Source organism: Manis pentadactyla, chromosome 12, assembly GCF_030020395.1.
Source record: "Manis pentadactyla isolate mManPen7 chromosome 12, mManPen7.hap1, whole genome shotgun sequence".
Lineage (NCBI taxonomy): Eukaryota > Metazoa > Chordata > Mammalia > Pholidota > Manidae > Manis > Manis pentadactyla.
Window position 1 is genome coordinate 58,858,364 of NC_080030.1, and position 72,089 is coordinate 58,930,452.

Sequence of the window (72,089 nt, forward strand, 5' to 3'; positions counted from 1 at the left end):
TCCCAAATGAATAGTCTAATGTCACAATTATCAAAATTGGAAAAAGAAGAACAAAAGGCCTAAGGTCAGCAGAACGAGGGACATAATAAAGATCAGAGAAGAAATAAATAAAATTGAGAAGAATAAAACAACAGAAAAAATCAATGAAACCAAGAGCTGGTTCTTCGAGAAAATAAACAAAATAGATAAGCCTCTAGCCAGACTTATTAAGAGAAAAAGAGAATCAACACACATCAACAGAATCAGGAACGAGAAAGGAAACATCACGACAGACCCCACAGAAATACAAAGAATTATTAGAGAATACTATGAAAACCCGTATGCTAACAAGCTGGAAAACCTAGGAGAAATGGACAACTTCCTAGAAAAATACAACCTTCCAAGACTGACCCAGAAAGAAACAGAAAATCTAAACAGACTAATTACCAGCAATGAAATTGAAGCGGTAATCAAAAAACTACCAAAGAACAAAACCCCTGGGCCAGATGGATTTACCTCGGAATTTTATCAGACATACAGAGAAGACATAACACCCATTCTCCTTAAAGTTTTCTAAAAAATAAAAGAGGAGGGAATACTTCCAAACTCATTCTATGAAGCCAACATCACCCTAATACCAAAACCAGGCAAAGACCCCACCAAAACAGAAAACTACAAACCAATATCCCTGATGAACATAGATGCAAAAATACTCAACAAAATATTAGCAAACCGAATTCAAAAATACATCAAGAGGATCATACACCATGACCAAGTGGGATTCATCCCAGGGATGCAAGGATGGTACAACATTCGAAAATCCATCAACATCATCCACCACATCAACAAAAAAAAAGGACAAAAACCACATGATCATCTCCATAGATGCTGAAAAAGCATTTGACAAAGTTCAACATCCATTCATGATAAAAACTCTCAGCAAAATGGGAATAGAGGGCAAGTACCTCAACATAATAAAGGCCATATATGATCAACCCACAGCTAACGTCAGACTGAACAGAGAGGCTGAAATCTTTTCCTCTGAGATTGGGAACAAGACAGGGATGCCCACTCTCCCCACTGTTATTCAACATGGTACTGGAGGTCCTAGCCACAGCAATCAGACAAAACAAAGAAATACACGGAATCCAGACTGGTAAAGAAGAAGTCAAACTGTCAGTATTTGCAGATGAAATGATATTGTACATAAAAAACCCTAAAGACTCCACTGAAAAACTACTAGTACTAATATCGGAATTCAGCAAAGTTGCAGGATACAAAATTAACACACAGAAATCTGTGGCTTTCCTGTATACTAACAATGAACTAATAGAAAGGGAAATCAGGAAAACAATTCCATTCACAATAGCATCCAAAAGAATAAAATACCTAGGAATAAACCTAACCAAGGAAGTGAAAGACCTATACCCTGAAAACTACAAGACACTCTTAAGAGAAATTAAAGAGGTCACTAACAAATGGAAACTCATCCCATGCTCCTGGCTAGGAAGAATTAATATCGTCAAAATGGCCATCCTGCCTAAAGCAATATACAGATTTGATGCAATCCCTATGAAACTACCAGCAACATTCTTCAATGAACTGTAACAAATAGTTCAAAAATTCATATGGAACCGTCAAAAACCCTGAATAGCCAAAGCAATCCTGAGAAGGAAGAATAAAGGGGGGGGAATCTCACTCCCCAACTTCAAGCTCTACTACAAAGCCACAGTAATCAAGACAATTTGGTACTGGCACAAGAACAGACGCACAGACCGGTGGAACAGAATAGAGACTCCAGACATTAACCCAAACATATATGGCCAATTAATATACGATAAAGGAGCCATGGACATACAATGGGGAAATGACAGTCTCTTCAACAGATGGTGCTGGCAAAACTGGACAGCTACATGTAAGAGAATGAAACTGGATCACTGCCTAACCCCATATACAAAAGTAAATTCAAAATGGATCAAAGACCTGAATGTAAGTCATGAAACCATAAAACTCTTAGAAAAAAACATAGGCAAAAATCTCATCGACATAAACATGAGTGACTTCTTCATGAATATATCTCCCCAGGCAAGGGAAACAAAAGCAGAAATGAACAAGTGGGACTATATCAAGCTGAAAAGCTTCTGTACAGCAAAGGACACCATCAATAGAACAAAAAGATATCCTACAGTATGGGAGAATATTTTCATAAATGACAGATCTGATAAAAGGTTGACATCCAAAATATATAAAGAGCTCACATGCCTCAACAAACAAAAAGCAAATAATCTAATTTAAAAAATGGTTAGAGGAGCTGAATAGACAGTTCTCTGAAGAAGAAATCCAGATGGCCAAGAGGCACATAAAAAGATGCTCCGCATTGCTAATCATCAGAGAAATGCAAATTAAAACCACAATGAGATATCACCTCACACCAGTAAGGATCGCCATCATCGAAAAGACAAACAACAACAAATGTTGGCGAGGTTGTGGAGAAAGGGGAACCCTCCTACACTGCTGTTGGGAATGTAAGTTAGTTCAACCATTGTGGAAAGCAGTATGGAGGTTCCTCAGAATGCTCAAAATAGAAATACCATTTGACCCAGGAATTCCACTTCTAGGAATTTACCCTAAGAATCCAGCACTACAGTTTGAAAAAGACAGATGCACCCCTATGTTTATCACTGCACTGTTTACAATAGCCAAGATATGGAAGCAACCTAAATACCCATCAGTAGATGAATGGATAAAGAAGAGGTGGTACATATACACAATGGAATATTATGCAGCCATAAGTAAAAAAACAGATATTACCTTTTGCAACAACATGGATGGAGCTAGAGGGTATTATGTTCAGTGAAATAAGGCAGGTGGAGAAGGACAAGTACCAAATGATTTCACTCATATACGTAGAGTGTAAGAACAAAGGAAAACTTAAAGAACAAAACAGCAGCAGAATCACAGAACCCAAGAATGGACTAGTAGTTACCAAAGGGAAAGGGACTGAGGACGATGGGTGGGAAGGGAGGGATAAGGGCGGGGAAAAAGAAAGAGGGCATTATGATTAGCATGTATAATGCATGGGGGGCACGGGGAGGGCTGTGCAAGACAGAGAAGACAAGTAGTGATTTTACAGCATCTTACTACGCAGATGGACAGTGACTGTGAAGGGGTATGTGGGGGCGACTTGGTGAAGGGGGGAACCTAATAAACATAATGTTCTTTCTGTAATTGTAGATTAATGATACCAAAATTTAAAAAAAGAGTTTTCCCATTTTTTATACTTCCATAGTACTTTGTATAGACATCATAATTTATTTAACTGTTTTCCTATACACATACAGTTTGCTTCCAATATTTTCCTATTGCAAACAATACTAAAAGAAATAAACTTGTGAAAATATACTTTCACATAAATGTGAATATATCTGTGAGTTGGTTCTTATAAGTGGAATTGCTGGATCAAAACAGTGCTACCAAGTCATTCTTCATGAAAGTTGTATCAAATAAAGGACCATCAGTAATACATGACAATACCTATTTCTCCACGCTCTTGACAGCATAATGTGTTATCCAATTCTTTGTTTTTGCCAATCTGATAGGAGAAAAATAGTGTAATTTCAATCTTCAATTATCTTATTATAAGTGATGCTAAGCATCTTTTCTGTTTAGGATCTATTTCCATTTCCTTTTCTGTGAATTTTCTTGTTTGTAGCATTTGCTTATTTTTCTTTCTACCAGTATGGACTCTTAGATTCTTCTTTTATTTATTGAATTATAACTCATTACTTTTCTTCCCTATTCTGTGGTCAAAAATTGTCCCAGATTTGGCTAATGGGAGGCCCTTACAGCTGGTCCCTGCATCCTTTTGACATGCCTCAATTTTATTTTAAGTGCTTTCTTAAGTTCAGGCACAACAAAATACTCTAGGCTATTTTTTTTGTCTTCTCTGTTCTGTCATAACCTCAGACATTCTCTACAGACACCTGCTTCCTTTTAATGAAAATATTTAGAAACCAATATCTGGGCAGAGTCATACATTAAAGAGAGGATACAGACAAAAGAAAAGAAAAAGGTTGAAAAAGTTATACCATCCAAATACTAATCATTACAATGCTATCATGTTTATAGATATATATCTTTTTTTAATTTTTTATTAAGGTGTTATTGTTATACACTCTTATGAAGCTTTCACATGAAAAAACAATGTGGTTACTACGTTTACCCATATTATGAAGTCCCCGCAATACCACAATGCAGTCACTGTCCATCAGTGCATCAAGATGCCACAGATGCACTATGTGCCTTCTCAGGGCTACACTGTTATTCCCGTGATCCCCCACACCATGTGTACTAAACATAATATCCCTCAATCCCCTTCTTCCTCCCACATCCCTCCCCTTTGGTAACCACTAGTTCCTTCTTGCAGTCTCTGAGTCTGCTGCCATTTTGTTCCTTCAGTTTTGCTTCGTTCCTATACTCAACAAATGAGGGAAATCATTTGGTATTTGTCTATCTCAGCCTGGCTTATTTCACTGACAATAATGTCCTCCAACTCCATCCATGTTGTTGCAAATGGAGGATTTCTTTCTTTCTTGTGGCTGAATAGTATTCCATTGTGTATATGTACCACCTTTTCTTTATCCATTCATCTACTGATGGACACTTAGGTTGATTCCATATATTGGCTATTGTAAAAAGTGCTGAGATAAACATAGGGGTGCATATGTCTTTTTGAATCTGACAAGTTGTATTCTTTGGGTAAATTCCAAGGAGTGGGATTCCCGGGTCAAATGGTATTTTTATTTTTAGTTTTTTGAGGAACCTCCATATTGCTTTCCACAGTGGTTGAACTAGCTTATATTCCTACCAGCAACCAGCAGTGTAGGAGGGTTCCCCTTTCTCCACATCCTCGCCAGCATTTGTTGTTCTTAGTCTTTTCAATGCTGGCTGGATCCTTACCAGTGTGAGGTGATATCTCATTGTGGTTTTAATTTGCATTTCCCTGATGATTAGTGATGTGGAGCATCTTTTCGTGTATCTGTTGGCCATTTGAATTTCTTCTTTGGAGAACTGTCTCTTCGTATCCTCTGCCCATTTGTTAATCGGGTTATTGCTCTTTGGGTGTTGAGGAGTGTAAGTTCTTTATATATTTTTAATGTTAACCCCTTGTCGGATATGCCATTTACAAATATATTCTTCCATACTGTAGGATGCCTTTTTGTTCTGTTAATGGTGTCCTTTGCCGTACAGAAACTTTTTAGTTTGATGTAGTCCTATGAGTTCATTTTTGCTTTTGTTTCCCTTGCTCAAGGGGATACATTCAGGAAGAAGTTGCTCTTGCTTATATTCAGGAGATGTTTGCCTATGTTCTCTTCTAAGAGTTTTATGGTTTCACGACTTACATTCAAGTCTTTAATCCATTTTGAGATTACTTTGTGTATGGGGTTAAACAATAATCCAGTTTCATTGTCTTGCATGTAACAGTACTGTTTTCCCAACACCATCTGTTGAAGAGGCTGTCATTTCCCCATTGCATGTCCATGGCTCCTTTATCATATATTAATTGACCATATATGGTTGGGTTTATATCAGGGCTCTCTAGTCTGTTCCATTGGTCTATGGAACTGTTCTTGTGCCAGTACCAAATTGTCTTGATTACTGTGATTTTGTAGTAGAGCTTGAAATTGGGGAGCATTATCCTCCTAGCTTTATTCCTCCTCAGAATTGCTTTGGCTATTCAGGGTCTTTTGTGGTTCCATATGAATTTTAGAACAATTTTCTTTAGTTTGTAGAAGAATGCTGTTGGTATTTTGCTAGGAATTGTATTGAATCTATAGATTGCTTTAGGCAGGATGGTCATTTTGACAATATTAATTCTTCCTATCCATGAGTACAGGATGTGTTTCCATTTATTGGTATCTTCATTAATTTCTCTCATGAGTGTCTTGTAGTTTTCAGAGTATAGGTATTTCACTTCCTTGGTTAGGTTTATTCCTAGGTATTTTATTCTTTCTGATACAATTGTGAATGGAATTGTTTACCTGATTTCTCTTTCTGCTAGTTCAACATTAGTGTATAGGAATGCCACAGATTTCTGTGTATTAATTTTGTATCCTGCAACTTTGCTGGATTCAGATATTAGATCTAGTAGTTTTAGAGTGGATTCTTTAGGGTTTTTTATGTACAATACAATGTCATCTGCAAACAGGGACAGTTTAACTTTTTCCTTGCCAATCTAGATGCCTTTTATTTCTTTGTGTTGTCTGATTGCCATGGTTAGGACCTCCAGTACTATGTTGAACAGAAGTGGAAAAGTGGGCATCCTTGTCTTGTTCCCAATCTTAAAGGAAAAGCTTTTAGCTTTTTGCTGTTAAGTATGATGTTGGCTGTGGGTTTTTCATATATGGTCTTTATTATGTTGAGGTACTTGCCCTCTATACCCATTTTGTTGAGAGTTTTTATCATGGGTGGATGTTGAATTTTGCTTTTTCAGCATCTATGGAGATGATCAGGTAGATGTGGTCAGCATCTAATGCTTTTTCAGCATCTATGGAGATGATCAGGTAGTTTTTGTCCTTCTTTTTGTTGATGTGGTGGACGATGTTGATGGATTTTCAAATGTCTTGCCATCCTTGCATCCCTAGAATAAATCCTACTTGATCATGATGAATGATCTTTTTGATGTATTTTTTAATTCGGTTTGCTAATATTTTGTTGAGTATTTTTGCATCTATGTTCATCAGGGATATTGGTCTGTAATTTTCTTTATTTGTGTTGTCTTTGCCTAGTTCTGGTATCAGAGTGATGCTGTCCTCATATGATGAGTTTGGAAGTACTCCCTCTTCTTCTGCTCTTTGGGAAACTTTAAGGAGTATGGTATTAGGTCTTCACTAAATGTTTGATAAAATTCAGTGGTGAAGTCATCTGTTCCAGGGTTTTGTACTTGGGTAGGTGTTTGATTACCAGATCAATTTCATTGCTGGTAATTGGTCTGTTCCGATTTTCTGTTTCTTCCTTGATCAGCCTTGGAAGGTTGTATTTTTCTAGAAAGTTGTCCATTTCTTCTATGTTATCCAGGTTGTTAGTATATAATTTTTCATAATATTCTCTAATAATTCTTTGTATTTCTGTGGTATCCATACTGATTTTCCTTTCTCATTTATGATTCTGTTTATGTGTGTAGACTCTTTCATCCTTGATATATCTGGCTAGGAGTTTATCTATTTTGCTTATTTTCTCAAAGAACCAGCTCTTGCTTTCACTGATTCTTTCTATGTTTATGCTTCTCGATTTTATGTATTTCTGCTCTAATCTTTATTATGTCCCTCCTTCTACTGTCTTTGGGCCTCATTTTTCTTCTTTTCCTAGTTTCATTAATTGTGAGTTTAGACTGCTTATATGGAATCATTCTTCTTTCCTGAGGTAGGCCTGTATTGCAATATACTTTCCTCTTAGCACGGCCTTGGCTGAGCCCCACAAATCTTGCAGTGTTGAATTATTGTTGTCATTTGACTCCATATATTGCTTGATCTCTGTTTTTATTTGGTCATTGATCCACTGGTTATTTAGAAGCATGTTGTGAAGCCTCCATGTGTTTGTGGGATTTTTTATTGTCTTTGCATAATTTATTTCTAGTTTCATTCCTTTGTGGTCTGAGAAACTGCTTGGTACAGTTTCAATCTTTTTGAATTTACTGAGACTCTTTTTGTGGCCTAGTGTATGATCTATTCTTGAAAATGTTCCATGTCTACTTGAGAAGAATGTGTATTCTGATGCTTTTGGGTGTAGAGCTCTGTAGATGTCTGTTAGGTCCATCTGTTCTAATGTGTTGTTCAGTACCTCTGTGTCCTTACTTATTTTCTGTCTGGTTGATCTGTCCTTCACAGTGAGTGGAGTGTTCAAGTTTCCTAGAATGAATGCATTGCATTCTATTTCCCCTTTTAATTCAGTTATTATTTGTTTCACATACATATGTGTTCCTGTGTTGGGCACATAGATATTTATAATGGTTATATCTTCTTGTTGTATTGACCACTTCATCATTATGAAATGTCCTTCTTTGTCTCTTGTGACTTTCTTTGTTTTGAAGTCTATTTTGTCTGATTCAAGTACTGCAACTCCTGCTTTTTTTCTCTCTATTAGTTGCATGAAATATCTTTTACCATCCTTCACTTTTAGTCTGTGTATGTCTTTGGGTTTAAATTGAGTCTCTTTGGGTAAGACTCCTCAAGGGAGGAACAACCTAAGACAGGCACAGTCGCAGGGGGGCCATCAAGTGAGAAAATGGGGATCAACAGAGGTGAGGCTTAGAACCTCCCCTCCCCTGTTGTGAGAGAAATCTTCTGCATACGTGGATGTTTTATTGCCCTTGTCTAGCTTGGATTAACACATAGTCTACAGGCACACACCTGATCATCTACATTTGCTCTCTTACAACACTAAACTATGTTTTCTACCTTTATCTTGTATCTACCTACCACTTCAGCATCTTATTAAAAATAATAATAATGAAGAGAGAAATGTAGTGTCCACATATAAATCAAGTATAAAAATCAAATGAATATTCATATTTGAACTGACTGTTTATAGTTCATAATGCATGAGCAAAACCGAAAGTTTCTGTGATGATTGCCCTTGTACTGTTCACCATGTAACTTATTCACTATGTAAGAATTTGTTCTCCATGTAGGAACTTGTTTGTTATGCTTCAGAAGATTGGAGACTGATGAAAATTAGACTTGGGGTGGATTAATGATTGTGCATTGAGCACTGACTCCCCTATACAGAATTTTATTGTTGTTAACAACCATTTGATCAATAAATATGAGAGATGCCCTCACAAAAAAAAAAAAAGTGCACACTTCCAATTGTAAAATAAATAAGTAACCAGGATGTAATGTATAGCATAAGGAATATAGTCAAAATATTGTAACAACTTGGTATGGTGATAGCTGGTACCTAGAATTATCATGTATATAAATGTTGAATCACTGTGTTGTACACCTGAAACTAATGTAATACTGTGTGTCAACTACCCTTCAATAAAAAATAATTATCTAAAAAATAAAAAATAAAAAATAAAAAAAAATAAGGTGAGTCTCTTGTAGGCAGCATGTAGATGGGTCTTGTTATTTTATCCATTCAGTGACTCTATGTCTTTTGATTGGTGCATTCGGTCCATTTACATTTAGGGTGATTATTGATAGGTATGTTACTGTATTGCAGGCTTAGGTTCGTGTTTACCAAAGGTTGAAGGTTAACTTCCTTACTATCTAAGAGTCTAATTTAATTCACTTAATATGCTATTAGAAAGACCATCTAAAGATTCTTTTCTTTTTCCTCTCCTTTTTCTTCCTCCTCCATTCTTTATATATTAGGTATCATATTCTGTACTCTTTGTCTATCCCTTGATTGGCTTTGGGGATAATTAATTTAATTTTGCATTTTTTTAGTAACTAGCTGTTCTACTTTCTTTACTGTGGTTTCATTACCTCTGGTGACAGCTTTTAAACCTTAGGAACACTTCCATCTATAGCAGTTCCTCCAAAATAGACTGTAGAGGTGGTTTGTGGGAGGTAAATTCTCTCAGCTTTTGCTTATCTGGAAATTGTTTAATTCTTCCTTCAAATTTAAATGATAATCTTGCCAGATAAAGTATTCTTGGTTCCAGGCCCTTCTGCTTCATGGCATTAAATACATCATGCCACTCTCTTCTGGCCTGTAAGGTTTCTGCTGAGAATTTTGATGATAGCCTGATGGGCTTTTTTTTGTATGTGATCTTATTTCTCTCTCTGGCCTCTTTTAGTAGACTGTCCTTATCCTTGATCTTTTCCATTTTAATTACTATATGTCTTGGTGTTGTCTTCCTTGGGTCCTTTGTGTTGGGACATCTGTGGATCTCCATGGCCTGAGAGACTATCTCCTTCCCCAGATTGAGGAAGTTTTCAGCAATTACCTCCTCAAAGACACTTTCTATCACTTTTTCTCCCTCTTCTTCTTATGGTACCCCTATAATGCGAATATTTTTCCATTTGGATTGGTCACACTGTTCTCTCAATATTCTTTCATTCTTAGAGATCCTTTTTTCTCTGTGCCACAGCTTCTTTGTATTCCTCTTCTCTAGTCTCTATTTCATTTATCGTCTCCTCCACTATATCTAATCTGCTTTTAATACCCTTCATTGTGCTCTTCAATGATTGGATCTCCAACCAGAATTCATTCCTGAGTTCTTAAGTATCTTTCCGTACCTCCATTAGCATGTTGATGATTTTTATTTTGAACTCCCTTTCAGGAATAGTCATAAGGTCCATATCATCTTTCTCGGGGGTTATATTAATTTTACTTTGAACCAGGTTCTTTTGGCATTTCATATTTGTATATGGCGCCCTCTAGAGCCCAGAAGCTCTACTCTCTGGAGCTGCTCAGCCTCTGAAGCAATGTCGGAGGTCCCAGGGGAGCAGTATTGGTGCTTGGGGGAAGGAAAGAGCTGTTTCCTGCTTCCCAGCTGCTATGCCTGTCTCCACTGCCTGAACCCTTGGACCAAGCACAGAGATATAAGCCTCTATGCTTTGCATTTGTACTTGCTGTAGACAGATCTTCCCTCTGGCTGGCCTAACGCCAGGGTAGGTTTTGCTGGTTTGCAAGCCAGGTAGGGCTGGCCGGAAGAAAGGCACAGTAGGCTGTGTATCATGAAGGGGATCTTTTGGGCTGTGTAACCAGCCAGGGACCTGGAGCACCTGGAAACTGTGAAAGCTCCCAACCTGCTGGGCAGAGTGCACTCAGACAATTTTGTCTATCTGTCCTTTCTCCTGAGCAGTAAGCTCTATGCAATCCTTGCTCCTTTAGGAGCCCTCTTGCTAAGGGCTTCCTTGTTAGGAAGTCTCTCAGACTGCCTGCCTTTCTTTTGTCCCACAGCAGTTGGATATGGATCCCTGCCTTCCACAAGCAGCTGGAATCTCAGTCTCTCCAGGAATTCTGCCTGTCTTAGCTTTCCAATCCCCTAGTTAAGAGAGTATTATGAAAGCATCATGAAATGTAGGTTTGTGCTCTGAGCAGATTTCAGGAGTTAGGTATTCAGCCGTCCCAGGCCTCCACTCCTTCCCTGCTCCATTTCTTTTCCTCCCACCAGTGAATTAGGGTAGGGGAAGGGCTTGGGTCCCACTGGGCCACAGCTTTGATATGTTACCCTGTTCCGTGAGGTCTGCTCTTTTCCCCAGGTGTATGCAGTCTGGCACAGTCCTCTTTCCTGTTGGTCTTTCAGGATTACTTGTATTATTTATATTTTCATATCATATGTGGTTTTAGGAGGAAGCCTCTGTCTCACCTCACATGCCGCCATCATTAATCCTTGGCATGTTTATATTAACATAAAATAATATAGGCTTCAAGATAAAGGATATTCCTAGAGATAAAATAGGATATTAAATAATAACAAATGGGTCATTAGAAACCCATAACAATCCCAATTATGTATGCAAATCGAATAATGTTTCTCCAAAAGAAATGAAGCAAAAAACATTGACAGAGGTAAAGAAGAATTGTATGGTCTTTAGCATATGTCACTTAGTAATTGATAGGACAGTGTGGGTAAAATTGTAGTATTTCCAGAATCTCTCACCTGGCTTTAGTGCATCTCCAAACAATGCATGTTTCCAGGGGTTGGAGAGGAATAGTCCATCTCCATATCAATAGGTAATTACAAGGGCAAGCCAGGGCTTATATGGACTGGAGAGGTTGGGTGGGGGTTTCTTCTTCAGCAGCCTAGTCCGGAGAGACATGGGGGAACAAGCAGATAACTGTTTGTAAGAAAGAAACTTTATTTCCCCTTTTGACTGATTCAGGTTTCAAAGGTATTTGTCCAGGATTTTTCCCCCAGAGTTACAGACAGTTAGAGAAAAATCAGCGAGAATATAGAAGTTTTGAACAATACTACACAAATTAACTTAATTGATATTATAAAAAAAAAAGATTTCGAGACTTACCAAAAAGCTACACTAATTAAAATAGAAAATTTCCTATTTTGAAATAAGGATAAACCCTTGCATTAATAGGTTACAACAGAGAGGCCAGGTACTTGACATTCAACAAGATGTTAATAAAATTTAAGAATAAGGGTTCCTTAATAAATGTTGCTGAAGCACCTGAATATCCATGGGTGGAAAAAAATTGAACTTAACACCTTCTTTGCACCATAGACAAAAATTAATTCAAAACGGATCATTTACCTTAATATGAAAATGAAAACTATAAAGTTTTGAGAAAATATCTTTTTGGTTCTGAGATAAGCAAACAATTCTTAGATAAGGTACAAGGAAAACTATTAAAGAATCCAGTTAGAAATTGAATTTCAGCAAAATTAACCTGTAAGGATCTTCTAGCACTACTCCAATGTTTTCAGGTCTTAAAAAAGGATGCTATAGGTCCTATTTTTGATTTGTCTTTATTCTATGCAGTCATGGCCATAGCTATGATTCAGTGGATAATGAAAAACAGTTTCATTATCCAACCTCAATTGTTTGGACTCTGTTTTCTTTCAATTATGCTTACACACTGGACAGTTTTTTCTGAGATAATTTCTTTCGTACAGCCTGCTCATACAATCATCATTCTACCTTGAAATATCTTTCTAGTTCCGCAAGTGCAGTAAGTACTTTTCCACCTTCCAGCATATAGCAGATGATGGCTTTACCAATTTTTGCCAGTACAAAAACAGATTGCAAGTATTCTAGATTCCTATACTAGTTTTCATATCACCTGCTTGCCCCATGGTCCCAAAGATGATACCACACATAGGTTTTTGTAAAGGCAGCAACCCACTTATAGTACCCATGTCTTTATTAGCGATTTTTGCTACAAAACAGACAAACTCAGAATTTCAACGGCTTGCAACAATAAACATTTATCTTCATCCTTGTGGGTCTGCACGTTGCAGGGGTTTGTCTGATTTAAGTTGGGCTTCATGATGCCGAACTGAACTCCAGGCTTTAGGTCCAGTTTATTTTGGTGACAAGTGTCCTCATTCTCAGACCTTTACAAAGGAGTACCAGCTACCTGGGGCAGGTCAAAGGAACACTTCTGAAGATTTTGCTTAAGTCATGTACTTTAATATTCTAATGGACAAATCAGGTCACATGCCAAGCCCAGCATCAACAGGACAGGGAAATACACTCTACCACATGACACAGCAGGGAGATGGAACTGGGATGGAGGGAAATACTGGTAACAGTTATCTACTCCACTATTCAAAACTAAGGGAAGCATCACTTTCAATAAAAATATACTAAATCCATTTGCACTAAAATCAGAGAAAACACTGCTATCAGCAATTTTAGCTAATGCAGCATAATAAAACAAATTTAAATCTTAAAACATTTATTACTGCATTACCTGAGTAAAAACCATATGGCAAAATTAGCTGAATCAGACAAATTCATATTCCATGGAAAAGGAGTTCAGATCAGCATTAACATCTTTGTACGTGAAAACTTATTTCATTAAATTTTTTTACAATTTAGGCACACTAGATCAGCAGCCATTCTTTCTGAAACTTAATTTTTCAATGGAAAATAAAAACCTTATTTTTCCCCCAAAGATTATTTACTAAAAGCTCATGGACTAGGTTGGAAAAATAGCTTATGTTCATGATCAGGTATTTATATGATGTACAATGTACAATGATGAAATTCTAGGAAATAGAAGACAGTAGAGACATTGATGTTGTGCAAATGGCCATACCTAGTTTGTCTTAATGCTGAAAATGATGCAATTTATTCATATGAATGAATCATCGTTGTAGAGCTTCTGCTATCTCTGTCCATCTTCATTTCTTCTCATTGTTAATTTCTAGGGTCTGAAAATCAGGCAATAAATCAAAAATAGCTAGAAGCCCTCCTACTGGGAAACGTTTTTGTTTTTAAATGGTAATGAAGCATTGACACTCTAGTCACTTAGCTGCAATAGCATAAGGAGAAAACATCTGACTGCCACCTTGCCACTCATGCCACTCCCCCTGAAGAATTTCCCACTGTGATGCAGCACAGCCTGCCAAGGTACAGAACTGTGAAACTTATTTCACTTTTCATTCCTCCCCTCTGTTCAGCACTCCCTTCAGATTCTTGAAAGCAAGAAACCTGCCATAGCTGGTCCCATTGTGCGCATTTTTTTTCAAGCAAGTAGACTCTATCTTTAGAGGGTATCTGGGAATAGAAATCATCACCCTAAATCACGAGTATAGCTTATCCTCTTGGGCCCTCTTAACTGTAGTAGGTTATTTTCAAGAGCTGCACAAGGCCTATGAAACAAAGCAAGCAGAATGTGGTATTTGGAGGGGAAAGAGGAGATTAATGTGGAGGAAGAAACAACCCATGAAATGTAAAAGGTAGGACAATCCTGTAACTTTATATAGATCAGTGGTAGCTTAAGCAAATCTCTCTCCAGATCCACATTATAGGACACAACTGAGTGAGATCAAAACCAACCGGCTTTAGGGGATGGCAATTTGGTAATACATTCTTGCCTTCAGCACGCATTAGACATTGTGCTTTCTTCAGTTCATTTCACTGAAACCAAAGAAGACTTTATTCCTGAGGATATTTTAGTTCTACTTAACTACAATAGCCACTAAGAACAGTCAATGATGGTTTGCATATCAGTGAGCTCACCCTGAATTCTTAGAGTCCTGATTTTTCTATAAATCTTATTTCCATAGAAAACCCAGTTGAAGAAAGACAGTACATGCTTCTTTATCTGGAATTAAAAGACTCAGTAGCAACTACACTTATTATGGTGAGCATTTAGTAGTGAACGTAATTGTTAAATCACTATGTTGTACACCTGAAACCAATATAATATTGGATATCACCTATATTTCAATTAAAAGTGAAAAATAAATTTAAAAAAGAATCAGAAAAGCAAATTAAGTTGACTGTGAAAAACAATGTTAACTGATTATTTATAATGATGACCACAAGGTGCTATTAGAAGGTCTAAAATGTCTTCTGGTCCTTGAAAGATTAAATTATGAGCAATACAATTTTAGTGTGAACAGCTGATTGATTATAGTTAAATTCTTTGAAAATTGCTCATTTGCTTATTCAATCAACAAATATTTATTCAGTATCTACCAATTCTTGTTTCAATGAGGGACAGTGGACAGAACTACTCAAAAAGCAAACTGAAGATTAAGACCCATATAGGAGTTATACAGATAGAATAAGACACAAAGGAATGTGGACATCAAGCCTGATGAAAGCAGATTGCGGATCCTCTTGTGTCTTTTCTTAGCATACTCATTCTCAAACATGGTAAGTGATTTCTTACCTTGCGGGCTCTTCTTGTTCCATTTATCTTCAGTGACTTTCTAACCATCAACACTTAATAAAATCCAAAACTTCTTTTAATATACACTTCACTTACAGAATATAATCCTTTTATATTTGTTGAATTGAGTATATGAGAATATAAAATAAATTTATAGCTCACTTACCAGTTAAGAAAATTCAAGAAATCATTAATGTGAAATCAGGACTATTCACACTCTGAGTTGATGTCCATAGACAGCATCTATAGTTCAGTAGCAAATAAAGTACAGAGATTTTCTCACAAATGAGTTCAACAAGTAGAATGATCTTTCAAGGTCATTTTACCAAAATAGAATGTCCTTTCAAATTGCCAATGTTATGCAATGTATCTTGAATTTAATCAGATGTTGTTTTAATATCTGTAAGATGTGGGTTCATAAAATACAGGAAGTATTTGAGAAGAATGCACATCAAGCTCAGAGACCCTTTGAGTTAAATGGAAAATATCTTCATATATCTTAAGAGCTTGTGGCAGCTTTAAATGTGGTCACGTATTCTTCGACACTCCTGCCATAGAAAGGAGTCTCTGTCCCCTCCCCTTCAATATGACTTGGTCTTGTGACTTTTTAACCAATCAAGTCTAGTGGCAGTAAATCTTATGTGACTTACAAGGTTAGATCACAAAAAAATCACACAGCTTCCATCTTGCTTATAGGAACACTTGTTTCAGTGCCCGAAATGACCAGGTGAGAAGTCTGACCACCCTGACGTCACATTGCCAGAAAGACCAAAAGTAGGCACAGCAATTAACAGTCCTGGATGAGTCCAGCCTTCCAGCCATTCTACCAAATTATGATACATGGGAATGAAACCACCTTGGGCCCTTCTGAACATTTTACTGTATTTCACAGTTTAGTGGGTCACAAATGCCTCAGGGTTCAGTTGAATAATCCATCAGTTCCACGTGGATTGCAACTTGGCATGGTCACTTGGAGGAATGGAAGAATGAGCCAGCTGATTACTGCCCAAATTTCTAACCCACAAAATTGAGAGATATAATGAAGTTTCTTTTTCTTTAAGCGTTTGAGTACTGGATTCGTTTATTATGTAGAACTGTGTTGCTGGAACAAGACCTGTAAAAGAAAAAAAAAGAACATGAGAGGATAATTTATGTATCTGCTGAAAGGGAGTCTCATACCTAAGCATAGGAATATGGACCATGAGAGCCATAGGACCAACCTATTTCGAGGGTCAGAACATGTATCAATATATTCAACAAGAATCCAATCAGTGGCCCTGCCAAAATCCTCCACTCTTAGAAATTCAACAGGCAGAGGATATATCCTTCCAAATTGCTCATGATGGCATAATTATTTCCTTGATAGTTAAGCATCTTTCATTTCTGTAAAGACTTAAAATTAGATATAGAAATGTATAAGTAATCAAAACCACAGTATTAATGTTTCTGTTAATGAATCTGTGCATTTTTAGTATTTTCTGTACTTGTTATATTTATAGGAATTTGGCCAATTAGAGTAACAGAGCAGCCTTGCAATTCCAATTTAAAATGTATAATTGAGTAATTTAGACTTGTGATTTCAAAATGAAATCTCATTAAGCTTATGTATACTCTGAGTACATTTAAGAAAATTCAACTTCTCTAATATTATGTTTTAAGTTTTTCCATTTTTAAAGTACTTAGGAAGGTTTCTTTTAAGTCACATAGCTTATGTACCCAACGAATTAAAAATATTTTAAGACATTTCACTAAGTTGTCAAAATGGGACAAACATTATTTAAAGCCAATATATTTCCCAATCTAAACTCCTTACAAAAGCATTTCCTCTTGCCATAGCTTTGCTGAGAGCTATTCTTATTATTTCCCTCCTGGAGATTTAAGTAAGCTGATATCTAGTAAGTATGGATGGTCACTGCCAGGGAAGAAAAAAAAGGAAATTCTTTCTGAACAAGGGTGAAGAAAAGTCTATTAATTATCAGCAACAGAGACAAGCTCAGCAGTTTCTGCACAAAAGAAGAGTCTGCCTGGAAAACCACCCATCACCTGTCAGTGCTCTGAGCAGTTCATGGTGCTTTCTCAGCAGCTCTGCTGCATCCCCATCACAGGATGAGCCCCTTTATATGCAGACACTACGCTCAGGGAGATCACCTCAGGTGAGAAAGGGGCCTCTTATCTGTTACCGGGTCTTCCTCTTCAAGAGACAATAGCAATGTAAACCCTTGTTCATAGGATGCAGAGGTCTTTTCCATTCTACCTCCTGGGATAAAGAAGGAAAGAAATGAAATGCACATGAAAGAATAAGAATAAGGAAATAAAGGTATTCTTAAAGTCATTATGTCTCATTATTGGACCTAGTTTACTCTTCTCACATGCTTCTGGAAATGTGCACATATACTTTTGTGGGCAACAGCTCAGTCTCTGGCATTTATCTAAGTTTTGCCTCTTTCGTTAGATCTTTCCTAGGTTCTTCAATCCAGTTTCCTCTTTTCCTCTGAAGCGTAGATCCCCCACCCTTATCCATGATTTCAAGACCCTCCAGGGATGCCTAAAACTGCAGATAGTGCTGAACCTCATCTTTGTTCACATATATAAATATACATGATAAAATGTAACTTATAAATTAGGCACAGTAAGAGATTAACAATAACTAATAATAAAATAGAACAATTTTAACAGTATACTGTAGTGAAAATTATGTGAAAGTGGTCTCTCTCTCAAAACATCTTTTTGCACTACAGACCCTTCTTTTTGTGAGGTGACAAAATGCCTGTGTGATGAGTGAAGTGAGGTGAGTGATGTAAGCATTATTCTGTAGAGTGAGGCTGCCGTGGCCTCAAAACTGTGGAAAGCAAAACCACAGGTAAGGGGAGATGACTGTACTTCAGCTCTCAATGTTTAGCTCAGTCAACGTTGCTCTAATGACACATTTGGATATGCTTCTATTTTCTTGGGTTTAGAAAGCCAGGGATACCCACTCTCAGGTTCAATGGTCTCTGCTACTTCCAGATGCAGAGACTCACATTGCCTGGGCAACTGAACTCAAAGCTTCCCCTCACCTAGCAGAGCAATAGATGACCCTTGCCTCACCAGTCACTTTTCTCCACGTGTACCTTAAATATTAATTTCCTTAGGAGTCTTTTGACCTTTTACAAACCACTGTCAATATGGTGGACCCATAATACTGTCTGGCTTGGTCCTCTTCCCCGTCCTGGGAAATCACCCAGACCCTATTGTTTGCCTATTTGCAGGATTGGCCACCTTCTTGCCCTGATCTGTTATACTAGACCCAGTTGACTGGCCCAAGGCCAGCTCTTAATCTCCTGTTGGGCCATTAGTGTCATTTTCCAGCTTGCTTTCTAAATGTAATTGAGAAAAAAAAACCCTTCTTATTATGGGTTGAACTTTACTGTTTAAGAGGATGTAATCTATCTATAGCACCTTACTATGCTGATGGACAGTGACTCCAATGGGGTATGTTTGGGGGACTTGATAATATGGGTGAATGTTGTAACCACAACGTTAGAATGCAAAGCAAGTCTCAATAAACATTTAAAGTTTGAAATCATCCAAAGTATCTTTTATGAACACAAGTGAATGTTACTCATGTGAAACCTTCATAAGATTATATATCAAAACCTTAATAATAAAAAAAGAGTATGTGGTCTAATTTCCAAAATATGTGAATTGCCACTTTCTCTTCTGTTATTGATTTCTAATGTTATTCACTTGTGTTCATAAAAGATACTTTGGATGATTTCAAACTTTAAATGTTTATAGAGACTTGTTTAATATTCTAATGTGGTCTATCCTGGAGAATGTTGCATGTGCACTTGAGAAAGTGTATTCTGTTGTTTTGGGGTGGAGGGCTTTGTGTATGTTTCTTAGTTCTAGTTTGTTTATAGTGCTGTTCAAGTCCTCAATATCCTTACTGATCTTCAATTTAGCTGTTCTGTTCATTACAGAAAGTAGGGTTTGAAAGTATTCAACTATTATTTTTGAACTGCTATTTCTCCCTTTAAATCTGTAAATTTTTGTTTCATTTATTTTGGGCTCTGTTATTAGGTATGTAAATATTTAAAATTGCTATATCTGCTTAATAGTGAAGCATCCCTATGTCCATTCAGAAACTTAAAGGGATAATAGCTTTTTTCCCCAAGATGCTCAGGAAATCTAGTTGTAGACTGGGTAGCCATATGTTTTATAGTTTAATATTTAACATTCTATTTGGGATATCCAGTAGTTGTTATAAGGGTCTAGAATTTTTTGTATAGTTTATCAATTCACTAAAGGAATATAGATTTTTTTTAAAACAGTAAAGAAGAATGATTAAGACAATGAAATGGATTTCTAATCAAATCCGAATGAAAACCAATTATAGAAACTCCTTCAGGACTTACTCCTTTGTGAAAATACTACACTTTGCAATTTTTATATATATATATGTACAAAAGATTATTTGTTAGAGGTACCACTCACAGGAATTGAATTTTATTTATGTAAATGCCTGTCATATTATTAGTAACTTTGTATTCCAAAAAGGGAATCTTCTATAATGTATAAGAAAGTGCATTTTCTAGTTCCTTATGATGAAAAAGTAATTTGATCTAGTTCCTGGCAGCAAATTAAAAAAAATAGCTGCGATCTGTTCCTTTGCTCTTTCTTTATAATGTCCTCCTGTGTAATTGATCCCAGTGCCCATATGTGAGGGCTGCTGTTTCTTCAAAAGTTTAAATACAGAAGATTAGTTTCCTGTGCTTTTGATGCCTGGTCAGAAAATTTCAATAGGTGAGTTAAGCCTGAGGCAGAGAATCTTTAAATAAGAAGACAACCAAAGTAAGAAGGGCCTAAAGCAGCCTTAAAAAAAATCAAATGTAAAAATAAAAGGTTCTGTTTGATGTTTAAGTATGCACTATATCTTGGTAATGCAAATAGGTGGAATAATCCCCAGACCCACAAAGGGAATATATGATCTATAAATGTGCAGTGGTTTGACTTGCTACATGCTCAGTCCATAATTCCTTCATTTGGAAATGCACTGTCCCCTCCCTGGAGCAGTAAGGGAACAAGGGAGGGCCAGTTATAAGAAGCAACCTAATTCTTTCCTTGTCTATTACCGCCTCTCCCAGCATGTGTACACACACACACACACTCACACACACACACACAAACAAGCCATTTTTAATTAACCTTCATAGGAGTGAGAAATTGCTCCAGAAATGGGGCTCCAGAAATGGAGCTGAGACTGGGGTCAGGGCTTCTATCAGGAGATTTGGGACCAGGCAGTAAAGTGGGAGTGGACTGCTCTGGCGAAGGAACAAGTGGTTTGATCAGAGGAGGGCACAAGTCGCCTGAATCCTCCGGGACTCTGCTGAGCTGCAGCTGACCTGCCGAGAAGTCAACAGATGTAGGGAGCAAGAGCAGGGAGAGCACCAGCTGAGACAGCCTGCTAGGGAGAGGGTGTCAGGCGGACTGGCCACGCCTATGCAGGCAACGTGGACATTTATATTACACTTCTGAGTTCATGAATGCTTTTTATCTTCTCTATGCCATTTATTTTTATGCAACTTAATCATGTAAGAAGTACATTAATATCATTATTCCCAGATAATATACTTATCCCCATTTATTTTCATAAACGAAGAAATTGTGTCTTGGCTAAGATCACAGTTTTAGTAAGGATAGAGCTCTAATTCAAGCCTACATCACTTCATGTCTCCTAAGCTTGTGTTGTTTAGAATATCAGCCCCAAATAGATCTACTTAGTCAGCTGTGTACCAAATCACGATGCAGTAATGCAAGTCTTCCAGTATGGCTGGAGCTGAGTTTGTGGTGAGGAGGTTGGCAAGTGATCTGGCTGGGCCCATAGTTTTCAAGAATTTATAATTTATCCTAAAGGCAATGGGAAGATGTGTGCAAGTTTATATTTCAAAACAGGCATCAGCAATCTATGGCTCATAGGCCAGTTCTGGTCCACTGTCTCTTTTGTAACTGGTCTTATTGAATCGCCTCCACACTCATCTACATACATATTGTGTATTCATGTCACAGCAGTATATTTGGATAGTTGCAATAGAGACCATAGGGCTCCCGAAGCCTAAAATAATTACTATCTGGCCGTTTACAGAAAAAGTTTGCTGACCTCTGTTCTAGGAAGACCTCTCTGACTGCAATGTTGATTAGAGGGAACCAAGAGGACAGGAGAGGGCCAGCCAGAAGTCTACCCCAAAAGGCTGAATGGGCGATGACAGAGTCCGAAATGAGTTTGGGGCAATGTCAATGGTCTAAAAGATGCTGCTGTGAAGACATGAAAAGACATGGAGCCTGGACGTGTGAGTTGAGGAGTTGGAAATGGAAGATTGCATCCAATTACATTGCTGGATTTTTTTAGAGATGGTAATTGAAAGCATCACCCAGATCAGATGCTTCACCCAGAAAGAGAATGAAAAGTAAGAGAAGGCAGAGCCCTGAAGAACAGAGATGTGTGAAGCCTGGGCCAACATGAAGAGCTCCAACCAGAGTTAGGGGAGTGCCCAGGTAGGAGAGAGGACATGTGCGGTCAGCAGGGTCGGCGATGGCGCTGGACGGATGCTAGGACTTAAAAGCTGCTGTTGGATTTGTCAAGAAGGAGAGGTTTCTGTGGCCAGTCAAGGGGCATACGCCATGTCCTGGTGGGCAGAGATGTGACAGCAGGGTGAGAACGTGGGGAGAAAAGGAGCACGACCTTCTCAAAATCCTTGATTTTAAAAGGAAAGGAAGGGATAATAAGGTGGCTTCAGGGAGATTCAGGAATGAGCAACAGTCTAATTTTTTGTCTTTTTCTTTTGCATTTTAATAAAGAAATTCTGTGAGCAAGCTCGGCTAATGAGGAGGAGGAACCAATAGAGAGAGGAGCTGAGGATACAAAGGCAAGTGAGGCTCACTGGTGGAGGATGGCTGCCAGGGGCAGGAGGGAAGAATCTAGAGCAAGTAGGAAACGAGGTCATCTACTGAGAGGGAGAGAGATGCCAAAGAACAGGTGGTTTGAAAAGTCTTTATAGACAATGGAAAAGAGAAATAACTAGTGAAATCCAGAATTGCCAGGCAAAACTACCTGTCCAGCTGAAGACCTGTGAGTTGTGTGATTGTCTCCCCCAGTGTGAAGGGTTTGAATAGAAAATGAAAAGCAAATTTCAGAAGGAGCAGCAACAACTCACATGTCCAGCTGAGAAAAATAGTATCTAAAGTTTTTAGTAAAAGGGACATTTGTTCTTCTACTTCTGTGAATAGTCTAACTTTTGGTCTTAAATCAAATCAGAGTTCCAAAAAACTACACATGTGGACCACGGAGACTTAGCCCCTCATAGAAGTTCTTCATTAAATTTCAGGTTCTAGGGACTTGAGGTCACAGGGTACTGACATCATTGTACTCATTGTCCCATTTCTAATAGGTATAGTGTCAACCCCATCAGGAGTACAGTCTGTTCACTTTAAATTGCAAGTCAAATTTCTGTGCTCTCTTCCGTTTTCTCTTTCTTTTAAGATGGCAGCTAGAAATGAAGAATATTAACAAATGATAAAGGAATGAATATGTCGACTATGTACATGGCATTTGTAGTTGTCTGTTTTTATCTAAGTACGGCACTACAAGGTAGAATCTCATGTATCTGTTCTCGAGTCCTTTATGAAATGTTTTCCCATGAAAAAAGTGATAACTGCATTTCTCCTGCAATATGGCACTTTTGAAAAGCCCAGATTAGTTTTTAACCTTAAGACAATGCTACTTGTATTAAGTTGTACATAAAATATATTCCAGGCCTGTAGCCTGGGTTCAGGAGATCAAAAAGGTCCTCCCACAGGCTGAGTGTGAGGATGGGGTACATAGGGATATGGCAGATAAAAGGTAGGACAGAGAGACACTGAGGGTCTAGGTGGGCAGGCAGAGTTTAGCATCCTGGAAATGCAGTGTTAGGGACCTGAAAGGACAAGGAAGGATGAACATTGAGAACTGTCTTAGGCAACAAATGGGGATAATACAGGAGGCAGGACCCTTATGCTGAGCAAAGGAAGGCCTGGATGTTAGTTAATAAGGTTGAGGGGACATGGTAAAAGCTACTGGGCAATTAGACTTCACACATGTTATTTTATTTAACCTTGCACAACCATTCTAGGTAAGTATTTTCTCTGTGTGCTAAGATGAAGGATCCAAATGCTAGGGGAGTTTAGTGAATTACCTGGTCATACATTTAGAAAGTGATTCAGACCATATTTGACCCCAAGTCTATTCAAGTCCACTCAAAAGCCTGAACATTTTCCAGCTTCACCAAGACTGGCAGGGTGCAGATCTGAGGTCTTCTCAGGTGGCATTCTCTCCTAGCCAGTTCTGAAGCTTGCAGTGTTTCTCAAAATAGAATCTGTGGACCCCCTCAGTAAGAATCATTCTAGCAGCTGGTAAAAAATACTGATTCCTGGGACTCTTTCCCAGATATTCTTATTATAGGAGGTTTGGAGTAGGTCAAGAATTATAGTTTGTCTTAGAGCTCCTGATCAGGATGCCCAGTGACATTGCTCCATTATCCTGGCCATTGCACTTGAAATATGGTTGAGCATAAGACCTAGGCAGGGCTAACTGGAGTCTTCTCTAGGATTAATATACACAAATTTGAAGAGAGCAATATTCTTTCCACTGATATTGCTAAGCTTTGAAGATGTGATCTGGGTTGGCTGGGGCTCACCTTGTCTACTGTGTAGGAGATTCCTTATAGAAGTTTGCAAGTCAGAAATAAGATTTTGAGTCTCTTGGGTACAGATATGTCTAAAGTCTGTCTTGGATCTCCTGCTTCTTTGAACCCATGTTTCTTTTTATTTTTCCTTCTTAAAGTAGTTTGAGTTGGGTATCTGCCACTTGCAACCAGGTGGCTTGGCTAGGGTTTGCCTGAAACAGACCGGAAGGTTTGCATGAGTACAGTATGAGTCACCAGTGTAATGGGACTTGTAACTTCACTGAGGTTGTCCTTGGGCTAACAAACAAAAAGTCTAAGCTACATGCTGTTTTTCTTGTACTTCTTGATCCTTATATTATTATCCCCGGCTGATATTTTCCATTTCCATGCCTACAATTACCACAATGATTCAAAAATCCACCTACGATGTAGATGTCCACCTACATTGCTCTGCTGTGGTTTTGCTTTTCTTTTGTTGTAATTCAAATGTCTGCTAGACATTTCCACATGGGTGTCCCCAGCCCCTCAAATTCAACAGGTACAAAAGTGTGTTAATGATCTTTCTTCCTCATACAGGATTCATGTCTTGTTCTCCTTGTCTCCGTGAAAGGCACTGCCATCCCCCCAGTTCCAAAGCCAAAAGCTGGTCATTCTCCTTAATGACCTCCCTCTCTACCACGGTCTCTCCCCTTCTATTACCACATCGTGTTGGTTCTGCCACTTAACTCCAAATATACATCTAAACACCCAAATACTTCTTACAAAGCTGTTAGTAATTTGTCCATTGCTTACCTAAATTTTTCCATCTTTATCCCCATTTCCTTGTGGATTTGATGTGTTAGCCATATTAAACTTTTTCAGTGTCTTGAAGTACCATGCCATACTCTTTTTTTTGCATCAAGACATTCCTATAAGTTGATCAAATTGTCTAGAAGTCTCTTCCTTCATCTCTCTCTCTCTCTCTGCCCAGTGAACTCCTATTCATTCTCTAAACAATCAACTGAGATAATACTTTTGGAAAGACTTGACTGTAATCTTGAGTATGGCTTAGGTTCCACTATTATGAATTCTCATAGTACCCTAATAATTCCCTATTGTAGCAATATTTAGCATGGTTAGTTTACTATTCCATTTGTTAAGAGACAGAAAACTTAAATAAGTGGAGAAAAACAATATGTCAAGGATGGAAAACAAATCATTTCTTAACTTAATTTTTAAGCTTAAATCAATACAATCATTCACAGTGGGATTTTTTTAAGTCACAAAATTCTTCTAAGATTAATCTAGAGGAATAACTGAGCAAAAAAAGTAATTTTAAGATTTCAAAAGAAAAATAAAGGAAGATTGCCCTTATCAGATATCTAAGCCTGTTCAAAATATAAATGTTATACACAGCTTTAAATCCTTCAATGGCTTTTCATTGCTTTAGTAAAACTCCTTAACAAGAGCCTACCTGACTTGTATTTATTTGGTGGAACCTAAGTCCATCAGAATCTTATCTGTAAGGCAGTCTGGGAAGTGTAGTGTTAACTTTCCAGCCTATTCAGAAATGGAGGCAAACTAGGAGATAGGAATGGATTCTGAGTGCCAATCAGCCATATACACCACAGCACTTCTCAAGACTTGGAATTACTTTACTGCCTTTTTTGTAAGTTTCTTTTGGGATAATGGTCTCACCACACATCTCTACCATTCCCAAACCTAAGATTATAAGGACAAAAATTATGTCTGTTTTGTTCATGATTGCATCTATAGTGCCTAACATATAGAAGACAACAGATACCTATTTGAGTAAAATTTAAATAAAAGAGATCTCGCTGTGCTTTGAACTGTTAGACCCACCACTGAAGGTAGTGACCCATTTTGAAGGCCACAACTTTAGAGAAAAAATAATAAGCTAGACTGAATTACAAGAAGATGGCATTGATGACAAGAAGCTATCAATACCATTCATATAAGGAATGGAATGAGAAATATTTTAGATGAAGACAGAAACAAGAAATATCGGAGTTCTGATTTCAATAATTTGGAAGTCTGTCACATGGAAGAAGGAATAGACTGATTAGATTTTTTTTTTTTTGCTTCAGAGAGTAGGACTAGAGCCAACAGATTAGACGTTATAAGGAACCAGGAAGAATCGCTGCCTAACACATTCACCAGGAGGTGGCGGGTGACTTCCTGTGGGAAGTGGTCTTAGCCATGTGGTTCCTCTACCACTGGGCCTGGATGGTGGTGGCCGAATGACTTCTGAGGCCTCTAGAGTCTTAGGCTAGACTGAAAGTAGACATATTTCTTCCAAATTCTTGTTGAAATGCCTGATTATGCAAGTGTTAATGTCTCATTTCTTAAGGATTAAAATGAGTTATTCATGTCCTAGACCATGACAGAGCTTTCAAACAACTTCCAGTGTGGCTGAACTGTGATCTAGAAATACAGCAGGTTACTTGTCACCCCTCACCTTCCTGTCATCCTACACTGAGTAGGGTTATCACTGGGCACTTCACATGGCTCTTCACACGGTATTTGGGTTCCATTTTCAATTACACTCATTTGCTCTTCACGCCTATACTCTCTTGGTGGGAAGCTGATGGTATTCTCCTCACCTTAAAAGCAAGCAGAGGCACAGACACTTGAAGGAACTTTCACAAGGCCACTGGAAATGAGATGGAGGCTCCAAGAGCTGAGCCCTATGCTGAATTCCCTGAGTCGGGCCACCGCCCACTCAGCCTCCGGGACTCAGATGCTCAGGAAAACACCGTGGTGGCTTTAGTTCTACAGCTCTGTTCATGCTTTTGAATGGGTAAAGGAATAATAGTATTTTTCCAAAAAAATTGTTTCAATTAATAAAGAAACAGAACCAGGAGCATTATCCTTGACAGATGCTTATTTTGTAGTACAGTGCCCGGATTCTAATTACTCTGTCCTTATTCTGTAAGAGTCCAGAGACATATGCCAGGAAGGGCTCAAATAAACCCGCATGAATGTGGTGTTTTAATGGAGAGGCTGATTTTGTTGATTCCTCCCATGTACTGCTATAACCATGGTGGAACCCAACAGGGAATGTTTAACATAAGGATGCTTATATGAACGGACACTCAGTCTGTAGCTATATGTGTACTTCCATCTGCCCATTCGTGAATTATTCAACCAACATGCAAAAGCACTGTTTGGGGGTGATTTTTTTTTTAAGTGGTGAAATTTAAATGAGTTCAGTTCCCTGAAATTACTAAAAAAAAAAAAAAAAAAGGAAACTACATCAGCACCTCTAACACAGGCAAAGCTGGCCAAGGGCTGTATTTATCATCACCAGCTCTGCAGGGTTTTAAATTTTTTCCAGGAAAACTGGAAGAAGTTGGTTTTCAAAGAAAAAGGTATTTTAAAAAAAACCACCCATTCACCTCTTAAATGTATGCATTATCCTGCATTCCTATCTTTATTCTGAAATAATTCTCCTTAGGGGCAGACAGATAAGAGATTTGTTCCTTGTAGATGTTTAACTCTTTGTGACTATGTGAATGCCCTAGAGAGTCATGCCCAGGTGGGGAGCAAAGAAAAAGACAAATTTGTACCGGATCTCTCCCTTTCTAGAGGAAGCATTGCATGACAGCTATTGCAACTCTGCCAGTAAATCTTGTCTCTCCTCTCAAAAATTATTTTGAAATGTTTTGGGGTTAAGTTTGCATATGACACAAAGGGAAAACCTTTCTGGAATAACCCCAATTTAAAAATCAGAATGACACAGTGTACCTTCAGAGTCACACAAAATGTCCCAACAATATCCTCCATTAGTCTTTTCAAAGACTTAATGACACAATTTTATTAAGTGTGACATTTAACTGCGCAGAATGTAGAAAACACTTCATAAGGTTAAGAAAATCAGAGTTCAATCAGAATTACACATATGTTGAAGGGCAGTTTATTAAGATAAGAATTTTGTTGGGCTCTTTGTTTTCTCTGCTACTTTTACTCACTTTCTACTTTACTTGTTTGCCTACAGAAGAATCAAGAAGAATAAGGAGAGATTTGTCCTTCCCCTATACCCCTAATCTTGGTGACAAGCAAGGATTTAAGTCCAAAAGATCTGTGGCTTTACTTCCAGAGCAGAATGAAATGATTTTTACAGTATCTGCATTCTGGGGATGAGGGGTGAGGAATGGAGGTCCATGGGGCTGGGAGTGGGGTGCCGAGTGGTCTGGACTGAAAGAGTTTGTTCTGACCAGGAAAACAGATGGCGGTCAGAGGGAGCAACAGGGACCCTCCCCGCCTGGACAGGTGACACTGGGCAGTGAGGACAGAGAAAGAAGAGCTGCCTGTACACACTGGGGAGATGGCAGAAGCCCTGGGGAGTGAATGTCTGTATGGGGCACTAGACAGGCTAACCCCTGGGAAGGGAACCTCCATACTTGGCAGAGTCCAATCTGTCCCTTTGTTAAGACCAGCAGGACCACCTGCCCTCTATGTGCTGGACTACAGTCAGCAGTATAACCACAAAGACCAGAGGGTCCTTCACAAAAAGCCGGGCCCTGAATAAGACTCCTTGGACCTTTGAACAACCCTGGTGGAACTGGGAGGGGAGGGACTCTAATAATGAGTGAGACTGAATTTCCTACCATTACAGCAAGATATTTGGAAAATACTACACTTTATTTAAAGGGTGAAAGAAAATGACACATTATGCATCCTGCTATGGAGGTAAAATACTTATCTGGTAGTATATATATATATGTGTGTGTGTGTGTGTGTGTGTGTGTGTGTGTGTGTATGTACATATATATATATGTTTTTTTCTAAATTGTCAGGAGATTGCAAACCAGAAGTCCAATTCCAATAAGAATTCCATAGTTTGGAACTACGAAGACATTTCCCCATGGAATCAATGTCATACGCAAAATTGGATCCCCAGGCTGGCCTTCAAAGATTTAATCTGATGTAAAATTAAGATAATTTAATCTAAAATATTATTTACAATGGAAAAGATTATGAAAATATGGTAAATTAAAGAGGGAAAGTTGGAGTGAAATGCTTCTTTTCCTTGGCTGTGAATGCTGAGTCTCTGGGAAAAGGAGATCATTAGAAGTTGGCATTTGCTACATCTAATTGCTCAAGAAGATAGCGGACAACTCTCAGGGCAGGTGGCTCACAGCATTAGTCACCAGATGGTGGCAATGACCCAAAGCTGCTTGGTTGCTGGAAACATTATTTGTGGGGAATGTGGTGGAGCACTGGTCTCAGGAGCAAAGGTGATTACTACTGGTGTCCTGCATAAGGGAAGGTTGGCACGCACACCTCCTGGGAACTTTGTGTGACCCTCTTTTACTCACACATTGTTTGACCTTCAGTTTTTCTGCAGTGCTGCACTCTCGTTTTGCTAAGCATTCAGGATAAACTTTATACAAAGACAGAGGGGATGGCCATTCTGAGTGTGCTTTGAGACACATCAGGCAAGACCTCTGCAAAAAAAATCCCCCTTACCAGTCCTACAAGGTGTAAGAGATACAGGATTAATGTCTTTGGATCAAGGTCCTCGGTAAAGTGTGTATAATTTTCTGGGAAAGTAATCCTTTTCTAAGAATTTAAATTAGCATCTGACTTTCATGTAGAGGAGAAATAAGAAAGCATGCTTATGTTAGATGATCAAGTATCAACAATGGATATGTTAAAAGGAAAGTTTTCTTCTCAGAGTTAAAAATAAAACTACCAACTATATTTTATGCAGAAACGTAATTTATTTGCCAATCTAAACAATATTAAAATGGTGAGGAGAACCCACAGCACTACCATGTGCTGAGAGTACCTTCTTCGACTGGAGACACAGGCAGTCTTTGAATCTCCCAGGACAACAGCCATCCTGCTGCGGCACCCTGGCAATTCCCAATGGCTCCTTCTACTCCCTGCTCCTGGACATGGGGCTTCTCACGCCTGCAGGAGCAAAGACGGTGCCCTGCTGGAAGGCTGGGTGCATATCAGTAGAGAAGAGGAAGATGAGGGTGACAGAAGGAAATTCATATTTTCATACTTAATAAATTCATCTGAGACAATGGCTCCAGACTTAGCCCAGTACCCCATGATTGTCACAACAGGATTCTTGACTTCTAAAATCATCTTTTTTTTTTTTTTTTAATAATTATTTTTTATTGAAGGGTAGTTGACGCACAGTATTACATTACATTAGTTTCAAGTGTACAACACAGTGGTAGAACATTTATATACATAATTCTAGGTTCCAGCTATCACCCTACCAAGCTGTTACAATATCTTGACTATATTCCTTATGCTATACATTACATCCCGGTTACTTATTTATTTTACCATTGGAAGTCTGTCCTTTTTTTTTTTTTTTTTTTTGTGAGGGCATCTCTCATATTTATTGATCAAATGGTTGTTAACGACAATAAAATTCTGTATAGGGGAGTCAATGCTCAATGCACAATCATTAATCCACCCCAAGCCTAATTTTCGTCAGTCTCCAATCTTCTGAGGCATAACAAACAAGTTCTTACATGGAGAACAAATTCTTACATAATGAATAAGTTACATAGTGAACAGTACAAGGGCAGTCATCACAGAAACTTTCGGTTTTGCTCATGCATTATGAACTCTAAACAGTCAGTTCAAATATAAATACTCATTTGGTTTTTATACTTGATTTATATGTGGATACCACATTTCTCTCTTTATTATTATTATTTTTAATAAAATGCTGAAGTGGTAGGTAGATACAACATAAAGGTAGAAAACATAGTTTAGTGTTGTAAGAGAGCAAATGTAGATGATCAGGTGTGTGCCTGTAGACTATGTGTTAATCCAAGCTAGACCAGGGCAATAAAATATCCACAGATGCAGAAGATTTCTCTCAGAACAGGGGGGGTGAGGTTCTAAGCCTCACCTCTGTTGATCCCCAATTTCTCACCTGATGGCCCCCCTGCGACTGTGCCTGTCTTAGGTTGTTCCTCCCTTGAGGAATCTTACCCGTCTCTGGCTAACCAGTCATCTTCCGGGGCCATACAGGGAAATGTGAAGTTGGTAAGTGAGAGGGAAGCCTTATTGTTTGAAAAGGTTAGCTTTTTACTTCTTTGCATATTTATGCCCTGTGGCTTCTATGCCCAGCATTTGTCTTGAGGTATCTTTACCACTTGGAGGAGTTATGATACTCGGTAAATTTGATATGAGGCACGAATTCTATTTAAGGGTTGTAATTAGGAAGGAAGAAGAAAAGCTATAGAAGTAGCAGACGGAAGAAAACATGGGAAGATTGATTATTTCTTTGACATATCTTCTTGTAGAGTTACTTCAGCATATATAGGTTTTAAGCTACTACTTAAATTGCGCACACACATTAACATAATAGGAGTATAGTTACATAACCAAAGCATATCTGTAATTACCAGCCATCTCCAGTGAAACCAAGAAAACCATTAAGGCACCTTAGGCATTTGTGAAAACTTATCTATGATATGGTGGATATTGTCCAACTGAACTTGAACAGTCTGAGAGAAATCAGACAAATTAAAACAACCCATTCCTGGGGACTGTTCACATGCCATATGTTCTTTTAACAGTAAATAGTCTGTAGTTGTAAGAGTTTGGAGCGCTACAATTTGCACTTCTCCAAATTCTTGGTTGAGTTCCAACAGTATAGATCCAGTCAAATTTGTTGTTTTACTGTATGCACAGGCCAGCTTAGATATCTCCTTCCTCATTCCCATGGCAAGTTCAGGAACTGGTGGGATGAGTGCATCTACAGCTGTAGCAGTGCGTGGATCTTTGTTGGGGTTTTTTGATGATCATCTTCTGGCATGAGTCTTCCAGAGAGTGCAGATGTTGGAAGTTCTTTTTCATATCGTATCTTAGTTCATTTTCGGGGTAGCCCAATTAGGCTTTGATCCTCTGTATAAACACAAACAGACCCTTTGCCTACACTTTTATATGCCCTTTATACCCTTGTGTAGAACTCGTTGGAGGTTACCACACAGGAACTGCCTTTTTTTTTTTTTTTTTTTTTTGCTTTGTTTTTGGTATCACTAATCTACACTTACATGACGAATATTATGTTTACTAGGCTCTCCCCTATACCAGGTCTCCCCTATAAACCCCTTTACAGTCACTGTCCATCAGCATAGCAAAATGTTGTAGAATCACTACTTGCCTTCTCTGTGTTGTACAGCCCTCCCTTTTCTCCTACCCCCCCATGTATGTTAATCTTAATACCCCCCTACTTCTCCCCCCCTATCCCTCCCTACCCACCCATCGTCCCCAGTCCCTTTCCCTTTGGTACCTGTTAGTCCATTCTTGAGTTCTGTGATTCTGCTGCTGTTTTGTTCCTTCAGTTTTTCCTTTGTTCTTATATTCCACAGATAAGTGAAATCATTTGGTATTTCTCTTTCTCCGCTTGGCTTGTTTCACTGAGCATAATACCCTCCAGCTCCATCCATGTTGCTGCAAATGATTGGATTTGCCCTTTTCTTATGGCTGAGTAGTATTCCATTGTGTATTTGTACCACATCTTCTTTATCCATTCATCTATTGATGGACATTTAGGTTGCTTCCAATTCTTGGCTATTGTAAATAGTGCTGCAATAAACATAGGGGTGCATCTGTCTTTCTCAAACTTGATTGCTGCATTCTTAGGGTAAATTCCTAGGAGTGCAATTCCTGGGTCAAATGGTAAGTCTGTTTTGAGCATTTTGATATACCTCCATACTGCTTTCCACAATGGTTGAACTAACTTACATTCCCACCAGCAGTGTAGGAGGGTTCCCCTTTCTCCACAGCCTCGCCAACATTTGTTGTTGTTTGTCTTTTGGATGGCAGCCATCCTTACTGGTGTGAGGTGATACCTCATTGTAGTTTTAATTTGCATTTCTCTGATAATTAGCGATGTGGAGCATCTTTTCATGTGTCTGTTGGCCATCTGTATTTCTTTTTTGGAGAACTGTCTGTTCAGTTCCTCTGCCCATTTTTTAATTGGGTTATTTGTTTTTTGTTTGTTGAGGCGTGTGAGCTCCTTATATATTCTGGACGTCAAGCTTTTATCGGATGTGTCATTTTCAAATATAGTCTCCCATACTGTAGGGATCCTTCTTGTTCTATTGATGGTGTCTTTTGCTGTACAGAAGCTTTTCAGTTTAATATAGTCCCACTTACTCATTTTTGCTGTTGTTTTCCTTGCCCGGGGAGATATGTTCAAGAAGAGGTCACTCATGTTTATGTCTAAGAGGTTTTCGCCTATGTTTTCTTCCAAGAGTTTAATGGTTTCATGGCTTACATTCAGGTCTTTGATCCATTTTGAGTTTACTTTTGTATATGGGGTTAGACAATGGTCCAGTTTCATTCTCCTACATGTAGCTGTCCAGTTTTGCCAGCACCACCTGTTGAAGAGACTGTCATTTCACCATTGTATGTCCATGGCTCCTTTATCAAATATTAATTGACCATATATGTCTGGGTTAATGTCTGGATTCTCTAGTCTGTTCCATTGGTCTGTGGCTCTGCTCTTGTGCCAGTACCAAATTGTCTTGATTACTATGGCTTTATAGTAGAGCTTGAAGTTGGGGAGTGAGATCCCACCTACTTTATTCTTCTTTCTCAGGATTGCTTTGGCTATTCGGGGTCTTTGGTGTTTCCATATGAATTTTTGAATTATTTGTTCCAGTTCATTGAAGAATGTTGCTGGTAGTTTCATAGGGATTGCATCAAATCTGTATATTGCTTTGGGCAGGATGGCCATTTTGACGATATTAATTCTTCCTAGCCACGAGCATGGGATGAGTTTCCATCTGTTAGTGTCCCCTTTAATTTCTCTTAAGAGTGACTTGTAGTTTTCAGAGTATAAGTCTTTCACTTCTTTGGTTAGGTTTATTCCTAGGTATTTTATTTTTTTGGATGCAATTGTGAATGGAGTTGTTTTCCTGACTTCTCTTTCTGTTGGTTCATTGTTAGTATATAGGAAAGCCACAGATTTCTGTGTGTTGATTTTGTATCCTGCAACTTTGCTGTATTCCGATATCAGTTCTAGTAGTTTTGGGGTGGAGTCTTTAGGGTTTTTTATGTACAGTATCATGTCATCTGCAAATAGTGACAGTTTAACTTCTTCTTTACCAATCTGGATTCCTTGTATTTCTTTGTTTTGTCTGATTGCCGTGGCTAGGACCTCCAGTACAATGTTAAATAACAGTGGAGAGAGTGGGCATCCCTGTCTAGTTCCCGATCTCAGAGGAAATGCTTTCAGCTTCTCGCTGTTCAATATAATGTTGGCTGTGGGTTTATCATAGATGGCCTTTATTATGTTGAGGTACTTGCCCTCTATTCCCATTTTGCTGAGAGTTTTTAACATGAATGGATGTTGAACTTTGTCAAATGCTTTTTCAGCATCTATGGAGATGATCATGTGGTTTTTGTCTTTCTTTTTGTTGATGTGGTGGATGATGTTGATGGACTTTCGAATGTTGTACCATCCTTGCATCCCTGGGATGAATCCCACTTGGTCATGGTGTATGATCCTTTTGATGTATTTTTGAATTCGGTTTGCTAATATTTTGTTGAGTATTTTTGCATCTACGTTCATCAGGGATATTGGTCTGTAGTTTTCTTTTTTGGTGGGGTCTTTGCCTGGTTTTGGTATTAGGGTGATGTTAGCTTCATAGAATGAGTTTGGGAGTATCCCCTCCTCCTCTATTTTTTGGAAAACTTTAAGGAGAATGGGTATTATGTCTTCCCTGTATGTCTGATAAAATTCCGAGGTAAATCCATCTGGCCCGGGGGTTTTGTTCTTTGGTAGTTTTTTGATTACCGCTTCAATTTCGTTGCTGGTAATTGGTCTGTTTAGATTTTCTGTTTCTTCCTGGGTCAATCTTGGAAGGTTATATTTTTCTAGGAAGTTGTCCATTTCTCCTAGGTTTCCCAGCTTGTTAGCATATAGGTTTTCATAGTATTCTCCAATAATTTTTTGCATTTCCGTGGGGTCCGTCGTGATTTTTCCTTTCTCGTTTCTGATACTGTTGATTTGTGTTGACTCTCTTTTCTTCTTAATAAGTCTGGCTAGAGGCTTATCTATTTTGTTTATTTTCTCGAAGAACCAGCTCTTGGTTTCATTGATTTTTGCTATTGTTTTATTCTTCTCAATTTTATTTATTTCTTCTCTGATCTTTATTATGTCCCTCCTTCTGCTGTCCTTAGGCCTCATCTGTTCTTCTTTTTCCAATTTCGATAATTGTGAAATTAGACCATTCATTTGGGATTGCTCTTCCTTTTTTAAATATGCTTGGATTGCTATATACTTTCCTCTTAAGACTGCTTTTGCTGTGTCCCACAGAAGTTGGGGCTTAGTGTTGTTGTTGTCATTTGTTTCCATATATTGCTGGATCTCCATTTTGATTTGGTCATTGATCCATTGATTATTTAGGAGCGTGTTGTTAAGCCTCCATGTGTTTGTGAGCCTCTTTGCTTTCTTTGTACAGTTTATTTCTAGTTTTATGCCTTTGTGGTCTGAAAAGTTGCTTGGTAGGATTTCAATCTTTTGGAATTTTCTGAGGCTCTTTTTGTGGCCTAGTATGTGGTCTATTCTGGAGAATGTTCCATGTGCACTTGAGAAGAATGTATATCCCACTGCTTTTGGATGTAGAGTTCTATAGATGTCTATTAGGTCCATCTGCTCTACTGTGTTGTTCAGTGCTTCCGTGTCCTTACTTATTTTCTGCCCAGTGGATCTATCCTTTGGGGTGAGTGGTGTGTTGAAGTCTCCTAGAATGAATGCATTGCAGTCTATATCCCCCTTTAGTTCTGTTAGTATTTGTTTCACATATGCTGGTGCTCCTGTGTTGGGTGCATATATATTTAGAATGGTTATATCCTCTTGTTTGACTGAGCCCTTTATCATTATGTAGTGTCCTTCTTTATCTCTTGTTACTTTCTTTGTTTTGAAGTCTATTTTGTCTGATATTAGTACTGCAACCCCTGCTTTCTTCTCACTGTTGTTTGCTTGAAATATGTTTTTCCATCCCTTGACTTTTAGTCTGTACATGTCTTTGGGTTTGAGGTGAGTTTCTTGTAAGCAGCATATAGATGGGTCTTGCTTTTTTATCCATTCTGTTACTCTGTGTCTTTTGATTGGTGCATTCAACCCATTAACATTTAGGGTGACTATTGAAAGATATGTACTTATTGCCATTGCAGGCTTTAAATTCGTGGTTACCAAAGGTTCAAGATTAGCCTCTTTAGTATCTTACTGCCTAACTTAGCTCGCTTATTGAGCTGTTATATACACTGTGTGGAGATTCTTTTCTTCTCTCCCTTCTTGTTCCTCCTCCTCGATTCTTCATATGTTGGGTGTTTTGTGCTGTGCTCTTTCTAGGAGTGCTCCCATCTAGAGTAGTCCCTGTAGGATGTTCTGTAGAGGTGGTTTGTGGAAAGCAAATTCCCTCAGCTTTTGTTTGTCTGGGAATTGTTTAATCCCACCGTCATATTTGAATGATAGTCGTGCTGGATACAGTATCCTTGGTTCAAGGCCCTTCTGTTTCATTGTATTAAATATATCATGCCATTCTCTTCTGGCCTGTAGGGTTTCTGTTGAGAAATCTGACGTTAGCCTGATGGGTTTCCCTTTATAGGTGAACTTTTTCTCTCTAGCTGCCTTTAACACTCTTTCCTTGTCCTTGATCTTTGCCATTTTAATTATTATGTGTCTTGGTGTTGTCCTTCTTGGATCCTTTCTGTTGGGGGTTCTGTGTATTTCCGTGGTCTGTTCGATTACTTCCTCCCCCAGTGTGGGGAAGTTTTCAGCAATTATTTCTTCTAAGATACTTTCCATCTCTTTTCCTCTCTCTTCTTCTTCTGGGACCCCTATAATACAGATATTGTTCCTTTTGGATTGGTCACACAGTTCTCTTAATATTGTTTCATTCCTGGAGATCCTTTTGTCTCTCTCTATGTCAGCTTCTATGCGTTCCTGTTCTCTGGTTTCAATTCCATCAATGGCCTCTTGCATTCTATCCATTCTGCTTATAAACCCTTCCAGAGTTTGTTTCATTTCTGCGATCTCCTTTCTGGCATCTGTGATCTCCTTCCGGACTTCATCCCATTTCTCTTGCGTATTTCTCTGCATCTCTGTCAGCATGTTTATGATTCTCATTTTGAATTCTTTGTCAGGAAGACTGGTTAGGTCTGTCTCCTTCTCTGGTGTTGTCTCTGTGATCTTTGTCTGCCTGTAGCTTTGCCTTTTCATGGTGATAGGAATAGTCTGCAGAACTGGGACGAGTGACGGCTGGAAGGACTTCCTTTCTTGTTGGTTTGTGGCCCTCCTCTCCTGGGAGAACAGCGACCTCTAGTGGCTTGTGCTGCGCAGCTGCGCGCAGACAGGGTTTCTGCTTCCTGCCCGGCTGCTATGGAGTTAATCTCCGCTGTTGCTGTGGGCGTGGCCTGGCTCGGGCAGCTACTCCAAAATGGTGGAGTCGCATTGGAGCAGGAGCGGCTGGGAGGCTATTTATCTCCGCAAGGGGCCTCCCTGCTCCCTGCAGCCCAGGGGTTAGGGTGCCCAGAGATCCCGGATTCCCTACCTCTGGATTAAGTGACCCGCCCTGCCCCTTTAAGACTTCCAAAAAGCACCCGCCAAAACAAAACAACGCCCACCAAAAAAAAAAAAAAAAAAATTTTTTTAATTAAAAAAAAAAAGGTGGTCGTTCGTTTTTCTTTATTCTGCGGTGCCAGCCTCAGGCCTCTTCTCACCGGTCTTTCTGCCCTGTTTCCCTAGTATTGGGGTCCCTATCCCTTTAAGACTTCCAAAAAGCGCTCGCCAAAACAAAACAGCAAAAAAGCAAAAAAAAAAATGGTCGCGCGCTTTTCTTATGTCCTCTGTCGCCCAGCCTCCAGTGCCTGCTCACTGTTCTTGCTGCCCTGTTTTCCTAGTATCCAGGGCCCTGCACTCTGGCCCGGATGGCTGGGGCTGGGTGTTCGGCAGCCCTGGGCTCCGTCTCCCTCCCGCTCTGCCTGCTCTTCTCCCCCTGGGAGCTGGGGGGAGGGGCGCTCGGCTCCCGCGGGGCCGGGGCTTGTATCTTACCCCCTTCGCGAGGCGCTGGGTTCTCTCAGGTGCGGATGTGGTCTGGATATTGTCCTGTGTCCTCTGGTCTTTATTATAGGAAGGGTTGTCTTTGTTATATTTTCATAGATATATGTTGTTTTGGGAGGAGATTAACGCTGCTCTACTCACGCCGCCATCTTCTGCTTCTCCTCTAGGCACAAGCTAAAATCATCTTAAATCTTAAATCCTGTTTATCTAAATAATGATGCTGTTCCTTTATAGGGACTTATATATTCTAGCCCATTTGAGATTATATAAATAAGCCCTTATCTTGACTATTACTCATGCATTCACTTGCTCAATTTTGAAGCAATTGTCCTGAAGTCTTCTTTGGAACTTCTAAGAAATTATTAGCCTTTTGTTGCATTATTCTGTCTCAACAAAGACTGAGATGGAAGCCCAGACAGCAACTAGGAGTGCAGTGGCAGGATGGGGCTGAGTTCCGTGTGCTGAAGGGAGATAGTAGCATTTAGGGCTTGTATTAGTTTGCTAGAACTGTCTTGGCAAAGCCCTGCAAACTGGGTGATTTAAAACAACAGTCATTTATTGTCTCATATTTCTGGTGGCTAGAAGTCTGAAATCAGCAGCAACGCCATGTTCTCTCTGAAACATGTAGAGGAGGATCCTTCCTGGTCTCTTCCCAGCTCCTGGAAGCTGCCCACAGTCCTTGACATTCCTTGGCTTGTAGATGCATCATTACAATCCTCATCTTCACATGGTTGCCTTTCCTCTGTACATGTCTGTCTCTGTGTCCAAATTACCCTTTTTTATGCTGACACTAGTCGTATTGGATTAGGGCCCACCCTAACAACTGCATTGTAAATCAATTACCTCTGTAAAAACCCCATTTCCAAATAAAGTCACATTCTAATACTGGAGGTTTGGATTTCAACATGTCTTTTTTGTGGGGGGGTGGCAGGGGGCACAATTCAACCCATAATGGGCATCAGTAAGTACCAAAAAAAATCTGAGCTGTGAGAAAGGATATATATCAGGGGCCAATGTACTACTTCAATAAACAGTAAGGAAAGAAAATAAAGGCAGAAATTTCCTGAATGAATATGAATGACAAGGTTTAAAATACAAACTACAGCTCTGAAAAGCTACCAGGAGATGACTACAGTGTAGAACAGGGAAGGGGCTACTCCTAAAAAGAAACAGGATAACAGCAGGGAAGGAAGGGTGGTAGCAAAGGAAGACTTGGCCGGTTCCATACCTTTACAGGTGGCAGGTCAGAGACAATTGTTTAGTATACAAGTGAAAAGTCAGCTGAAGTTTATCCCCATTTGGCCAAATATCAAATTATATGTGTGTCATGTGTTTTAGATTAAGGCATTTTCTATTTCCTTTTGCAAGTAGGTTTTTGAAATATTGACAGACTTAGTAAGTTTAACTATGAATCAAAAACATGGAACGCAAATCTATAGTGAATCCCCCAAAAGATACATCCCTATCTTATCCCTGGAACCCATTAAAGTTATCATACTGGAACAAAAAGTCTTTGGAGAAGTAATTAACCTTAGGATTGTTGTAATGAGGTGATCATCCTGGTTTATCCAGGTGGGCCTTACATCCAAAGATAAGTGTCCTTGTAGGAAGCAGACACAGACACAGAGAAGATGGTATGAAGATGGGGGCAGGGATTGGATCAGGGGATGCCCGGGCCACCAGGAAGCAAAGAAGGGGTCCTCCCCAGAAGCAGTGTGGCCCAGCCAACATCTTGATTTTGGAACTTCGGGCCCCAAAACTGAGAGAGAATAAATTTCTGTTGTTTTGCACCATCTGGTTGTGATAATTTGTGGCATAGTCATTTCCTTGCATAGTTTTGAAGAAAGCCAGAGGCTCAGTTCTCTTGGTGTCAATTCTGATGGTCCCACATTGGATTATAAAGTTTGGTTATATATTCCCACAATTTAGCTTTTAAGTCACACTATCAGATTTCTGTACATGTGAAACACATCAGCCGATAAAAATAAAAATGACAAGCAAATAGGACAATAGTCATTAATTCAAGAAATATTTACGGGACACCTGCTAAGTGTTCAAGGTGCTGGAAACTGCTGTGGATAAAGTCCCTGCCTTCATGAAGCTTACACTCAAGTGGGGGATCCAGGAAATAAGCAGACAGACAGATAAAAATGAAAACATCAGTCAGGGACATGTGCACTGAAACACAGCAGGAGACAGGAACACGGTGATTGGGGTAAGGAAGCTGTGAGCTATTTTCAGTAAAATGGTCAGGAGGGCCTCTTTGAAGAAGCGGTGTTAAAGCAGAGACCTGGGAGAGATGAGCATGAGCCACACACAGACCTGGGGGAAGTCACTCCCAGGAAGAGAGAAAAGCAAGGGACATGGTCAAGTCAGGTATGAGTAATGCTGAGAAGGCCAGTGTGGGTAGAGTGGCCCAAGCTGGGGAGAAGGCTTGGAGGTGAGGGGATATGGGCTTGCAGGCACAGTAAGGGTTTGGGATTCATTCCCAAAGCAGGGAGTCGGGGCGCATCAGCCTGGCCCCCCAGCAGGAGAGTCCTTTGCAGGTAATTACTCCCCTTGCCCAGCAGCTCACCTCATTCCAACTGTGGAGACAGAAGTTAGTTACCTATTCCAGGTCCCAAGACTTCCAGATCCCCAGAACAGACACAGCACTCCTGGGTCCCGTACCTCAGAAGACTTCCAAGGGCCTGATTTCCTGCCAGCAGGGGTCTGAGGAAGCCTGATTATTGAGTGAAACTTCCCTTGTACTTACTGATTGGAGGGTTATTTAGCAGCTGGAAGCCAGAACAAACTTGGTGAATCAGGTTTTGAATCCACTTTCTCAGAACCTAAAATGCCTTCATGAGTATGTTACGGAATTCAGAAGAAGATAAAGAGTTACTTCTGGAATGTGAAGCTCTGTCGTTTTTCACAAGGTTCACACCATTGGTCCGACAGGCACAGGCATGGAAAAGACTGCGCCAGGCTTCAGTCCCTACTACTGATCTAGGGCGGGCCACCCAAACCCCTTCTGACTTGACAGTCCAGAAGATCGCAGAGGAAAAATTCCCCATCTTCTTTCATAACCCTTTTCAAATCATGTCTAAAAATAGGAACTTGTATTAACACATTTATTCGGCATTCAATAAATATTCAGTAAGCATTTACACATTCAGATGCAATGAGTTAGGTAAGCTTTTGTTTCCATTCCAGTTATGCAAAGAAATAGCTTGAGGGGACAGAATGATTTATATCTCATTTGGGTCGAAGATCCAAGACAACAGATGCCACAGTGCTAGATTAGGTACAAAACCACCGTGCAAGATTTGAGGAAGGAATTTGTGGCAAATACAGTGTTTTGAACCCAAACTGACACCCCCCCCCCCACCTCCAGCCTAGAGATTGGAAAGACCAGGGAGAGCTGGAGACAGACAGATGGGGGAGTCTGTACACCCCATCCCTAAGGAAGGGTGCTTGCTTCTCTTTACCTCACTGTTGGGTATGTCAGATGGATGCAAAGGGCCAAGGCAGGCTGGCCAGCTGCTGTGAGACTGGAGCTGATAGAGGCCTCTGCACTGGAGGGTAGCTGTGTTGTCAAAGAAATGGTTACATGAGCATGACCTTGCATGTGGGCCATGAGAGACAGACTGTCCAAAGGGACCCTAACAGGAGGAGACTTGAATATGTCCAGAGGCTAGAGCAGATACCGTAGGTGAGCAGCCAGACAACAGACAATATCCTATCACAGGGATTGCAGTTGAGGCTTCCCCATAATGGGGGAATATTGTCCTAGGAGAAGTCTAGCATCAGATACCTCCCAAGCCCAGGGAAAGCCTTAAGTAAGCTTTTCCTTCCCCTTTCTTGCTCCACTCCACACAGCTCTGATTTTGGAAGGGTCAGAAATGGAGACAGCAAGATGGGGGTGAGGTAGAAGGCCAGCGGGGGAAGAGTGGAATAGCCACTCTCCTACTGTTAGCAGCCAGCCTGCAGCAGGCCTGGTCTGGGAGAAGAGAAGCTGAGCCCTAAAAGGAGTTCAAGCACTGCATATTTTTATTCCTGAATTGATATGTTTTTATCACCTGAATGTGGTCAGTCAAGTCTGCAATCTTCTTTAAGGTAAGTGGCACTTAACCTAAATTTCTGTCAGGAGAAGATACAAAACCATACAATTTAAAGGCATAGTGGGAGAGAAATAATAAAGTTACTTTTAATTAAACCTATGGATTTTACTTGTTAAGTTTATGGTTATATCAGTGGTCAGCTGCAAGAATCTCTTTTAATTTTCTAGGATTGTCTCTATCCAATAGAAAAAAAATGTGCTTAAATATTATTAATCTATACTATTTGCATGCATTTCTGATTATTAGTGGGGGTCCCACTTGATTTCAATATTGTCAGAATATGACCATTTGGGGGAGAGTATATTTTCATCTAAATCAGTAAATTATTTTGTAATACAACAGAACTTAAGAAAAAGAATCCTGATGAAATGCAGCTATTTCTGTTTAAGGTCTTCAGTCCAAATTCTGGCTTTTCAGTATTGATGACTAATAAAAATAGCTACCATTTTCTAAGTCATTTAGAGATATCAATTGATTTGGTTCTCAGAACAACTTATAAGCTAGTAATTATTAGGTCATCTTTTCTATGCATATATTTGTACGATCATGTAGGTACACATGTTCTTTTCAATTGATTACATATTAATGGTGTGTGCAGACAAAAAGATTCTTCCTCAGTGACCTTCTTCATTCATTGTGCAGTCTGCTTTTCTTTTCTGTCTCACCTTTATTGAGGAAGCATTCAGAATCCACAGAGATAATTCTTTTTTTGCACTCAAACGTTATTAGCTTATATTTAACTAAATCTTATATTACTAAAGGAACAGGTACAATAGGTTTCATTTTATGTTTAGAAGCAAACACAACTCACTTGCAATCACACAGCCTCACAAATGGAAGAAGTTGTGGGAACCTGTTAGCTGGTTGTTCAGTGTCCTGTGGGTATCCATCAAAAGGGTAAACAGAAAGAATGGTGAATGTCAGTTAATCCAGCAAGTCAGGGCAGAGGAAGTCAGTTAAGAGCTTATCGTTTTCTCCTGAAGATATTATCTATTTTTTCTTGGTGTTTGCCCCACCTGCAGTCATTCAGCTTCTTGAAACACTGCATCCCTCCAACAATTTCAGGATGTCTCAATTAATGCTCATACCTAAGAGAACACAAATTGTGTATATACAGATTGATGTCTTATTATAAAATGAACACATTCATGTAACCAAATAAAAAGAATATCACTAGAGTCCCCCATGTCATTACCCTCTCTCTATTCCCCAGAGGTAGGCACTTCTCCTTCAGCTTGTCTAATATATTATTAAATCTATATCTTGAGCTCTTAATTTCAGTTTCACAATTTCTTTTTTATTTTCCTTCTGACAAACAATATAGGCTTCTGATACTGTACTGGACTCTCCATCAAATCATGTAATTTCTTGAGCTTATTTATCACAGATATTTTAATTCCATGCCTGAGGACTCCAAACTCTAGATCTCTCATGAGTGAGTTGGTATTTTCTGCTTTTTTCTCTTGGCTTTTAGTCATTTCATCTTATTTCCTGTTATTCCTAATATATTTTTTAAATTGAATGTCAGATATTGGGTACAAAAAGCATTTAAAATAAAATTTAAAGTTCTCAGTGATGCTTTTCCTTCTGTCAAACAATTAGGGTAAGGACAGGTCACTGTGATCTAATCATGGATTGAATTATTTCAAAGCTGAGCTTTCAGTCTTTGTCAAGGATTCTCCACCTCCTGCTTCTCCTACTCCCAACCGTGTATAGCATTTTCTAGGTCCCAGCTGTGAGCTAGTATCCATCCACCTTGGTAGATTATAAATCATTTTTGTTTTAAATCCCATATCCCAAGACCGGTAGGTCTCAATTTCACAGCTTCTCAATGGTGCTCACAGATCGGCAAACACCCTAAGAAGTAAAGTTGGCAAAGTTGGGCTCACATTATTGAGCTGCTCTTCTCTCCAGAATTCTGGCCCCCTAAGCCACCTGGGTAGGTCTCTGATGCTTTCAAGTAGGTGTTTTGTAATGTTTTACCCAGTGTTTCCAGTTGGTCTTGGCAGGAGTGTTGGTTAGCAAAAAATTGACTGAGGAAAATAGAAGCCTGTTGTTGTTTGTGATTTCTCATGATTTTTCTCAAATACAAGTTTCCTATTGTTTAAAACTCGTTTTTCTGCAGTGTATTGTCTTGTATTGAACCATACTTCATCATATCATGATTCCATCTTCCCTGGAGTTGGAAAGAAAAAAAGCAAAAGTCCTGTTATTGATAGCAGAAACAGTTATTTCAGAATTTCTGTTTTTCTTATGGTGGAGTTCATTTCTAAATGCTTGCTTTCGTGTATTGGCTGCAAAATGACTAGGTTTAAATGTTAAAGGAACAGCAGGCTTAACAATCTAGTCATGTTCTCAAGGCAGGCAGAGCCTAGTCATTCTGGTGCTTCTGCCATTCTTCACAGTATGTTTACTAACATACTTTCTGGTGTGAGCCTTTAGACACTTTATTAGCTATGCCAGAACTTTTAAACCAAGTATTAGGAATGGCATTGAAATGATCAACTTCAAAGTAAAAACTATACCTCATTCAAAACTAACAAAGTTCCAAGAAAGCATCTCATGATATTTTTCCTGTGCTTTGCTTTTTTCTTTTTCTGTGCTTTTTATCTCTGTCAACCAACTTTCTTTTAATTATTTGTTCCTGCCAAAGTGACAGAATTGGGTCATTCCAAATTCTATGCAGCAGATAAAACAGCTCTTGTGCAAGCCGGAGAAGGAAAAGCCTTTGAATCCCAGGTGCTTTCAACAGAACAAAATTAATATTCAAGCTGCACTTTTCTAGATAGTATGTCTCTTTCAGTGAGCAGAAAAATTAGGGTGTTTATTTATAGCTCTTTGAAAAGAGCAGTGTCCATTTTGACCAAAAAAAAAAAAAAAGACTTTCTTTCCAATTGGACAAATTTTTCTTTTAGACCAGTACTCTTTCCTAAATTAATATTGATTGCCATATAAGTCACATATGTAAACTCAGATGTCAAATGATATGATAAAGTTATTTAATATAGCACTAAAATATAAGGATAATATGTTTTATTTAATTCAGCATACTTTTACTGAGATCTTGTAATGTTCAGGTCACCTTTCTAAAAGGCTTTGAGGATATAAAGATAAATAAAACAATTCCTTATCTCAAAGAACTTACAGTGTAATCACATGAGGTCTAATGTAATTGAAATAACATGTAACAACAAAGGATTGCAATACCGAATGGAAGCAGATTATTTTTATTTGGTAACAGAAAGAAAGGGTATAGGAAATAGAATTTGAGCTGGATCTTAAAGAGTGGGTAGGATTTCACCAAATAACTTTCAGAATCACTTTTCCATGGAGCAGTTCCTGATGCTTTTGTTTTCCTCTACCATACACACACACACACACACACACACACACTCTCTCTTCCTTTATGCTGTACTCTTCCCTGACCATATCATCTACCCTAGAACCTATGGCTTATTTACAGATATGTCTTATCTAACTATACTGTAAGCCTTTTAAGAGGTCCCCAGAGACTGACATGGACTAGGACCACTACAGCACAGAATAAACAATTATAAGCATTTGTTTAACTCATGGATTAGCTAATTGGTTAATCAGGATTAAAAAGAAAGGAGAGTAAAGATTTTAGTTTCATAGCTGCTATTACAGGAAGGGGTCCCCAGGAAGTGACTCTGATTGCACATTGAAATATCCTGGGAAGCTTTTGTAAAAAAAAGTATGAAAAATTGCAAGCATTTACAAAGTAGACTGAATCATATAATGAATCCCTTTGTACTCGTCATTCAATTTCAACAATTATTAAGGCACGGCTAACCTTGTTTCACCTATACCATCATACAATCCCTCTTTCTCGTCCATATTACGTTAACATGTTGAAGCAAACTGGGGAGCTTTTAAAAAACACTAATGCCTAGAGATTCTAACTTAAATGATTGGAGGTGGGGTTTAGGCTCCTCCAGTGATTCTAATGTGCACCCAGGGCTGGGAATCTCTGGTCGAGAACAGTATGAACACATAGTGAGTACCAGAGTTAAGAAATTTCAGGGTCAACTCAAGGATTGGTGAATTTCCCCATTTGGCCAGAGTCTATGTCTGAGATAATAAAAAAAGTGGAGGGGAAAAGGCCAGGTGAGAAGAGGAGGAAAGCAGAGTAGTCTTACCCATTGTAAAAAGTTTGGATTTTGCTCTGGAGTTTATCATTACTGTCATCACCATTAGCACCATCATGTTGGACTGAACCATGGTCTCTATTGTTAATTTCACATATGGGAAAGCTGGATACTGAGCATCTGAATGACTAAGCTGAGCATGCATTTTAAACTATAATTGGAAGTCAAACAATTAGTCCAAGATACCCCATTTCCAGGACATCTCTTTTCATGATTTTTGCAATGATTTCTAGTAAAGGAATTATTTCACTAAAGTAAGTAAAAGGGTGTAAGCTATGTGTATATAAGTGTATAAGTTGGCTAAAAAGTGGAGACTCAAGAAAGACCCAGTGACCAAGAGGAAAATAGCAACTACTATACAGACAGACACACATTCTGGGGAAAAATGCATTTCTTTTCATGTCTTTTTTTGCCTTTTTAACTTAACCAAGTTCTATTTAGTGGTAACATTCTGTTTGCTTTCCCCATTCAGAGTTCTCAAGCAAATCAATTTTGTATTCTTCATACATTTTATTTATTGCATATTTTAATATGGGCTATCATATATTGGTTCAATATTTGTTTGAAAAATGTAATGACAGAGATGGAAAAATAATGGTGGAGTAGGAAGGCAAGACAGAAACCTCCTCTCACAGACACACCAAGGAAGCAACTACAATACATACAACTAAACCTGAGAATAACCAGAAGACTGTAGAAGAGACCACCTACACCTGGTGAAGAAGAGAAGACCACACAGAAAAGGGTAAATTGGCAGAGCTACAATTGAGCAGGACCCAAGCCCTTTCCCCATCCCAGCCCAAGGGTGGAAGGAAGAGGAATGGAGGGGGAGGGGATAAGCACTAAGGAACTCTGTGCAACAGGCCCTGGAGATCTGCTCTGGGAGCAAGAGTCCACATTGCATGGGCTTTGGTGATTAACAGAACTGGACACCAAGAGAGTTAGAGCACTCTAGTAAGCTGAGACTCCAGCTGCTCGTGGAGGACAGACATGCTCTTCCAGTCCCACTGAGACCCAAGGCAGAGGCAGCAGTTTGAAAGACTTTTCAGCAGTGAGAGAGGTATCAGAGGGGCAAGGGTTGGATGGAACTCTCCACAGTATAAAAGGCAAGTAGATGGTACCTCCCCAGTCCTCCCTTGGCCCAACAGTTTGGGCACTCTCAGGAGCCCCAGATGCTCAGTCCTCTTCAGTAGCAGCTCAGCCCCGAGGCCTTCCCTGCATACTAGCATGCCAGCCTACTCAGCCCAGCAGCATCAGGCTTTGCTGCCTGACAGGTACAGGTAGGCTTTTCCAGCTTTCTCAGCCCTGTCTCAGCCCAGTGTGGGAAGTGCCTGTAGGAGACAGCTCCAAAAACTCCTTCCTCCCTGCAGGCAGCCAAGACTGGTTTTGCATACCACACCACCGCCAGGGGGCACCTGCCACAGCATGCCCTGCCACCTGCACAACTCACCACCCTACCCTGTGCCAGAGCTGTGCAACCAACCTGTTAACCCTGCAGCCCTACCATCACTGCAGAGAAGACAGAGGGCAGGCAGCTCTACCCACAGCAATCCCAATAGAAGCCACTGCTCTGATCACAAAGGGATAGTTGAGGCAAACTGCCAGCTGCAGTGGACTGAGACCTCTGCTGGCAGACAGGCAGAAAGGCAGCCCCACCCACTGCCCACCAACAGCAACTGGGGCTTCACTGCAAAAGAGAACCAGGCACTGGAGAGGAAAGGGTCTTGAGCTTCTGGGCATCACAGGATGCCTTTTTCATAAAGCCATTACTCTCTAGATGAGGAAGCATAGCAGATACATCTAATAGAAAGGCAGATACACAGAAACCATGACAAAATGAAGAGGCAGAGGAATATGTTCCAAACAAAAGTATAAGATAAGACACTAGTAAAGGGCTAACTGAAAAGGAGATTACCACTCTTCTTGTTAAAGATTTCAAAGTAACAGTCATAATTATGATCACTGATCTGCAGAAAAGTATTGAAGATCTCAGGGAGGACTACAACAAAGAGATACAAGAGCTGAAAAAAGAGCCACTCAGAGCTGAAGATTACAATAACTGAAATGACATATACAATGGGGGATAGAATAATAGATTGCTGTAAGTAGAGACACCCAATGAGATGGAAATTAGAGAACAGGAACACAATGAAACTGAGAAACAAAGAGGAAAAAGAATTTCTAGGAATGAAAGAAAGATAAGAGAGCTGTGTGACCAATCCAAATGAAACAGTATTTGCATAATAGGGGTACCAGAAGAGAAGAGAGAGACAAAGGAATAGAAAGTCTCTTTGAGGAAATAATTGTTGTAAACTTCCCCAATCTGGGAAAAAAAGTAGACACTCAGGTCATGAAAGTACAGAGAGCCCCTAACAAAAGGAACCCCAGGAAGACAACACCAAGACATATAATAATTAAGATGACAAGGACAACACAAGACATGTAATAATTAAAATGACATAAAATAATTAAAATGATAAGGAGAGGGTATTGAAAACAGCCAGAGAGAGAATAAAGGTTACTTACAAGAGAAACCCCATCAGGTTATCAGCAGACTTCCCAGCAGACACTTTACAGACCAGAAGGGAGCGGCATGAAATATTTAATGTATTGAAACAGAAGCACCTTCAACAAAGAATCCTCTACTTAGCAAGATTATCATTCAAATTCAAAACAGAGATTAAGCAATTCCCAGGTAAACAAAGGCTCAAGGAATTTGTAACTACTAAACCAGCATTACAGGATATATTAAAGGAACTACTATAGATGGAAATGTTTCTAACACTAAATAGTTTTAACCAGGGCAAATAAATCCACAGTAAAAGTAGTAGACCAATTAATTACCAAGCAAATATGAAACTAAAACAAAAGAAACAAAATCAACTATACACAAAGTCAGCTAAAGGACACATAAAAAGTGCAGCATATGACATCTAATACATAAGTGTGGGGGAGGAAGAAGAAGAAGAAACAAGAATTTTAGACTGTGTTTGAAATAGAGCAACCATCAACTCAATACAGACTGTTATATAGTCAGGAAACTGTCCTTGAATCTTATGGTACTACAAAACCTAAAGCCTCTAAAAGATACACAAAAAACTAAAAAGGAGGAATTCAATCACAAAGCTAAAGAACACCATCAAATAACAAGAGAATAGCATAAGAGAGGAGCTATAAAAACAAACTGAAAACAATTAATAAAGAGGCAGTAAGTACATACTTATCAATAATTACCTTAAATGTAAATGGACTGAATGCACCAGTCAAAAGACATAGAGTAGCAGAATGGATAAAAAAAACAAGATCTATCTATATGCTGCCTAAAAGAGACTCACTTTAGACCCAGAGACATACAGAGCAAAGTGAAAGGATGGAAAAAGATATTTCATGCAAATAACAGGGAGGAAAAAGCAAGAGTAGCAGTACTTATGTCAGACAAAATAGATTTCAAAACAAAGAAATTAACAAGAGACAAAGAAGGATATTACATAATGGTAAAGAGGTCAGACTATTTTTAGAGGATATAACCATTATAAATATCTATTCACCTAACATAGGAGCACCTAAATATGTAAAACAAATATTAACAGGATTAAAGGGGGGAAATAGATTGCAACACCTTCATTTTAGAAGACTCTAACACACCACTCACATCAATAGACAGATCAACAAGACAGAATATAAATAAGGAAACAGAGGCACTGAACAATAAATTAGATCAGATGTCCATCAGTAGATGAATGGATAAAGAAGATGTGGTACATACTCACAATAGAATATTCAGCCATAAAAAGAAAAGAAATCCTGCCATTTGCAACAATATGGATGGAGCTAGGGGGTCTCATGCTCAGGGAAATAAGCAAAGTGGAGAAAGACAAATACCTTATGATTTCACTTATTTGTGAATATATAAACAAAACAAAACAAATGAACAAAATAACATTAGACAGTGAAAAGTGACTGGTGGTTACCATTAGGGAGTGGTTGGCATGGATGGGTGGGGGGGGTGGGGGGGATAAAGGGGCCCAAAAATTCTCCATCATAATATAAGTTGGTCACAGGGATACTAGTACAGTAAGGAGAATAGAGTCAATGATTCTGTAACATCTTCCTATGTTGACAGATAGTAACCATACTAGAGGGGGAAGGGATTTAATAATATGGGTAACTGTTGAACCACTGTGCTGTATATTTGAAACCAATAAAAGATTGTATACCAGTGATACTTAAAAAAAAGAAAGGAAAAATTCAATGATAAGAAAACAGTAAAACAGTGAGTAGTAGTCAATTATAGATTGACGAGCTACAAATTTTATCTTAAAAATATTAATCATACAGGAAAACAATTCCATTCACAATTGCATCAAAAAGAATAAAATACCTAGGAATAAACCTAACCAAGGAAGTGAAAGACCTATACCCTGAAAACTATAATACAGACATGAGAGAAATTTAAGAAGATACCAATAAATGGAAACACATCCCATGCTCATGGATAGGAAGAATTAATATTGTCAAAATGGCCATCCTGCCGAAAGCAGTCTACAGATTCAAAGCAATCCCTATCAAAATACCAACAGCCTTCTTCAATGAACTAGAGCAAATAGTTCTAAACTTCATACAGAACCACAAAAGACCCCAAATAGCCAAAGCAATCCTGAGAAGGAAGAATAAAGCAGGGGCAATTATACTCCCTGACTTCAAGTGCTACTTCAAAGCCACAGTAATCAAGACAATTTGGTACTGGCACAAGAACAGACCCATAGGCCAATGGAACAGACAAGAGAGCCCAGATATAAACGCAAGCATATATGGTCAATTAATATATGATAAAGGAGCCATGGTTATACAATGGGGAAATGACAGTCTCTTCAACAGCTGCTGTTGGCAAAACTGGACAACTACATGCAAGAGAATGAAACTGGATTATTGTTTAACCCCATACACAAAAGAAAACTCAAAATGGATCAAAGACCTGAATGTAAGTCATGAAACCATAAAACTCTTAGAAGAAAACACAGGCCTCTTGAATATAAACATGAACAAGTTTTTCCTGAACGCATATCCTCAGGCAAGGGAAACAAACCAAAAATGAACAAATGGGACTATATCAAACTAAAGCTTCTGTACAGCAAAGGATACCATCAGCAGAATAAAAAGGCATCCTACAGTATGGGGGAATATATTTGTAAATGACGTATATGACAACGGATTAACATCCAAAATATATAAAGAACACACATGCCTCAACACCCAAAGGCAAATAGTCCTATTAAAAAATGGGTTGAGGATATGAACAGACACTTCTCCAAAAAAATTCAGATGGCCAACAAAACACATGAAAAGATGCTCCACATTGCTAATTACCAGGGAAACACAAATTAAAACCACAATGAGATATCACCTTACACCAGTTAGGATGGCCAACATCAAAAAGACGAGGAACAACAAATGCTGGCGAGGATGTGAAGAAAGGGGAACCCTCCTACACTGCTGGTGGGAATGTAAACTAGTTCAACCATTGTGGAAAGAAATATAGAGTTTTCTCAAAAAAACTAAAAATAGAAATACCATTTGACCCAGGAATTCCACTCCTAGGAATTTACCCAAAGAAAACAACTTCTCAGATTCAAAAAGACATATGCACCCTATGTTTATTGCAGCACTATTTACAATAGCCAAGATCTGGAAGCAACCTAAGTGTCCATCAGTAGATGAATGGATAAAGATGTGGTACAAATACACAATGGAATGGAATACTGCCATAAGAATCCTACCATTTGCAACAACATGGATGGAGCTAGAGGGTATTATGCTCAGTGAAATAAGTTAGGGAGAAAAAGACAAATACCAAATGATTTCTCTCATTTGTGGAGTATAACAACAAAGCAAAACTGTAGGAACAAAACAGCAACAGACTTACAGACTCCAAGAAGGGACTGGCGGTTACCAAAGGGGAGGATGGGTGGGGAGGGAGGGAGAAGGGGACTGTGGGGTATCATGATTGGTGCACATGGTGTGTGTGGGGTCACGGGGAAGACAGTGTAGCACAGGGAAGACAAGTAGGGACTCTGTGCCACCTTACTTCACTGATGGACAGTAAGTGCAATGGGGTGTGGGGGGGACTTGATAATAAGGGTGAATGTAGTAACCACATTGTTTTTCTTGTGAAACCTTCATAAGAGTGTATATCAATAATACCTTAATAAAAAAAATTAATCATACATGTTTCAAACATAATGGCAATAGAATGAATAAATCTGCATACCACTACATATTGCCACATCCATATTTTTTTGAGATACTGTTAATTCTAAAATAATCAAAAATGTTTCCTTTACAAAAAATATGTTTTTATATGTAACCTCACTTCAAAAATTACCACAAAAAGAAATACTGCAAAAATATATTCCTCAAAACCAATTTTGCTTTCAGCAATTTTTGCTTTTAAATCAACAAATATTTATTGAGTACATGTTATTTACCAATTCAAATTTTCTGCTTTCTTCTGAACATTTTTGAAAGTAATATTTTATGAGTTTTGCATAACTGATTAAATGTTTGAGCAATACTATGGCTTTGGCATCTTGTCAGATTCAAAGATAAAATAATTTAATTTTCATATTGTTATTTCATTCATGCTTTCAGACAGCAAGAAGAAAAAAAACAGAATGACATGATGAGCAAAACAAAGATAGACTGCATACACCCTGCAGCTGTGTCTTAGACCTGCATTAAAGCTTTTCTTCCTTTAGTTTTAATTAGTAGGTTGTTCTCAGCAGTGAAAAATGTCCTTTAAAATGGCATATTTTTCAGCCTAAATGTCATTTCATAATCCATGCTCCCAGTGTTTTGAAACCTTTAGGTGAAATAGTATGATGACAGATATTTCATTAGAGAGTGAAGCATTTTGGTGCAAGTGCTTCCACTTTGATATGCTCCCAACAGTACCATTGTCTGCTTCTCATGAGGGGAGTTTTAGATCCAAGAAAACAATTGGGGAGTGGGGGTGTGTGTGTGAAAAGAGTGGCAGACACATTCCTTTACCTCCTTTCTCAAAGCTTAAAGCAGATGAAAATAGAAGGTAAAAGTCATGCTCCTTTAGAATCTACTGTTAATTGAGGAAAACAATGGCTTGAAATAAGTGAAATCAGTGATCTTTTCTTATGTCACCATCAACTACAATGTAGAATTCTACATAAAAGAGTCTGCTTTGGATCATATCTTTTAACCTTAGTTAGTGAAGTACCTTCTCTTTGCATTAGAAGAAAGAAAATTGCATGGGGACAGAGGTGGATTCATGGGAAATGAATGAGGCTTAAGCTACAGGACTCCTCACTTCGCTAGCCCTTTGCAGGGTCCTGGGGGAGGCATTAGCAATGTATTCAGTTAATCATATGCTTTGTAACAATCATAAAATTAAACTATTTTAACTGCAGTTGCTCAAGATTAAACTATTTCTTCCCATTCTGACATCCCCTTGCATTCTGAAATGCTCCTATAGATATCATTTACAAGTGCAGGCATTAGAACTTGATATCTCTGGGTGATTTTATTCAACCAGCTACACCATCCATAATGTTTTTTTCCTTACCTCAATGAAACGTTTTGAAAACCAACATTCCATTAGCTGAGGTTGAGTTGAAATGGCTGCAAAGGGAAATGAATCTAAAATATGTGAGGCAAGGACCTGTAGGCATTGTTGAGGAGCACTATACCTGTGAGGTGGAGTGACATCCTGTCCCTACTGGGTGACTGACTTCTTCAGGGACCCAAACTTATCTCTGTCCTCTGTCCTCCATTTAGTGGCACTGGAAACGTTTTTCCCAAAATGAGATTCAAGGTCTTCTCAAAAGGTAATTGTCTCTAATTGTTATGACACCACATTATTACAACACCTGTAAAGAAAATGAGAATTGCAGGGTGTACATTATTTTTTAGTTACAATTGTAGTTCATTATCCACATTAAATATAAAACAAACATATTTATATATATGCTATTTATTGTTTGTGATAGAGCATTTGCTTATAAAGCTGTAGTTCTGTGTTCACTGAATGAGGGTACAATTTACAAAATCTCTCAACAGCCAAAATGGTATACTGTGTATTTACAGCGGAATGAGAAATTATACTGACAGATGGATAATATAATATTTCAATTACATTTAAATCTAGCATAGAAAAATGTTAGGAATTGCCAGTATTTATACAAAAGTACTACAATTTAAAGTTATATAAACACTTCAAAAGTGTCTTATAAGTGTCTGTGTACAGTCACCACCGATTATTTACTTTGTGGAGTTCATGGAGAGAATTAAAACTCGGCCAATTTCCTTTGGTACAGGATTTTATTAAATTATTTCCACCAAGACATAAACATGCCAAGGATAATTTTGATATTAGCCTAAGAGAGCATAATTTAGATTAAATAATTCAGATGCAAATAAATTATAAAATAATCTTTCAGTGCTTTCAAGTTCAGCCTAACTTATTTGTACACCATAAATAATTACTCATGCAACATTTCCCAAAGAGTGTTTCTTAAAATGCTAATTTTAGAGTTGACAAAAAGTAGAATATGAAAACAGAGTTCTGTGATGAAGTACAAATGGGAAACCCTAAACAGCTTTCTTAGCAAGGGCTTCATCTGAGACTTGAATATAAAAATATATGCTTTGAGTCTCTGAGCAGTAGAAGAGAATGCAGTATTTCCCCCAACTGCATAGAAATGAACACCTCAGTGAACTAGGATTCCACAGTACACACTGGGAAATACTGCCAAAGGGAATGGCATTTTTACTAGTCGGTTTATCGAGTCCCCCACTGAGGTTGGGGAGAGTTCACCTCCTCCTGGCTGCCAGGTGCTCTACCAGCAAGGAGGAAGTGAGGAATCATACTGCTGAGGCCACCCTCCGAGAGAAGCAGACAGCGACTCCCACCTCACAGATGATGAACTGCGGCTTTATACACGATTATTCAGCTCGTCACGGGGAGGTCCATTCTGCTCACAAGAGTCTGGCTTTCAAACTCTTAATTACCCTATATTTGACTGCCTTTTGATGTGGTAAAATGTGTTACCATTATTATTTACTGTCCTGAAAGACTTCTGATAGTTTTTAGGGTGAATTTAAAGTGGGTTCTTCCACCTGGAGACTAAAGAATGGAGGTTTTAGCTATTCTGGCCTCTGATTGCTTTAATAGAGAACAGGTTTTTCTCAGATATTTAAAGAGGCTTTTCCCTCTTTTATTAACAATTAAAAACAATCCCATTTTCTTTCCTTCCCCTTCTCTAAGTTACATCAGTTTGGCCCTACATTTCAATCACTCTCAGTGACCAAGCCAAATGCCACCATACAGATGACAAAGAGTAGGGGAAGAGATTATTTGAAGGAAGAAAACTTCTCTATAGCAAGACTAGTAAGGAAAAAAAAAGCTACAGTGTGATACACACAAAAATAACTTCTAAGGAATTGAGAAAGTCCAAAGGGCAATAATTAATATTAACCAACATAGTGAGTACAAGCTGAAGTGTTTAAGAAATGTATCTGTAATTTTCTATAATTGGACTTAACCCTTTTCTTGGTCTCCATTGCCACTAGACACTGGGAAAATTCAGGTCACTTCTGTGCCAGTTTCAGTAATTTCATAGCAATGTGCTTTCTTTTTCCCTCTCCTTTCTTTTATAACAAATGCACAGGACCCTGTCTAAAAGCATTCAAAATCAACTTTAAGAAAAACTCCATGCTGGCCAAATCTGACACATCTCAGGTTGCATTCAGCATCCCAGGGGCTCCCCTTTTTGAGGTTTTGAAACTGAGACTCAAAGCCTCCCCAACAGTGTCTCTGTCTGTCTCTGTCTGTCTCTCTCTCTCACACATACACATACAAACCAAAAACCCAACAAAGGTGCATCCCAGACTCCAAGCTCTTTTTTGCTCCTGCACCTTGCGACTCTCATTAACCACATTTCCTCTATCCCTCTGCCCCCCATGAAAGTGCACCGATCTGTGCCTCCTTCCTTCCGGAGATTTCCATGTGTTGTCATAGATTAATGCATTGTGCTCTTTGTTTCAAGTACAACATTTGAATCCACAAGAAACAAGTTTATTTTGAGCCCTTCCATGTACCAAGTTCTATAGGAATTTATATAAGACATGATTCTTACCTTGGAAAGTCTTTATACTTGTGGAAAGTCTTTATAAATTGTACAGCAGCAAAAATTGCTTTTCTTTGTCTCCACTGAGTGCCAGCCATATTTTCCGAGGAATGAATAGTCTATTCTAATTTACGTCAGAATTCAATTCTATGCAGCCAGTTTCCTCCAGCCATGCTTGTCATTCCTCAGTCAGGGAAAGACAAGCTCATCCTCTCTCAAAACCCCCTTGCTGCCGGCTGACCCCCAGCATGGACTTCTACCACTCTCTTGTATTAATCTTTCTGGATTATTTGATCTCATGTAAAAGGTTTAGGGGTTGAAAGCTGTAGTCAGGATTTCGGTCAGTGTCGGGAGTGGTGTAGAGAAGAGGGGTAGCACTTGGCTAGTGGCAATGTCGGAGCCACGGTTATTGTATGCGTCGGAGTTATAGAGTAAAAATCCCTCCCTTCTTTGGGGGGTGGGGAGCACTTTCCCTCGCTTCACTGCCCTGCCTTAAGTGAGCCCCCATTACCCATCCACCCATCATCTTTTTACTTATTCTAGGTTATTTACCTTGTCCATTCCATTTAATAATTTTTTAAGATTTTTGCCACTCTCTTTAAGCCCCTTGTTCAATTCTGCCCCCAACTTACTCTCAGTGTATGACAAGGGAGACCATTAGGTATGAACTGTTTCAACTTCCTGCCCTCTTTACCTACAAGCTTGTCTATATCCCTCCCCATCTTTCCTCCTCTTCTCTAGTCTCAGAGGATGAGATACCTTCTCTCAAGGTCATCCCCTCTGTTAGGGGTTGAATAGTTTCCCCCCCAAAAAATATGTTGATGTCCTACTTTTGGTGCCTATTAATGTGATCCCACTGGGTACAAGGGCTTTTGCAGATGTAATCAAGTTAAGTGAGGTCATTAGATATATCCTAATGCAATACTACTGGTGTGCTTATAAGAAGAAGGAAATTTAGACACACACACACAAAGAATGTCATGTGGAGACACACATGGCCAAGGGTACTAAGGATTGATGGCCATCACCAGAAGCCTGAAAGAGGCAAGAGTCTACCCAGAGTCTGAAGGAGGATGGCCCTTCAGATGCCGTGATTTTGGACTTCCAGTCTCCAGACTGTGAGAGAATAAATTTCTGCTGTTTTAAGTCACCTACTTTGTGGTTCTTTGTTACAGCAGCCTCAGAAACTGATTCACCCTCCATCTCTTCTTTCGTTCCCATCACTTCCAGCTGCTCTGTGGTCCTCATTCAGTTACCCCCCCCTTCTCTCTTCTTCTTCATATAATCATTCACAAATCCCCTCAGCCTATAAACGTGTCAAGTATTGCCCATAGTAAAAAAAAGTCCTCCTTGAACCAGTGCCCTGCTTGGTTATCATTGGTCTTCACTTTCCCCTTCTTACCTGAACACCTAGCTTAGTTTCCATCTCCTGGTCACTATACCATTTATGGTAATTCAGTTTCTTCTGCTGGAACTACTTTAGTTAAGGTCACAAATAACCTCCTGATCACCAAATCCAATGGATAATTTTCAGTTATTTTATTTTGAATTGTCAATATTGATTGTTCTTTTTTCGGAACTCTCTGCTTTCTTGGTTGCCATTACATTTGACTTTCCTAGTTCTCTTCTCTCTCTAACATGCTTTCCCTGTTTCCTCTTTGGGTTTATCTTCCTCTGCCTGCCCTTTAAATAGTGAATTTCCTAGGATTCCAAAATCCTTGTCCACTGCTTTTATTCTACACAGTACTTTTTTTTTTTTTTTTTTAGATAATTATTTTTTATTGAAGGGTAGTTGACACACAGTATTACATTACATTAATTTCAGGTGTACAACACAGTGATTCAACATTTATATACATGATAATTCTAAGTACCAGCTATCACCATACCAAGTTGTTACAATATTTTGACTATATTCCTTATGCTATACATTACATCCCGGTTGCTTATTTATTTTACAATTGGAAGTGTGTACTTTTTCTTGGTTGTTGTTGTTAGGGCATCTCTCATATTTATTGATCAAATGGTTGTTAACAACAATAAAATTCTGTATAGGGGAGTCAATGCTCAATGCACAATCATTAATCCACCCCAAGCCTAATTTTCGTCAGTCTCCAATCTTCTGAAGCATAACGAACAAGTTCTTACATGGAGAACAAATTCTTACATAGTGAATAAGTTACATGGTGAACATTACAAGGGCAGTCATCACAGAAACTTTTGGTTTTGCTCATGCATTATGAACTATAAACAGTCAGTTCCAATATGAATACACATTTGATTTTTATACTTGATTTATATGTGGATACCACATTTCTCTCTTTATTATTTTTACACAGTACTTTTTAAAGGGTGATCTCTACTCTGGTGATTCTAAATAACACCAGTGTGCTAACAATGACTTCCAAGCCTTTACCTGTGGTCAAGTTTCCTCTCCTGAACTTTCCCTAGATACACATCTAACTGCCCACCAATGTCACACTTCTATCACAAACTCATTGAGTCCCAAACTGAATGATCAACCTTGTCCCCAATACTTCTCTATCTCTATCTCCTTGTGCCACTCTCATTCATAAAGCCACCCCAGCTAGAATTTGGAGTCTGAACATATCCGGTTCTTCCACCACCTTTACATATAATCACTCACAAATCCCACCAATTTTCCAAATCTGTCCCCTCCTCTCCATCCCCATTGCTCCTCGCTTAGTCAGACTCTCATCATCTCTGCTAACGGGTCATCCTGCCTTCTATGTTTTCTCCTTCAAGTCAATCCTCCATACAGCAGCCAGATTAATAATACATCTAAAAAAAAAATGGCATCACCACTTTTCACATAAAATAGAAGTTCCTTTCTCTCCCACCTCTCCAACCACATTTTCCACTTTTGCCTTTATGCATACAAATGGCCGTAGCTCTATACCCTGAGACGGCTAATTCCCCTATGATGTTTTCATGTGGTTCCACCTCCTTGGGACATTATCACCTGACTTGTAACATGATTAAATTTTGATTCACCTTTACGTGTGAGCACAGAATCACTTCTGAAAAGAATTTTCTGAACCTCCATACTGCCTTGGGTACCTCTTTTGTTACCATATTCCCCTGTACAGACCTCTATTATTGCTTCACTGTGTTGTTATAAATAAGAGTTTACCTGATTCCCTCACTAGACAGAGAGCTCCATAAGGATAAGAAATACATCTATTTCATCTTTGCTTCCCCTTACCTGGCACATTGCTGGAGAATTAATAGGTAAGTAAATGGAATGTTGGGAATCTCTTGTTCTGTAGCAGGCTGATGAGTAAGCTCTCCTTAGGGGGAGAAAGGCTTTTTGGTAACTTTCAAATAACATTGCACAACCTAATTTTTGATCCTTCCGACAAAGAACAGATAATACAAAAATCCAGTTACATTTTAGATTATCTCTATGGTACAGGGTGGAAATGAACACACCATGATAAACTTGTGCCTCATGATGAACATCCTTTTTCCTCGATGAAAGTAGAAAACAAAACACCTCTTCCCCATTGGAATTGTGATTTGCTGCTCCTTTCGGAAATGCTGTTCTCTTCACAGAGCAGTTTCAGTACCAGGGCCATAGTTTCACAAGGTCATTCACAGCCAATGGGCAGATTCAAAGCATAATTCACAGTAAGGAAGCCTGTCTCATGCCTGCAGATTTGAGGGAGTGGGGGTTATACAGACACCAGAGTTTGTATTAAAAACTCACTCACACATACACATGCAGTATTAATATTCAGAAGGAGTCAAAAATAAAATTAAGTAAACTGTTTATTTACTAGGCATTCTGAATAAGTTCCTGAAATAGGCTGTACTGTACCATACTTGAAGAGGAAAAACAATGCCAAGAAGATTAATTGCCTTATTTTTGATGATCTGCTTAGAAATGAATGTTACTAGCCTATGCAGACTCTGAAAGAACTTTCCAAAGAACTGTTCTTTTGGCTAGTACAATTTTTTTTGACTTTCACATTTTGTTTAACTTCTAAAAGCTGTGAAATATAACATAAAAATAATAAAAATGCATAATACACAGCTATGTAGTGTAACAAGTAACCATATATTACATACCTCAAAACCATTTCCCAGGTCAAGAAATAGAACACCACTACCTGTTATGAGATGAACTGTGTCCTCCCCAAATTCTCATGTTGAAACCCTAACCCCCAGAACCTCACAATAGGACTTTATTTGGAGACTGGATTTTAAAGAGGTAAATTAAGGTAAAATGAGGTAATTAAGATGGATCCCCATCCACTATGACTGGTATCCCTATAAGAAGAGAAAATTTGGATGCACACAGAGAGATACCAAATATGTGCATGATCAGAAGAAAGGCTCTGTGAGGACACAGCTAAAGGACAGCCATCTGCAGCCAAGCAGAGAGGCCTTTGCAAAAACCACACTTGCCAATAACCTTGATCTTGGACCTCCAGCCTCCAGAAATGTAAGAAAATAAATGTCTATTGTTTTGCCACCCAGTCTGTGGTTTTTGTTATGGCAGCCATAGCAAACTAATACAGCATCCCCCAGAAGGGCCCTCCTGTCCCTCCTTGGTCACAGTGCCCTCTCCTACTCAGACATAGTCACTTGCTTGACTTACAGTCATTGGTCAACATGTCTTCACTTTTCATTGCAACCTTGCATCTAAAAAATTACAGCTTCGTTTTTCTAGTTTTGTAGTTTTTTCCATTAACTTGAGTGTGAATGCCCTTAGGCAAAGCATCTCCTCTCTAATTCACAATGTTCAGTACTCTCTGTGGTTTCCCCTGCTTCCTCCTTGGGCATGTGTGCTCGCCGCTCCGTGGCCCCATGCCCAGCCTCCTGCAATGCACCTCTCTTAATGGCTGATTATCAACCCAAGAATGACTGCACCGTTGACTCTAATGATCACACTTCTTCTCTCCTAGCTGTTACAAGGGCCAATGTCAAGGTTTTGGTTTTGAATTACAGTTGAAACCATTTCAAGAATTACATGACACCTATTGAAATAAATAGTGTTACCCAGAACTGTCACAAGCCAAGATAGAAAATTGCTAGTTTAGCCAGGGTGAACTTTATTTAAAGCAGCAGCAAAACCAAAACCCTTTTCTTGCTTGTGTCATTCAGGATTCCAACAGAAAACAAATGGACAGTCAAGTTAAACTAATTCAGGGTGAGTTTACTTACAAAAGAACTCATACCAAAGTGGGAGAACCACAAAGAATCCTGCAAGAACCTGGATCTAGTAGCAGAGAGATAGAGATACCAGCAAGCAGAAAGAGAAGTGGCCAGAAGATATTCGTGGAGAGTGACCTTTTGGTGAAGTTACCAGCTAGCTTAAGACAGCTACTCAGGGAGGAGCCAGAGAAATAAATCTCTATCCACACTCTCCTCCTTCTGATATCCTTGCTGGCTGCCCCTTGACCTAATCTAACCAGAACCCAGAGGGTGTAGAGACCTGTGGACATAGTGTACATAGGCTTAAGGCAGAGAACAGGAGGGAGTAATCTGGAGGGGGTAACAGGCGATTTCTGGCACATGGCCTTTGGAATGGTATTGTGAGACAATGTGAATGTTGATTTTTCCAGGCAATTCTGTGTTTGAAATATGACATTTCTCCAGGGAGGTCAGTGCACGAGAAACATGCAGCTTCACCAGTACCCTTCCTGGAAGCTCCCCAAACCAAGATGACCAGACAGTAATGAACAGGAAAACAAAGAGCAGATATCTGCAGTACTTAGATATGGCATGCTTCTTAGACATCTTGCTGCCAATTAGATTGTATGACATTTGAGTTTACTAATCTTAACACTTGCGACATTCCACTGCCAAATGCCAGGAACAATTAGGAATAAAATAGGCAGCTACCATCTGGAAGGATTAGTATGCTTTTTAGGAAAGTGTGTGTGACCTGTACTTGCATTGGGACCAAATTTAGCTTATCTTAAAGTATAAATCTCTCCAAAAAATAAAATATGTGTGTGTGCGTGTGTATTCGGTCAAAGGGGTAATTTTTTTCAGATTCTTTTCCCACAAGAATGGTGTAACAGTATCTTATGTAGATAGTATAAAAGTCACCTTCATTTCTGGTTTTTACAATGTAATATAACAAAATTAAAATTATATGTTATATAATTAAGTATTATATCAAAAAGATTAGATGTTATAAAATAGATTACATAATAATGTTATATATAATTCTATATTAAGTATCTAATTGTATGATATGTAAAATATACAATAAAACATATAATTATACACAGTAGCTCCCCCTTATCCATGGTTTTGCTTTCCAGTTTCAGTTACCCACAGTGAACAGCAGTCTGAAAACAAACAATTCTCCTTCTGACCTATTGTCAGAGGTCAATAATAGCCTAACACGATGTCACAATGCCTACGTCATTCACCTTACTTTGCATCATTGCATAGGCATTTTATCATCTCACATCAGCACAAGAAGGATGAGTACAGTAAAATAAAATATTTTGAGAGAGAAAGATCATATTCACATAACTTCTATTACAGTAGGCTGTTATAATTATTGTTTTTTATTGTGAGTTATCATCGTTAATCTCTTATTCTGCCTAATTTATTAATTGAACTTTATCATAGGTATATATGTATAGGAGAAAACACACTGTATATTGGGTTGAGTACTATCTGTGGTTTCAGGCATTCTCTGGGGGTCTTGGAATGTATCACCCATGGATAAGGGGAGACTACTGTAATATATGATATTATATCACTGTAATCCTATTTGTAAATTTGGAATTGGGCATGAGAAAGTTTCAACTTGAAATCCCACTGTGAGATTTTAGTTGCTGAAATACCAGAGTAATTACTTAAATGGTGCTCTACAAGCCTAGCTACCTATGTCAAATGATTAATTGATCTCCTATCTGTCTGCAGAGGCAGTTGACATTTGTAATTCAGAAGAAAAAAAAAAAAGAAAAAATGCTGTATTAAAGAATGAGTTATGTGACACAAAGTCAGGTTTGTTAAGGAATAAACCAAAACCAAAGGATTACAAATCAGGTCCCAAATTTACCTCCATTCCTAAACTGGAATCCTCATAGGTTGCTGATGAAGTGGTATAGCCACCGTGTGGAAAACAGTGTGGAAATTACTCCAAAAGTTACACATAGATTATATATGACTCCACAATTCACTCTCAGGAATAGGTCTAAAATAATTGAAAACAGAGATTCAAACAGATACTTGTATGCCAATGTTCATTTTCACAACAGCCAAAAGGTAGAAACAACTTAAGTATCTAACAACAGATGAATGGACAAACAAAATGAATATACGTATACAATGGACTATTATTCAGCAATAAAAAGAAACGAAGTAGTGGTAAGTGCTACAACATGGATGAGCCTTGAAAACAAAACACTAAATGAAATAAATGAGCCAGACATAAAAGGATAAATACTGTCTTTCTAGGAAACATCTAGAAAAGGCAAATTCATTGAGACAGCAGGTAGATTAGAGGTCACTAAGGGCTAAGAGGGAAGAAAAAATGGGGGGTTATTGCTTCATGGGTATAGAACTTTTGTTTGGGATGCTAAAAGGGTTTTGAAAATACATAGCAATGATGATTACACAACATTGTGAGTGCAATTAATGCCACCAAACTGCACTCTTAAAATGATTAAGATGGGGATTTTTATGTTCTCTATATAAACTACATAATTTTAAAATATTTCTTTTATCCTCTTCCTCCCTGTAGCACTTCATTTACCTGAGGATGTCAAGGGAGCCTCAGAAACACTGCACGATGCCATCAGATGAACTTAAGGCCACACGAGGGGTGAGGCTGATGACAAAACTTCTGAAATGTTCACTTCCGGTTTGAGTTCAAAGCTCTAGAATGACCAATCTTAGACTTCATCATCAAACAGGTGATGTTATTAAATCATGAGGACATGGACGAGAGTTGAAGAGCAGATCACACTTCAGTCCTTCTGAAGCAAAGGCTTTCATCCTTTTCTTGCTAAGACCCTAAAATAAACTGTGCTTCCTCAAGGCCAAAACAGAACCATAGCTTCTGAATTACTGGAGCCCAAATGGGACATGGGGAGAGGCCAAGTTCCCTTGTCAGAGTGAAGAATGCTGCTACCATAGCCATCAGCTACCAGGGCTCCTCCTCTGAAAGGAAGAAGTGGCATATTTCTTTATGCCACCTCTGGCCAGGCCCTGTGCTTGTCCTTTCATTCTCCCACACTGCAGTGTAATGGTCAAGAACTATAGTTTTCATTTTGTTAATAAGCAGAATTTTTGTCAAAGATTTTAAAATAGTAACTGTTGACTTACTTCTAATTTAAAAAGTAATACCTTTTTATTATAATAATTTTAGAAAAAAACAAAACACAAAAGCTTGAGGAAGGAGAAAATTGTAAATCCCCCATAATTTTACCATCCAGACATAATTATGGTTAGCACTGTGATGCATTTGTGTAATGTGACACATGATCAATTTTCATTAAAAAAAATTATAGTGCCTAACTTTTCTACCTTATGAAATAAATAGTTTTTCATTGAGAAATATTTGGAAAAGTACAATACTCACAGGACAACCCAAGAAGACAGTCCCCGTTACTGTTTTGGTGTGTTCTAGCGCAATTGACCAAAGGACCCTAGCAGGTAAAGCTGGAGTCTGAGCAATCTTGTTGATTGACGTTTTTGCAATAAGGGAGATCACAAACCAGAAGACACATAGGATGTCTCACCAAAGAAGAAAAGAAGTGAGGTTGTTACAGGATTTAAGAGAAGCAGTATTTGACCGGCTCAGAGCAAAGCAGGGCTGTGTATAAAAGAGTCAATATGAAAATTCTTCACTGCAAAGGGAACCCAAAGCCCTTTTTCTTTGGAAACCACACACTTAGGATAGAAGTGAAATGATCCCTTATCTGAAGCTCTGCACATGGGTTGGAAATCAAGTCTGCTTCTCTGTGTCAAAGGACTGAAAACCTCGGGCAGGAAGAGCAGGGTGCTTCTTTTAAATTCTTGTGATTTCAAAGAGTAAACTTTTTGACAGTCTAGGTATTAGAAAAGATTTTTCAGTGATTAAAGAGCCAGAGTCCATCAAAGAAAAGGACCATTATGACATTTTATGGCTGAGTCTGGCCCTGGGAGAAATGCAGCTGGCTTGATCCTGAGCCGGGCTTGCATCCTGCCTGAGGACTGGCAGGGCAGAGATTTTACCTCGTCAGAGCAAGCTAATTTTTATTTTTTTTGACGTTTTATTCCATTGCTTTTTTTCTATGCTTACATTTTTGTTTCATTCGATCTAAATTGTTGCAATTTTGTATATCCACATGTGGATCTTTTTGTACTTAATTTTTTATGATTTTTATTTAACTACCTATTCTTTAATACATATCATTTTCATGTCTAAATAGCAGATCATTTTATAAGTGTACTAAAGATCACTTCACAAATCCAAATTGGTTATTACAAATTTTAATTATCATTAATTCCTAATTTCCACTATAAGAAGTTACATTATGATAAACATCTGCATGAATATAACTTAATCAAACTGATTACTGGACCTAAAGTTATGAGTATTTTTGAGGCTCTAGATATTCATTTACCAAATTGCTATCCCAAAGATTCAAGTAATCTGTGGAAATGGTAAATTTGGGGCACCCATCTAAGCACAGGGAATTATCTTTTGACTTTCTCAACAGTTAATTTCAAAGTTATAATGTAAAGTGGTAGCTCCTTGTTATTTTAATCTGTGTTTTTTGTAGTAAGGTAAAGTTTTCCCATATTGTTTACTGATTCTAGCTCTTTCTACGTCTTCTAAAAAAACTTTCCTCAATTACATATTAAGAAACTTAGAGTGCTTCTCATCAAACCACCTTAGTTCTTTATGTTGTAAAACTGTTATGAATTAAAAGACTCATTCTTTGTCATTTTAGCAGCAGTATTTTCTTTCTAGGATGTACTAAGAGTTAAATCATAATGGACCACAAGACTGCATCAATGAGGAACCAAGGACAGAAGGCTCAACGCAGAAATCACTCCTACAATTGTACAGTTTCTCCCATTTGATGCCAAACTTCAGAGCTACACTGTTCAAATGCTGATTCTGTTCATAGAATGCAGGACCACCTTGCAAACCAGGTGCCACTGAAAGCATGATGAGAAATAAATATGAGGTTTGTGTAGCCGGGCTGGACAGTGGAGTGGTGACGCTTCTCAGTCCATATCCAGGGATGTGTGAGCTGCCGAGGCCAGCCTGGGGTCGTCCTTCCCCATTCAGCATTTTTATACAGATGGGATCAGTTGAATGGGGTTTAGAAAGAGAAAGGAGGAGAGAAGAGGTCAAAAAGAAATAAGCAGTTTTCAGTCTATAAAAGAGGCTGTTGTGTAGGTTTGTCCTGCCTTCTTTGCTGACACCACGGAGTACTTACCAGGGCCACCATCTTTCCTGAGCCCTTCCTCCTCTCCCTCTTTCCTGACAGCCTGACAAGCAGAAGCCATAGAAACTGAATTTAAATAGCTTCCACAGGTTAATTACATATAGGCTGGGTTAACTTGCATTTCTTTTCTTTAATTTCAAAAATCTGTGTGAAGTCATAGCAATGACTACTAAGTATGAGTCAAGAAAAATGATAATATTTAAGAAAATTAAAAATACAGCCAAGCAGAATTAAGAACTGTTAACATTTGCTCATATTTGCTTTTCCTTCTTATCAAAGGAATAAAACATTACACTATCACTGAAATCTCCTTTACCCTCAATTCCGGTCTCAAATCCCTCCCTCTCCCCAGAGGCAAAAATCACCATCATCACTTCATTTGCACGCACATTAGCAGTCTATTTTTTAGCATCTCTATCTACCTATACATCCATTAATAATATAAGTAATATATAGTATTGTTTTATGTGAAAAAGTATTTCTAGTTTACATAATAGTAATGGATGCATATAACTAGACAGTAATCTTAGGTTTTCTAAATTTATCCTTATGAAAATGAATTATTTATAGATATATGGAATATTATTTATTCTTTCTAACTGTTGTGTAGAACTCAGTTGCATGAATATTTATTCTTCTTTATGTATACTTGTGGTTTCAAATCTTTATTATTTTGTTATTATGAGTAGTCAAATAAATATGTTTGTACATGTTGCCCTGTACTCATATGTAAAAGATATTTCTTAAGTACACATGAAGTGGAATTATTAGGTTGTAAAGTGGACACATTTTCAAATTTCCTCCATATAAGCTAATTTATCTTCATAGGAACTTTACCAATTAAATTCTAACAGTGTGAATTCTTAGCTCCCCATATATTGACCAATATCCATATTGTCATCCTTCAAAATCTTTGCCCATCTGAGACATATCTTGTTTTAATGTGCATTTCCCTAGTTGTGCAGTTGTTTACAGTCTCACATGTTTATTTACCATCCAGGGGTGTTGGTGTTTTTGTTTTTCCTGAAAACTGTTCACTTGCAAGGATCTTTCTAAATAGAGTCTGGTTGCTGTTTGTATTTAGAAAATAATCTCAGAGAGATTAAGTGACTTGCTCAAGCTCATAAAGCCAGTGAGAACCCCATGAGGGGCTTCAGCCTCGGTGTCCTAATTCAGACCATTCCTCTTTCCCAACATTTATGCTTCTCAAGACACTAATCGTTCTATTTTAAACCCTGTTCATTTCACTGTACATGACCTCCTGATTTGGGAAGATTATCTAATTTCACTCATGAAGAAAGTGAAGGAGAGAACTCCTACAGGGTCCATTTTGAGGTCCTGGCCAGAAGCCCTGTCCATGGCAGCTCCCCACTGGTGCCTGGAATCCCTTGGAGTTTTGAAGGCTTTTCTACTCCTGGTCAAACCTTCGCAACAACCTTTGAAGTACACACTGTTAAAATCATTGTTTTATATGAGGGGTTAAATAACTTGCCTAATGGAACAGGACCAGGAAGAAAAATGAAGAAAAGCTTTCAAAGTTCTTTTGAGTCAGAGGAAAACGGATTAAATGTGTTCAGGAAAAACTGTGGACAAGATGAAAGTGAGCGTGGAAAGACAGTTTCCTCCTTCCTCCCACTTTCCTCAAGATTCGGCCTTTGAGAATCACAGGGCAGCATAGCTGTAAAGATCTTTTAGAGCCGGTTTCTGAATCTTTTGTCTTTTTTCAGGGCAGAAGCTGAGGTCGTTACCCAATCTAGAGTCAAGTAAGTGCGAGAAAACACTGGCCCAAAGCCTCCCAAGACTGACGTGTAGGGTCTCAGAAAAACAAATGCACATTTCAAAACAAGAAGAAATTTCACCTCATGGCCTTGATAGTTGAACTTGTTAAAGACTCTCAGTTAACAAGGAGCACAGCCACACTGCACTTCAAATCTTCAATCTAAATAAGCAGAAAGAATGGTCTAACGAGCTTTTGAGTATGTGTGTGTGCATGTGTGTGTGTTTTTACAGATCCAAAATCATCTCCATACAGTTGTGTATCCTGGTATCTTGATCTTTTGTTTTCCCAGCAGTAAGAATCCTCTTCATTCATTCTGACAAGTATCTTTTAATCCCAATACCTCCCCTATCAGGAGGCTGGTCTCTCTCCCACCCCCACCCCACAGGCTCCCGTAGCCCTGAGGAAGGGAATGGGTTGAGTATGGCCCCTGAAAGGGGATGTTAAGGAGGAGGAAAGGGGAAAAGTCCACTTGTGACTCGTGGTTTGTAAGAAGAGGAAGAAAGGAAAGCAGAAGCAAGTCCAATGTGAGACACGATGCTGTGCCTTCTCTCTGGCCAAAGTCCTAAAGGGAGAAGTCAGGAGAGAGGACATGAAGGGCTGAGGCCATCGGCCACTTTACATTTGGAAATTCAGGAGAGTTCTGCTCACAGGGGTCCCCACCGCCTGCTGAGATAGGCAGTCAGTGACCCTGAGTTTGGCTCTGTCAAGCCATCCCCAGTTCCTATATGGCACGGATGGAACCCCAGAATCTCCCAAATGCCCACAAAGGATATTCAGACATGAGTCAGCATTTGGCTAGATGTTTGCTGGAAGAGACCACCATCCCTAAAACAAAGAGCCCCCAACACTGAGGGACAGGGATGTGCCACAGAATAAGAGACACCATCAAATTTCAGAGGTCCACAGCAAGAGCAAGGCTGTAGAAGGGATGGGTCAGTAGACGGGGCTTACAAAGTTAACTAAATCATGAAAAAACAGACCTCCAGTAATGCTAGCTGCATGTTTCAGCAGTGAATGCTAGATGGACACTGAATTGATGTAAATTCCCAGACACCATTTTGGAGAGCAGTAAAGTGGGGAGCTAATCCAAAATACGAAATTCTAAGCCATCCATAGTATATGAGTTATCTACAGAGAGTCTGTAAATCATTGGATTGCACTGAATTTATTGGATGGGTCTAAAATACAGTTTTCCCAATACCCAGAGAAGCTTGTAAGGAAGATAAGATTTATTTTCAAGGTGAAAAATATCTATGTTTTCTTTGCTTATCTAATTGTAATGTGAGTGGTTTTTAATGCAATGACATCAGCTTAAGTGGAAAGGGAAAGACTGAAAGTGGTTCCAATAAGGGCCTGGATACAGCATTTGAAGCCATCAGTAAACCAGACATCTACTAGTCTCTCTCTCTCCTCAGGTCTAGATGCACAAGGCTACATGCATGGCCAGCAGAGAAGAGGATCTTTGTATCTCAATCCTGATCCTAAATTCAGTACTAGTGAGTTAGTCACAGAAAACAAATACGGCTGCTGGAGGGCATCCTGTGTGGGTGGGGGCATGGTTATTACAGAATTATTGTCATGTTTGTCTGCTAGTCCTGATCTTTTCTTTTCAACTTAATATTAACATTTTCCTATATTGTTATCTATTTCATGAAAGCATGGAGTAAAAGGTACACACATTTGAAAACGTAAATACTGAAGATCTGTCACGAGGCCTATATGCACTCCAAATGAGCAGTAATGATGTTCAGGACGGAGACAACCTGCATCACCAATAGATTATACTGGAATGTATCATTTACCTTACACCTTCTCTCTCCACAGGCACCCTGCCTTGTTCATCCACAAATCCTTCCTCTACAGCAGGAACTCAATATGTCTTTGGCAAATTGTTCAGGAGAGCACTGGCTGGAACAATAAAGGGATGGTAGTGATTGATGAGGACCTGAGCGGTGCTCTTAGGCACTGGGTGCCCACTGATGATTGCTCATGGTCAGATGTAGAGAGGAAACACAGAAGAGAAAGGAAAGAGAGTGCCAATTCTTCCAAAACATTCCTTTGACCCTTAGTGTCCTTGGAAGGAACCAACTATGTAGGACTGATAGGGATTTAATTTTTCCATGTCTCCTGATTATCCATCATCTTGCACAGATATATGTCTTGTATTTATTCATTTATAGGAGTGGTGAAGAGGCCAGGCTCTGGATTCAGCAGTGAGATCTTTAGCCTCTAAGGTTCTAAACTCCACCTGTAAAATGGGGATAATCATAGCCCTGGCCTCAGGATGATCTGAGGATTGAATGAGAAAAGGGTACAAGGTGCCCAGCCTACTGTCAGCCCATGGGAAGCCAGCCAGTACGTGCCAGCTTTCATGATCCAGAGTAAACATGGTTCTTGCTCTGCCACTTTTCACACATTCCAAGTTTGTAAAATATTTTCAGCTCTTTTTCAGGACAAGATCCCGTGCTGACTCAATTGAGGGAGGTTGAATTAAAATGGAAATGACATTTGAAGAATAGGTTTATGGTCTAAAGCTCATGAAATACAGAAAAGTGTTTTTAAAAATCTAAGATTTCGAGACATGCACAGAAAGAAGATGATGTGTAGACACAGAGAGAGCAGATGGCCAGTGAAGACAGAGACAACGATCAGAGGAAACAACCGGGAGATAAAAATACTAGAGATGCCAACTCTATTACTGATCAAAGCTAAAAAGAAGGACATGGCTTAAATGTACATAGTGAATATTCTAATACTTGAGCCTGGAATCACACATTCAGTCTGGCCATAGGCAGAACCACAGTGATATTGTGATTTAGAGTAAAAAATACATATTTAAAAAAAAGATCTCAGATTTCTTTGGCTTGATTCAGAAATTTTCCCAAGGTTGTATGAAAACCTCTAGAAAAAGAATTACCCAGGAAGTATTATTTTTGCCTCCAGACCTCTTCGAGAACATACATCTATTTTTTAATGTTATTATTTGTTTGGACACCTGTATCATCTATCCTCTTTTTTAAAAAATAGAAAGTAAACCTCTACTACCCCCATGTTTTAACCAATAACACATTGGATATTCCAGGCAAAGTCAACATCAATTTCTTTCTTAATAAATTGTCAATCTGTCCTTTTTAAGCTGGTAGCTGTGACACCTCATGGAAAAACCTGCTAAGGGAGTGAGGTTGCTCAGTTTTGCTGATCTTTACTCAGTTTTTGATGCCATGGGCTGCTATCCAGGATGAACTAAGCTCTTGGATTTCAAAATATAACCCCAGCTATTGATTCCAATAGAGAACTGACTCCTTATCAGTACACGTGTCAGGGCCTGTGAGAACATTTTTCACATGGGTCTGATAACATTGTTTACTGGGGTTACAAGGGGTGGGCCC